General features: G+C 36.6%; 1 protein-coding gene and 2 pseudogenes across 1 annotated transcript; all 3 read right to left on the bottom strand.

Moving 5' to 3' along the window:
- Nucleotides 1-9,280: 9,280 nt before the first annotated feature.
- On the bottom strand, nt 9,281-10,236 carry LOC119511399 (annotated as a pseudogene).
- Nucleotides 10,237-46,268: 36,032 nt separating this feature from the next.
- On the bottom strand, nt 46,269-49,486 carry LOC119511397 (annotated as a pseudogene).
- Nucleotides 49,487-68,944: 19,458 nt separating this feature from the next.
- Nucleotides 68,945-69,173, bottom strand: LOC119511068 (coiled-coil-helix-coiled-coil-helix domain-containing protein 7-like). The gene is given in 3 exon segments (XM_037805480.1): nt 68,945-69,093; nt 69,096-69,122; nt 69,125-69,173. Coding segments are annotated over 3 exon segments (225 nt in total).
- Between the last annotated feature and the right edge of the window lie 2,916 nt (nt 69,174-72,089).

Here is a 72,089-nt window from a genome sequence, read left to right as displayed (position 1 = left end):
AATTTCTATGTTCTAATATGTGAGGTAATAATTAAATCACAACACCTTAACTGAATAACCCAATTTCCTCATTTTGAAGAAAAAAAAATATGTGATTTAAAGATGCAAGAATGAGGATGCAGAATTTACATCCAAATTTTTTAAAAATAATAAAAGAAAATTAGCCACATAACTACTGTAATAGGATAGAGTGTTCAGCCCTTCATAAATTCACATATATTTGACAAGATATATTTTGAAATAGACTGACAGACTATTTTGAATAGAATTCTTTCCTCCACATATTAATCTACAGATTTGATGCAATATCACTCAAAAGATCAACTTTTTTGGGGTGGACAATTTGCAAGCTGATCCTAATAAGTATGTGGAAATACAATCAGCTCAGCATTCCCAAGATATGCTTTGAGGAGCAAACATTTTGCATGGAGGTTAGTCAGACATCAAACAAGGTCTAAGCATATGAAGATGAAAGGACCAAACAATTGATTGTTAACAGTTAATGGTCCAGAAAGTAATTCTGAAAAACAATGCAATTACAATAATGTAATTATGTTCATTATTAAAAATAATGGGATCTATAAGAGAAGAGAGGAAGAATACAGCAGAATGCCTAGGTGCAGAGATGTTCTTTTATGAGAATAATGTCTGACTTTAGCCTTGAGAAATGTGAGAAATATAAATTGTCCAGCCAAAGAAAATTAGGTGAGAATAGTAGGTAATGTGTTCTAGAAATAGTCAATTGCATAACTGAATTCATGAAGGGTTGAATTGGTTATCATTTTTCAAAATACTGCATTCAATTTAGCATATAGATACAAAAAGTAATATGTAGGGTGTGCTGGGATTTTTTCCTGGAGATGTAGATAATGGAGATAACTGTGCACCACACTAAAGAAAGTGACATCATGAAAATGAATTTTCATTTTATCACTTCAGGAGCAATTTCAAGGCAATCCATATTTAAAGATAAAGAATATAAACCAGGTTTCAACCTAGGAGTGTACAATCATTGTAACATAGTCATTGTGATATACCAAGACTCCATTGCAGAAAATATGAAAGATGAAGGGCACTTGAGATGCTAAATGGAGGGCAAGAATATTCAGAGTTTACCAAATTGTTGCTACCACTTTCTAATCATTACTGAAAGAAAGTCATTCTAATCAGCTTGTATTAGTTAGGGTTCTCTAGGGAGACAGAATCAATGGGTAGTGTCTCTGACCATCAAATTGTAAAAGTGATTCATGCAACAGTGGGTATACAAAAGTCTAAATTCTGTAGAGCAGTCAACAAACTGTCAACTCCAAGGAAGATGTCCAATGAACTCCTCAGGAAATGAACTGGCAACTTTGACAACCTCCTCAGGAAATGAACTGGGATCTTCAATGAAAGAGTTTGATGAACTCCTCAGGAAATGAACCAGCAACTTTGATGAACTCCTCAGTAAATGCTTCACTAGGCAGCTGAAGAAGTAAAGGTCCTCTATCTGTCTTGCTTATAAGTCTTCAACTGATTAATTGGATTAAATGCAACCAATTGCATTCTCTTATTGTGGAAGGCACACCCTTTGGTGAATCATCAGTCACAGCTGCAGTCAATTGATTGATGATTTAATAGACCAGCCTGTTGGTTTATTCACAAGCCTCAAACATCCTCACAGCAATTGGTAGGTCAGTGTTTGCTTGACCAGACAGCTGGGTACTGTCACCCGGCCAAGTTGACACATGAACCTAACCATCACTGTCCACCCCATGTCAACTTGGCTGTTATACACATCACCTAAAACCATACTTTATCTCTAAGTAGATAACAATAACAGACATCTATTTTGCTTAACAATACTCCACTGTGCAGCATACATCTGGAAATGCACTAAATCACTCCAGAATGGGGTGCAAGTCCTTGGGTAACATTAGCTCTTAAAATTGGTTTCCTTTAGCTTAAATACAGCAAAATGAACAGTAAGGGTTATGCCATATGATAAGGGAATAAGACAGAGAAGAATGCAAATGAGGAGGAAATATTCATGTCATCATAGTTCTCATTTCTGTGACTGGTCATGTGGCCGTAGTTTATATTTATCAATACCTTCTTCCACTACCCATTCCATGTTCCCTTTACCCTCAGCAAGTACTTCAGCTGGCTGTAGTTCTTTGCCTGGTGGGATGACCCAAACCTGCATTCCTGAAGTTTCTTGGCCATTGGTAGTCCTGCCTGGATTGGGTTGTTGCAGTTTTCCATTGACTTGAATCACAGGGCATGGTGGTACTAAGGGATGCTCTAGGGTATCTCCTGTATTCCAGAAAAACTCTTCTTTATTTCCATTGTGTAGTTGCAGTGCTATTTCCCCTTGATAGTCAGGATCAATCACCCCAGCCAGTATAGTAATCCCCTTTCTTGCCTGTTGATTCAGAGGCATAAGATGCCCAAAGTGGCCAGGTGGCAGTCTTAACTTCTAGTTCAATGGGATTATTGTGTTTCCTGGTGGAGGCACTCTTCCTTTTGGAATGAAGAACTGTAGACCAGCAGAGCTTAAGCTTGTAGGGACAGGAAGCAAAAATTTCCCTAGTGGATCACTAGGAGTGATAGTGAGTGGTGCCACTCCTGTTTCCACCCCTTGATTCCTGGACCTATGAGTCCTGGCTATGGGAGAAACAGCACCAGAGAGTGGATGCTGATTCAGAGCATACACAGCCTCCTGGAGAACACTACCCCAACCCTGCAAGGTATTGCCACCTAGTTGGCACCATAATTGAGTCTTCAACAGACCATTCCACCTTTCTATCAACCCAGCTGCATCTGGATGATGGGGAACATGTTAAGACCACAGAATTCCATGAGCATGTGCCCATTCCCTCACTTCATTTGCTGTGAAGTGGGTTCCTTGGTCTGAAGCAATGCTGTGTGGAATACCATGATGGTGGATAAGACATTCTGTAAGACCACAGATGGTAGTTTTGGCAGAAGCATGTCATGCAGGGAAGGCAAACCCATATCTGGAGTATGTGTCTATTCTAGTAAGAACACATTGCTGCCCCTTCCATGATGGAAGTGGTCCAATGTAATCAACCTGCAACCAGGTAGCAGACTGATCACCTCAGGGAATGGTGCCATATCAGGGACTGAGTGTGGGTCTCTGCTGCTGGCAGATTGGACACTCAGCAGTGTCTGTGGCCAGGTCAGCCTTGGTGAGTGGAAGTCCATGTTGCTGAGCCCATGCATAAACTCCATCCCTACCACCATGACCACTTTGTACATGAGCCCATTGGGCAATGACAGGAGCTGCTGGGGAAAGAGGCTGATTGGTATCCAGCAAATGGGTCATTTTATCAACTTGGTTATTAAAATCTTCTGCTGAAGTCACCTTTTCGTGAGCATTCACATGGAACACAAATAGCTTCATGTTGTTTGCCCACTCAGAAAGGTCTATCCACATATCCCTTCCCCAGACTTCTTTGTCACCAATCTTCCAATCATGTTCCTTCCAAGTCCCTGACCATCCAGCCAAACCTTTAGCAACAGCCCAGGAATCGGTATACAAACACAACTCCAGCCAGTTCTCCTTCCAAGCAAAGTGAACAACCAGGTGCACTGCTCGAAGTTCTGTCCACTGGGAGGATTTCCCCTCACCACTGTCCTTCAGGGACATCCTAGAAAGGGGCTGCAGTACTGCAGCTGTCCACTTTCAGGTGGTGCTGCATATCGTGTGGAACCATCTGTAAACCAGGCCCAAGTTTCTCTTCCTCAGTCAACTGATTGTAAGGAACTCCCCAAATGCCATAGCTATGGGCTGGGAAAGAGAAGGTAAGGTGGAAGGAGTGGGGGCCACGGGCATTTGGTCCACTTCCTCATGTAACTTACTTGTATCTTCAGGACCTGCTCAAGCTGTATCTCGTATATACCATTTCCATTTTATGATGGAGTGCTGCTGTGCACAGCCAACTTTATGGCTTGGTGGCTCAGACAATACCCAGCTCATGATAGGTAACTCAGGTCTCATGGTGACTTGGTAGACCATGGTTAAGTGTTCTGTGTCTGCTAAGGCCCAGTAGCAGGCCAACAGCTGTTTCTCAAATGGAGAGTGGTTATCTGTAGAGGGTGGTAAAGCTTTACTCCAAAATCCTAAGGGCCTGCATTGTGATTCTCCTATAGGAGCCTGCCAAAGTCTCCAAACAGCATCTCTATTTGCCACTGACACTTCCAGCACCATTGGGTCAGGTGGACCATGTGGTCCAAGTGACAGAGCAGCTTGCACAGCAGTCTGGACCTATTGCAGAGCCTCATCTTGTTCCAGTCCCCACTCAAAACTAGAAGTTTTTCTGGTCACTCGGTAAATGGGCCAGAGTAGCACACCTAAATGAGGAATGTCTTGTCTCCAAAACCCAAAGAGGCCAACTAAGCATTGTGCCTCTTTTCTGGTTGTAGGAGGGGCCAGATGCAACAGATTATCCTTCACCTTAGAAGGAATATCTTGACAGGCCTTGCACCACTGGACACCTAGAAATTTTACTGAGGTGGAAGGCCCCTGTATTTTTGTTGGATTTATCTCCCATCCTCTGCCACACAAACACCTTACCAGCAAATTTAGAGTAGTTAGTACTTCTTGCTCACTAGGTCTAATCAACATGATATCATCAATATAATGGACCAGTGTGATGTCTTGTGGGTGGGAGAAATGATCAAAATCACTGCAGACAATATTATGACATAGGGCTGGAGAGTTGGTATAACCTGAGGTAGCACAGTGAATGTAAACTGCTGACCATGCCAGTTGAATGCAAACTGTTTCTGGTGGTCTTTACTGACAGCAATTGAGAAAAAACCATTTGCCAGATCAATAGCTTCATACCAGGTAACAGGGGATGTGTTGATTTGCTCAAGCAATGATACCACATCTGGAACAGCAGCTGCATTTGGAGTCACCACCTGGTTAAGCTTATGATAATCCACAGTCATCCTCCAAGACCCATCTGTTTTCTGCACAGGCCAAATAGGAGAGTTGAATGGGGATGTGGTGAGAATCACCACCCTTGCATCCTTCAAGTACTTAAGAGTGGCATTAATCTCTGCAATCCCTCCAGGAATCTGGTATTGCTTCTGGTTCACTATTTTGCTAGGCAGGGGCAGGTCTAGTGGCTTCCATTTGGCCTTTCCCACCATAATAGCCCCCACTCCAGGAGTCAGGGAAGCAATGTGAGGATTCTGCCAGTTGCTGAGTATGTCTATTACAATTATACATTCTGGCACTGGGGAAATAACCACAGAATGTGTCTGGGGACTGACTGGACCCACTGTGAGATGGAGCTGAGTTAAAACTCCATCAATCACCTGACCTCCTTAAGCCCCAACTCTGACTGGTGGACCAGAGTGATGTTTTGGGTCTCTGGGAATTAATGTCACTTCTGAACCAGTGTCCAATAATCCATGAAATATTTGATCATTTCCTTTTCCCCAATGCACAGTTACCCTGGTAAAAGGCCATAGGTCCCCCTGGGGAAGGCTGAGAGGAAGATTAACATTATAAACTTTTGGCAGTGTAACAGGGTCCTTCCCCAAGGGTACCTGGTCTTCCCTTCATTCAAGGGGCTCTGGATCTGTAAACTGTCTCAAGTCAGGGAATTGATTAAGGGGCCATGACTCTCTGTTTTGGTAATTCAAGGGTGACTTTTGTTCACATGACCTAGAATTCTTCTGCCTATATAGTTCAAACAAGAATTTAGTCAATTGCCCATCTATTTTACTACTTGGTACTCCATGATCCACTAGCCAATGCCATAAGTCTCTGCAAGTCATATTATTTTGATTGCTGCTTTGAGCCTGTTTTCCATTATGGTAGCCATGCCTACCTTGTCAGTGGTGATTAACTGCAGCCACTTGGCTTCTACTGACTTGGGACCTGATGATCCCCATTGTGTTTAAGGATTCCAGTTCAGTGACAGCAGTTCCTACAGTAATATCTGACCTACAGAGAAGGGCTACTACAGAATTCTTCAGGGATGTTGGAGCTAGTCACAAAAGTATTTCTTACAGCCCTGGTAAAAGGTGTGCCCTCTGGCCATTGCATGGGTGTGTGAGCAGGTCTTCCACTATAAATCCACTCTAACATTCAAATCTCTCTAAGCTTTTGGATCCCCTCCACCACATTGTACCAGGGCAGTTCTGGCATTTCAACCTCTGATAATGCCTGCTACCTTTTGATCCATGTTTCAGCCAGCCACCCAAACAAACTATTAACACCCTTTCTAACCCCTTGAGCTACAACATTGAATGCAGAATCTCTGCTTAGTGGACCCATATCAGTAAATTCAGCCTGATTCAACCTTACATTCCTTCCACAATTATCCCACACCCTTAATTCCCACATGTATTCCCCTGGTTTCTCTCTGTAGAAGTTGGAAAACTCATACAGTTCCTTTGGAGTATAGTGTACTTCTTCATGGGTCATACTTTGTATCTCACCCTTTGGGGCCTGTTGGGACTTTAGCCTAGTTATAGGTCTTGAAGCAAAAACTGGTTGTGGGGGTGGGTCATGAAAAGAGATAGCATTATCCCTTAAGCCATTTACCTCAGGACATCCTGTTGCATTTTCATCTCTTAAAACAATATTAATCTCGCCAGACAGAGAAGTGAGGGCTGCTTCCTCAGAGAAGGTCATTACAGGATTAGCAGGCACTGAAGGGTTAATCTCCTTAGCTGGGGGTTGGGTGGCAGGCTCCTTAGGGCAGACTGGAGGTGGGGAAGCTGTTTCCTCAGGACAGCCCTCTACAGGTAAATCTAACAATGACTCGGCAGAATCCAGGGTTTCAATGTCCTCACTGCCATTATTATCAATCCATATGTCCCCATCCTAAGTTTCCAGATCCCATTCTTTTCTAATCAATGTCTTTACTTTAACAGCAGACACCCTGAGTAGTTGAGATTTTAGTTTTTGTTGTAAATCTGCTACTCACACAAAGAGAGTCTTAGTCTGGTTTTCAGAAACTTCCACTCTGTGGGCACAGGAAATAAGATTTTCTTTCAGGGCACACATAGAAAACTTTACATCTGTCATATAGCATTTAAGTTTTGAATTTGAAGTCTTTAGCTCATCCCTTTCTCTTACAACTTTATCCAAAGTATCTAAGAGCAGCCAGGCAAGATCATTATATCTCTTAATACTGAAAAACTCTGTGAAGGTGTCAAAAACACTGTTACCCAGAGCCTTGCTTCATACTAGAGTATGATTAAGAGAATCAAATGGTGCTATTTTGTGTATTTCCTTTGACAACTTATGCCATGGACTGTCAGTGCCCTCTTGATTGTTGGAAATAGAGTCATTAGTGCCTCTGAATCTAATCAGAGTAGAAAACAAATTGTAAAAGCCCATTTTAAGATTCTGTTTCTGAAGAGCCACTCCTGGTACCAAGTTGTATTAGTTAGGGTTCTCTAGGGAAACAGAATCAATGGTAGGTGTCTCTGACTATCAAATTGTAAAAGTGACTAATGCAACTGTGGGTATACATGAGTCCAAATTCTGTAGAGCAGTCAACAAACTGTCAACTCCAAAGAAGATGTCCAATGAACTCCTCAGGAAATGAACTGGCAACTTTGATGAACTCCTCAGGAAATGAACTGGGATCTTTGATGAACATGTTCAATAAATTCAGGAAATGAACCAGCAACTTTGATGAACTCCTCAGGAAATGCTTCACTGGGCAGCTGAAGAAGTGAAGGTTCTCTATCTGTCTTGCTTATGAGTCATCAACTGATTAATTGGATTAAATCCAACCAATTGCATTCTCTCATTGTGGAAGGCACACCATTTGGTGAGTCATCAGTCTCAGCTGCAATTGACTGATAATTTAATAAACCAGTCTGTTGGTTTATTAACCAGCCTCAAACATCCTCACAGCAATTGTTAGGCCAGAGTTTCCTTGACCGGACAGCTGAGTACTATCACCTGTCCAAGTTGACACATGAACCTAACCATCACACAGCTCTAGGTCACAGTGGGTCATCATGCCCAAGGGACACTATTGCTTGCCCATTAGTTCTACAAATCCCTATAGGACAGTGGTGTTTCTTTTCTTCTTTCATTCAGTCTCTATCAAAATTGGGGCATAATGTATCTTTGAAGTGTACAGGGGAATGGGAATTAAATGACTTCTACTTTTTCCATATCCTATATCTCTTTCTTAAGCATTGTGCCTAAAACTAACTACTTACACATTCCTATATCTCACTCATTCAGAAGAATGTAAGTTGAGGGGAGCTGCCAGGTTTCTGAATGCACGTCTGTGAGAGTAAGAAGAGGAGGGCTGGCAGCCATAAAAAGTGGGCTCCATTCCACCTACCTATTCTGATTAAAGTGAAGCAGATTCAGGCTGCTGCCTGTGAGCTTTGGTGGGGACCATAGCTTGGAGACAATCCCAGGAATGAGTTTTATAGACACTGCATCCATTTCTACCCCTGAAGCAACTTACAGTCTCTGGGGTTGAGAAGTCTAGAGTTGTCTATAGTGCATTCTTGGTGTTTGTATGATATTCTCCATGTCTTATTTTATAAACGTCAAGCAAAATGCTGTGGAAATGTAAATACAGTTGTCCTTAAAAATAAAAAAAGGAACATAAGTAGATAAATGAGGGGCCACCTGTAGTGGGTCCAATTATTCTGTTGCCTAGTTGGCTTCTCCACAGCCCTAAATTTTGAGCCAAAGTTGGACCTGATAATAAATCACTTCCATAACTTTCACTCAGACAAATCCATTTTCCATTTAAAGAATGACATAAACATCTCATTTCTTCCTTTGTGGTGGACTTCTAAATTCCTGAGTTCTCTGCCTAATCCCTATATTTAGGAATAAAACTATTACACACCTCTTAAGAGCACATAACAATAGTAATCCATCAAATATTTTTTGGTTACATTTAGACCTAGCCCTCCTAAAACAGTTATTGTTCCATTATGCTAATTTAATGGTATTAAGAGATACACTAAAGTTAGTAGAGCTGTTATGTTGAATGATAACTGCAACTTATGCCATTTCTATTTAGATTTCTACATATTAACAATACATACTTATTTTTCACAAGTTAGTGAAATACATATGATCTTTATGTTGATGGGAAAAGTCACCACAAAGCAAACACAAATTATTGTATGAAAACATACACTTGTGGCTTTTTTTGAAGTTCATTTTAATCATTTATATTAATTTGCTCCATGACTTTAAGCTTGGAATAAAAATTTTCTTATTTTTTATACACAGCTGAATTGTTATGCACCTGAGCCTTGGAGACTAATGGAAGAAATTTGTCTGCCCCTTAACAGAGCACATTCTCTGAATCACTCTTCTCAGGGCCCCTACCACTTCCTTGTTTCTCAGGCTGTAGATGACAGGGTTGAGCATGGGGGTGAGGGTGGTGTAGAAGACAGCCAGAACCTTTTCCTCTGCTGGAGATCAGAGGGATCTAGTGCATAGAAGGTCTAAGAAAAGGGTGCATAGTGGAAAGTCACCACAGTGAGTTGGGAACTATATGTTGAATAGGCCTTCTTCCTCCCTTCCACTGACTGCATGCAGTGAACAGCAAGGAGAACCCAGCAATAGGAACATGTGATTCCAATGAAAGGAAACACAAGGAAGAGGGCAGTGCTCACAAACACTGTGTACTCATAGACCTAAGTGTCCATGCATGCCAGAGTCATCATGGCTGGGACATCACAGAAGAAATGATTTATGTCCCTGGATCTGCAGTATGGGATATGGAGTTCACATGCAGTGTGGGCACAGACAATGATAGAGGCCATGATCCAAGATCCTGTTATCCTTAGCACACATATTCTTTTGCTCATATGAAAGGGATAGTGGAGTGGGAAACAAATAGCCACATAATGGTCATAGGCCATAGATGTCAAGAGCACAGCTTCTGCACCTGCTAAAGTCAAGAAGAAGAAACTCTGAACCCCACAGCCAATGAAGGAGATAGACTTGTTTCCAAACAGATAACTGGATGCCATCTTGGGGACAATGGTTGAGATGTAATTCAGGTCCACAAGGGAGAGTTGACTAAGTAGGAGATACATAAGAGTGTGGAGATGGGGGTCCAAGAGGATGAGGAGAATCATGGAGAAGTTGCCAATCACAGCAATTATGAAAATGAGAATGATTAGAGTGAAGAGAAACAGGCCAATTCTTGCTGGTGGAAACAACCCCAATAAGATGAAATCTGTTGTTGTTTGGTTATAATTCTCCATGTGCTATAGATTGGTTTAACCTAAAAGAAGAGAGAGACAAGTATATGAAAAGTAAATAAAGAAGAGTGAAATGTATACTTAAGGTTTTTACTAAATTTCTGTATTTTGCACAACTGCAGATTTCTAGAAAAGTACACAGATTCCTAACTGAATAAATATTCCTATTTTGAACAAGAAACCTTATTCCATTACAGAAAGATACAAGTTAAAATGACAAGCATTTACTTCCAAAATATTATGTAACTAAGAAGTAATAGAATAAAATATCCATTGCCATTTTAAGAATATATTGATATTTTTCTCCTTCATAAATTCATGTATTGAGGTCAAATATTATACTTAAACACTGTGCAAATTTGAAAACAGTTTGAATGAATAAATGACTGGTCTATTATATTAATACTATACAAAGAGGATGACTTTTTCCATATTCAGGATTTTAATATTTGTTCATCCCCTAGCCATACACAAGTGATTGCAACCCATTTGCTCATGTTGAGAAACCAGACATACTTCTAGAGATGACTCTGCCTATCTTTACATCCTAAAAATCACTTATCAGTATTTTGCTTTGGCTCATAATGTGTGTGAATGTTTATTGTCTATACTTATCAAGTTCAAATTCATACACTTGATTTTTAGATTCTGACAATCTTTTTTTCCTTTTTAACCTCCTAACCCAATTGCTTTCTCTTTAAAAAAAGGCTCATCAATTGTTGCTCTGTAGGACACATGCATTTCAGCTCCCCTGACACTGCTCAGGTATCACAATTATGATAGTAAAACATTTTAAATATTTTATTATTCCTTCTCCCACTTACATCTTTGTGTGTACATGTGTATGTGTGTGTTTATTTAAGTTTGTACCAGTTCAAGTTAATAGTGGTAGTTTGGTCACATATTATTATTTATTATCACTCCCTCTGAAAATGCAACTAAAATCATGGAAATGGAATAAAATGAGCTGTTAATTATTATCACAAGAGAAGGCAATGTATAGGAAGGGAGGAAAATTTTGATGAAGGATCTCCGTATATTTTGATAATGGTATTTGAATGGTGAGAGTGTTATTCAATTAATGGGAAAGAAAATTTCACATCCTAAGAACTTGTGAGGGTGGAAATGCTTATTCTGGAGTATACCAACTTCGAGAGCAATCATTCTGGTTTGCCTGGGACATGGGACTTTTAGTTTTAAAACTGTTAAAGTCCTAACAAAACTGGGATGAGCCAGTTACCATATTACTGAAATATTGTTCTAGGTACAGTGATTAGAAGACTTTTGTGGAAGACTCTACCATGAAAGAGAGAAATCCTAGTATATTCAGACCACAAAATTTGAGAAAAAAGGAAAAAATATTAAAATATTTTTAAAATAAAAAACATTTTAGGGGATACATAAAGAGATATTAACTCTACAAAATAAACATTATATATTGCATAAAAGCATCATGAGGGAACAGGAAATTGCTCTTGAAAATTAAAATAAATAGTGAATGTAAATTATTGATTCAATGACTGGAAAGTAGATGCTACATGAAAGTAAAATAAAATTTAGAGAGATGAAAAATAGAAAAATTAGAAAAATCAATAAACCAATGCAGGAGTACAAAGAGATGTTTACGGTACTTCCCAAAAGGTGTAGAATATATAATGATGTGAAGTTGTCACATTATGTCCAAGAACTGATTATATGAACCTACATTAAAACAACATACAAATAATCCAATGATATGAGAACTACTATATTGAGAGATTTTTTCCTTGGAAATTCCAGATGCCTTCCTGAAAACTTCCTCTTTAAAATTCTAAATGTCAGATATAAACTGAATATAATGAGATAAAAATAATATAGTCATATTTAAAAGAATAACCACCAAATATCATCATGTTTCACAATAACATATTTTAGCATATTAACAATAAATTCTAGGAGACAAAGAAAAACTGTGACACTCCCACACATGGTCACTCTCACACAAACCAAGTGGAACAAACCTGCATGGAGAGAGTATATCAAGGGGAAGTTATGTTCATGGTGATCCTCAGGGACCACTCAACACAAAAATTTATGGTCAAGGACTTTGGAAACTGCAACAAACATATTCTTTGAAAACATAAAATAATGGGGTGCAGATAAATTAATATGCATTTGTTGCCTTTGGGAGTAGGATGTACATATATGGGGGTAGAAGTGGGTTACATGACCATTATTTTATTTTGTGGAATTTCAACTCCATGTGCTTGTCTTTACTTGACTATAATATAGAGTTTATTTCAAAAGTATTTTTTAAGAATTTAAATATTCAAATACCCAACTAATTTGAAAGAAGAATAATTGACATACCTGTCATCAGAAGTGAGAATTAATTCTTGATTATTGTGTATCCTCTAATAATCCCTGATAACTAATTAAGGAAAACAAAAAAGTTTTACATGAAATATCATTGATATTCAGTATACAATACAGCAAGTTAAACTAATATAAAACATACACCTTACCTTAGTCTGAATTATTGACACTATTGCCAAATAATATTTGAAATTACTTTTACAATCACTGCCTGGTTTTTTTTCTTTGTCAGGTTTGCTGTAACAAAATACAACAGATGGGTTGGATTAAGCAATGGAAATTTATTTTCTCTCAGTCCTGGAGGCTAGAAGTCCAAAACAAAGTTGTCAGCCCAACCGTGCTCCTCTTATTGGGAAAATCCATTCCATAACTCTCTCCTGGCTTCTGGTGTGTAGCAAGGACCCCTGGTGTTCCCTGGGTTGTGATAACTCAATCTCTGACTCCTTCACATGGCTCTGTCTCTCTTTCTCTCTCTCTCAGTTTCTCTCTTATTGGCTGGGTAAAAATTTCCTCTGCGTATAAGGTCAGAGAATTATTGGATTAAGGTTATTGGAGTTTTGGGGATAAGATCCCACCCTAAACCACTTTAGACCCATAAAATAACATCATCAAAGTTCCTATTGCCAAATGAGATCACATTCAGGGGCCAGGGTTTAGGACTTGAACATATATTTTTAGGGGACACAACTCAATTCATAACACTGCCCATCTTTTCATTTTCCTGAAATAGGCATCCTATAGAAAATCTCTATGAGATATTTTATGTTTACCTAGTTTTATAGATGGAAAAAAAGAGAATGTGATATAAGTATTTCAAGAAGATCAAAAAATATTAAATGTCACATCAAACCTTAAACTTGATCCTGGTATGGCCACATTTCAATTTGACAGTTTACACTCATCCTGTGTTAACATTACGTGATATGATTTATTAACATGAAAGATCTTCCTAATAAGGATTAATTCATACTGATTGTCTTAATGTTTTAAGAGAAGAAAAATCATTAGATTTTTTATGCTTCTTTTCTTACACTTTCAAAGAAAAATTTACTATTTATAGTATATTTAAAAAGCATTTCATCTGTATTATCTTATATCACCCTAAAACATTGAGAATGAAGCCATTGATATCAATGTTACTCTAGAAAGGAGAAAATTGACAGCAGAAAACTTCCTCTGCATAGCTATATTTCTATACATGGAAGGGAAAAACACAGACATCAGTGGTTGTTGACCATCCACAACTGACATCCACAGAAGGTGTGTGTCAGGCATGAGAATAAACTTTGGAGGACATCTACATTTGAGTGAAGACAACAGGCATTCATAGAATTTACCACCAGCTAAAAAGATAACCACATATTACAACAGAAAATTCATTGGAAATAAGGTGGTTCACTTTTTAGCCACATAAAACTTCATTTAAAAATAGATATAAATATGAATTTTCTTTTAATGGGAATTAGTATATTATGGAAAGTATATGTGAAAAGTTATTTTATGCTGTAATAAAATTGTTTTATATCAGCATCCTCTCCTTAGATTCATTTTCTTCATGTCTTCTTTCTTTATCACATTCCCACAGTTTCCCTGCAACAATTCAGAAGTTCCCAATTCAACCTCAAATGAATGGGGGAGTAGAATCATCCCATCATCACTCACACATTAGTTGTTTCTCAGGGCCTCTACATGGAGTCCCAATCTGGTGCTGCTTTCAGTGAAAAAAAAAATGCCCCTACATAGAAAGATGTGCTTACAAAGAAGGTAACATATTCTCCATAAAGCATGTTGCAAATATTGATACTCTATCAGAAGGAAAAAAAATCTGTAATTGCTGCTCAAGTTTGGAAGTGACATGTTACCATTTCTGTAACTACATTCTTAGAATAGGCACACATTTTCAATCATTCCCTTATGATGTTTAGAAGTAAAATATGAGAAAATTTGCCTCAGTTTTAGCATTCATGTATTTACTGTTGGTAGAGATATTTAAAATATATTTAGCTTGTTATGAAGATGAAAAAACTGAACAGTAAAGAATTTAAATCATTTATTCAAGATCAAACAGTGACCTGGTGTCACAGCAGGGACTAAATTTATGTTTTCTTATACCTCATTCAGAGTTCTATTCTCCAGGCCTAAACTGTTCTAAAACTCTGCATCCTTTCTTTTCAGCAATTAGCTTTCAGACAGCCATACCCCTTACCACTAAATAGCCTGCAATACCAGAAATAAATTTTCTATGGTATTCCTTAGATGTTCTGGTGTTTATAACCAACCAAAGTTCTGGCATAAATGCTCTCTTAGGGTTCCTGAAATGTAATCCTCTGTAACATATGTCATTCTGCAAAAGCTTTCCTCAACCAATACCAAGAAAACAGTGACAGAAAAGAAATTAATATTGTGTATTTGTTGAGTCCTTTAAACATTTAATTAGTATTTTCTGAAATTTTATATTTACCATTTAAAGAAATATTTTCAATTATTAAGTATACAGTTAGAATTTGTTGGAATTTGTACTTTTGAATGTTACCATAAAATTCCAGAAATTAAAATTGTAATTTATATATTATATAATTACACATACACATACATGCACACACACATAAACTGTAGATATGGAGAAATAGACATGCAGAGATTACTAGAATATATACATTGAAATATGTGTCAGTATGTGAGATGTGTTTACACTATTATATTTAACAAGTAAACTGTACAGCATTTGGTTTGAAATCTCAGATCAAATTTTAGCACTGCCACTTATTAGGAATTTGAACTTGGGCTACTGCATTTATCTAAACTGGTACTGAATAATTAAACAGGTAAAAGAAATTAAATGAAGAAAAACACAGTGATTAATTAATATATATTTATATGGTATCAGTTAATGCACTAGCTTTCAACTTGGGCATGATTTTGAAACCAAGGGGACATTTGACAATGTCTGGAGTCATAACTCCCATTGTCATGGCTGGTAGGTTTTTAATTGTCCACGTAGACTACATATCCTTTCCTTTCATAGAGTCAACCAAACTGTTAAGAGGATAATTTAAAATGGAATAAAACATATATAATCATGAGGTTCCTGCTTGTAATCACAGTGCTAAAAAATATGAAATCCATTGCAAACAATATGAATTTTCCTGTCACCTTCAGCTCTATCTCAGAGATTCTGTATGTTGTTCTAGCCACGTATTCTACCTACTCTCTGCTTTTCTAAAAAAAATCCTTTTACCTTAAGTCCTAGAGTTTCGTTTTCTGCATTGCCAAACATGTAAAATCTCATTTATCTTTTAATCTTCCTTTTAAATACACCATGGCAATTCAAATTCTTGGTCATATATGACTAAATAAATTATTCAACCATATTTGGTTTCATCAATTTCACATCTATTTTATTTGACATTGACCAACCACTATCATTATGTTTCAAGTGTCTATTTTTACATGAATATGGAAACAGAAATTCATACATAACATATAGCACTGAAGTATGTATAAAGTCATCACTTTTTACCTTCACAACAGAATATATTATTTGTGATCACAAAAGTTCTTTCCAGAAACTAATAGAAGTAATGTTTTGGGCAAAAACAGAACTTTGACTTAAAAAGTGCTGAATAGTCAGTTAGTTTTTGATTTTTACTTTTTAAAGAACTGTATGTGGAAATGTTATACCCTTTAGTAAAATAAAAAAAATATTTTTGACACCTAGTTAGATATTTGGAATTCTTCAGTCATTTATATCAGTACTATGTAAAGACCAATTCTGTCCAATTTTTAATCAAAGTTCTTCAAATGCATTTTTATATGTCTTCCTGATAAAATAAAATTTAGAATCAGCATGCCTTATTTCATAGCAGTCCCACATGCTTCACCTGAGCAGATTTCTACAAGTGCTTCCTATATAAAAGTACATTCTCACCTGTCAGTACTGACCTTGATATTTTAGATACATCTGTGGAGAACCATCTGAAAACATTACTCCAGGCTTCTTTACTTGAAAGTTTATTTTAATAATTATATTGTTTTTGTTCACTTGGCAATCCCATTGAGACATGACAGATGGAAGATGAATCATGAAATAAGGCTGGATGGCCTTAGGCCAGACCAGGGTGTAGCAGAGGATATGTGTTGGGGGTGAGGGTAGGGAGGTTGTGAAATTTTTTTCAGATGTTTTCACAGGCTTGGTAACTGTAAATTCAGTAAAGAGCCAAATGTTGTCAATTTCATTCCCAAAATGTATCATTTAACTGAAGTTTTCTGTATTTTGTATACTCATATTTAGTAAATGTATAGTAATAGTGTGTCTAAGCACTAATTTATTTTAACTCATTTGCCTGTTACTAAATTGGCAAACACATTAATAAATTAAAACAAGATGGGAAGAATATACTGAAAAAGACATGTAAATATATATATGCATGTATTTATTTTATTAAATTAATTTCTTTTTAAAATATATTAGATGCTAATTTATTTGACTGAATTTTTTTTATCATTAACAAAGTTTGGGTGATTTTATCTTTTAAATATTAGGTACACAGTATTTTACATTTAAGTTTTCCCATTTGGTTGGAAATACCAGATAAAATATTATGTATCATTATGACAATTAAAGTATTACTAACTATAATTTATGATATTTTGAAAATGTATACTAAAGCAACTTTTTCCTAGATAACATCAAGTTTTTTGAAGTACTTACATTCTTAAATTAATGGTAATATGTGTTCACTGTAAACATTTTCAAAATAAAAATGATTCAAAATTCCTGTAAAATTATCTGAAATAAATGGAAGTACATTGAATTTGCAATACCATGTTACTTTTGCAAAAATATTCTGCTATTAAAATTAAACATTTGCTTTTGCAAATAAACAACAAAGACTTAATGAACCAGAGCACAATGTTTATAACTTCTTTAGATGTTAAAAAGTCATTTGTGATGAAAGGGGAGGTAAGAACCTGTATTGATATGGGAAGGAAGTTGGTAAAATTTTCTATAGAAAAGTAAGATATTTTAGATCCTTCATTCAAAGTACCCCCTTGGGGTCACAAATATAGGCATACAGTATTGGGGAAATGGAAACTGTAGATGTATTTGTTGATTTGAAACCAAGAAATTTGAGGTATGGATCTCAGGGCAGGTTCAATCTCATGAGACCCACAATGACCAGTGCATGGGTTGGTTACCAAAAGGTAGAAAAGTCAGGGTAGCAGCTGTGTCTTGAATCAGAGAAGTACTTAGTAAGCCCTGGCAAAGGAAAGAAGGAATTATGAACCATCCTTGTGATTCCTGATAGTGTTTATGGAGTGAAATGGGATCTGAGAACCCTGTACCTCTGGGGAGACTCAACAGCATATAATGTGGAGCAAAACCATGACAGAGTCCTGGACAGCCAACTGGAACAGCCAGCAGATGGAAGATTTGGTCAAGCTTCCCAGGGATTTTAATGCCAGGGAGGTCAAGGTCTAAGATAATACAGTAGAATGTCCTTAGATTTTGAGGATTCCTTCACCAGCAGCAAATGCTGCAAACATCATGGCAGAAATACTATGAACAAAACCAAAGGTAGCTCTGGGGCAGCTGGTAGATAGCCAGGAGCTGTGTGGAACAGCCACCTTTGTGAAATCTGTGATCAGTCACTCATCACACAACAGTCTGTAACATGTGAAGCAGCTGAGGTCTCAGTGAATCTTGTAAGTCTCCTGGGCCAGGGGGATAACACCTCTCCCTGCTAGACACAGCAGACTGTCTTGTCATTGGTTTCTGAAGGGAGGAGGAAGCAGTCTGTGCCAGGAACCACCAGGAGGAAAGCTCAACTCAGCCCCAGTTACAGAATTGATTAATAAACTCAGACTGCTGAGTAAAAACTCCAACCACAGATAAACTGAGAGCATACACTAGAGAATCCAGGAGCAATAAGCTAGGTGGAGAGGATACAGGGCTAGGGAAAACAGGAAAAGAAGAGACTTTTAGAGTTGGAGATGTTCAGAATAGAGAGAAGGGCACACATGCATGTCCAGGAAGCTTGGGTCTTTCTCTGAAAAGCAGGTTTTTCTGCTTTCTTGTTTCCTCTTCTCTTGCTCTCTGACTCCATATATTTTTACATTTCATTAGCCAATCAGAGCTCTTCTGTTAACCCACCCCCTCTTCAAGGGCAGAATTAAAGTTGTCACAGAGGGCTTATCTTTAAATAGTTCATAATTGACAGAACTCAGGGGCTGGGGAAAGGCTGTTCTTTTTCTTTTTCTTGTTTGTTTTGAAATAACTATTCTAAGTATCCCATTAGTGAGAACCCCAAAGATTTGCAATTGGCTGCTGGTCCTAGGAAAGAGTGGAGATAAGATAGCTCTGAGAGACAAAGCAATGATTCTACTGTGGGAGAAATTTCCCTAAGAAAATGGTAAGGCAGGGCCCAGCTCAGGTGACCAGACCTCCTTCAGAGAACTCAGTGCTCAGGGGCTGGAAAACAGAAATGAACTTGAGTCAGCCACACTCTTGACAGGGACAAGGTCTGGAGAGAATTAAGGCACATGCAACACCTCTACACTGGTGGGGAGCTGCAGGTTGATAAGCACCACTTGAAGGACAGGATAGGAAAAGCACAGAGTCTATAGGCTTCACAGATGAGTCTGACAACACACAGATCCTTATTCTCATGAAATTCCATACCCTTCTCCTGAGACTTAGGTCTGAGTGGGAAAATCTTATTGGGGTCAATCATATCAGAGGAGATTCTCTTACAAAATGGTTACATGAAGGCAGAGCAAGAACCAGAAAAACAAGAGAATAAAAACTGAGAACTAAACAGAACTTATGGTAGAGGTCTAGAATAAGTTGAACTTCATTCCAAAGAACAGATAGAGAACAAAGCCATCCAACAAGGAAACTCTATGTAAAAGTGTTAAAACAATCTCCAGAAAAAATTAATCAAGAATATCAGATACCTAGATAGCTTAAGAAAAATCACACTAGGAAACACAAAAATATGGACCAGCAAAAGGAACAAACTCACACTTCAACTGAGATACAGGAATTGAAAGAACTAATTAATAACCAAACAGATCTCCTAAATCAATGCAAAAATCAAGTCAATTCAATGAGCTAAGAAAAGATATGGTAAAAGAGGTGAGAGATATAAAGAAGACATTGAGTGAACATAAAGAGGAAACAAAAAGTATGAAAAAAGCAAATGGCAGAACTTATGGAAACAAAAGGCACAATACAAGAGATGAAAAACACAATGGACACTTACACAACACCAAATTTGAAGAGGCAGAAGAAGGGATAAGTGAACTAGAAGACAAAATACCTGAAAGCCTACACAAAAAGGAAGAGACAGGGAAAAAATGGAAAAATATGAGCAGGGTCTAAGAGAAGTGAATGACAAAATGAAACACGTGAAAATGTGTGTTATGGGTGTCACAGAAGGAGAAGAGAAGGGAAAGGGGGAAGAAAGAATAATAGAAGAAATACTCACTAAAAATTTCCCACCTCTTTTGATAAACATAACATTACAAAATGAAGATGTGCAGCATACCCCAAACAGAATAGATCCCAATACACTTACTCCAAGACACTTACTGATCAGATGGTGTAATGTCAAAGACAAAGAGAGAACTCTGAAAGCAAGAAGGGAAGAGTGATCCATCAAATATAAGGGAAGCTTTGTAAGATACATACAGAGTTCTCCACAGAAACCATGGACATGAGAAGGCAGTGGTATGATATATTTAAGATACTGTAAGGGAAAAATTGCCAACCAAGGATCCTATATCTGGCAAAACTGTCTTTCAAAAATATGGGAGAGATCAAAATATTTTCAGACGGACAGACACGAGAGAGTTTGTTGAATAAGAGAACTGTGCTTCAAGAAACAGTAAAAGGAGTGCAAAAGGCTGATAGAAAAAGACAGGAGACAGATATTTGGAGAAGAGTGTAGAAATTGAGAGTATCAGGAAGGGTAAAAGGGGAGAGAGAAAGTAAAAAATAAGATATGACAAATAAATTCCAAAAGAGAAAATTGTAAAGAAAGTACTGCACTTATAGTAATAACATTAAATGTCAATGGATTAAATTCTGGAATAAAAAGAAATAGACTGGCAGAATGGATTAAAAAACAAGACCCATCTATATGTTGCCTGCAAGAAACTCACTCCAGACACAAGAATAAAAATAGACTGAAAGTGAAAGGTTGGAAAAAGATACATCATGCAAACAACAATCAGAAAAAGTTGGAGTAGCTATGTTTATATCAGACAAATTAGACCTCAATTGTAAAATAATTAACAGAGACAAAGAAGGACACTATATATTAATAAAGGGGACAATTCATCAAGAAAACGTAACAATCATCAATACTTATACACTGATTCACAGTGCCATGAAATACATGTGGCAAACACTGTCAACACTCAAGAGAGAATTAGATGCTTCTACAATAATAGTTGGAGATTTCTATACACTGCTATCACCAATGGATACAATATCTAGACAGATGATCAATAAGGAAATAGAGATGTTGAAATGTATGCTAAATGATCTAGACTTGACAGATATTTTTAGAACACTACATTCCACAAAAGCAGGATACACATTTTTCTCAAGAGCTCATGGATCATTCTCTAGGAATAGACCACATGTTGGGTCATAAAACAAGTCTGAACAAATTTAAAATATTTGATATTATACAGTACATCTTCTCAGATTATAATGGAATGAAGCTGCAAATTAATAACAGGCAGAAAATCTGAAAATTCACAAATATATGATGCTAAACTACACAGTCTTAGACAACCAGTGGATAAAGGAAGAAATTACAAGAGAAAACACTAAATACCTCTAGGCAAAGGAAAATGAAAACATAACATACCAAAACATATGGAATGCAGAAAAAGTGGTGCTGAGAGGAACACTTATTGCCCTAAATACTTATATTAAAAGAGAAGAAAGAGAAAAAATTGAGGAATTAACTGTTCACCCAGGAAAACTGGAGAAAGAGCAGCAAAATAACCCCAAAGCAAACACAAGGAAAGAAATAAAGGTTAGAGCAGAAATCAATGAAATTGAAAACAGGAAAACAATAGAGAGGATCAACAAAACCAGAAGCTGGTTCTTTGACCAAAAAAATAAAATTGATGAGCCCTTACCTCAGCTAACAGAGAGAGAGAGAGAGAAGGTGCAAATAACAATCAAAATAGAAAAGGGGACATAACTACTGATCCCACAGAAATAAAGGAGATAATGAGAGGATACTATGAGCAACTATATGCCAATACATAGACAACCTAGATGAAATGGATAACTTCTTAGAAAAGGATGAACAACCAACTTTAAATCAAGAAGAAATAGAAAATCTGAAGAAACCAATCACAAGTAAAGAGATATAATCATTCATCAAAAAGCTCCCAAAGAAGAAAAGCCCAGGACCGGATGTCTTCACATGTGAATTCTACCAAACTTTCAAGAAAGAATTAGGGAGGCGGGGCAAGATGGCAGACTGGTGAGCTGTATGTTTTAGTTACTCCTCCAGGAAAGTAGGTAAAAAGCCAGGAACTGCGTGGACTGGACACCACAGAGCAATCTGTCTTTGGGCATACTTCATACAACACTCATGAAAACGTGGAACTGCTGAGATCAGCGAAATCTGTAAGTTTTTGCGGCCAGGGGACCCGCCCCCCTCCCTGCCAGGCTCAGTCCCGGGGGAGGACGGACTGTCAGCTCCAGGAAGGAGAAGGGAGAATTGCAGTGGCTGCTCTTATCGGAAACTCATTCTACTGATTCAAACTTCAACCATAGATAGACTGAAGCCAGACACCAGAGACTCTGAGAGCAGCCAGCCCAGCAGAGAGGAGACAGGCATAGAAAAAAAACAACACGAAAAACTCCAAAATAAAAGCAGAGGATTTTTGGAGTAATGCTGAACACAGAAAGGGGAAGGGCGGAGATCAGGCCTTGAGGCGCATATGCAAATCCCGAAGCAAGGCTGATCTCTCTGCCCTGTGGACCTTTCCTTAATGGCCCTGGTGGCTTTGTCTATTAGCATTTCAATAACCCATTAGATCTCTGAGGAGGGCCGTTTTTTTTTGTTTTTTGTTTTTTTTTTTTTAAATCCTTTTTGCTTTTTCTAAAACAATTACTCTAAGAAGCTCAATACAGAAAGCTTCAAAGAATTGAAATTTGGGCACGTCAAGTCAAGAGCAGAACTAAGAGAGCTCTGAGACAAAAGGCAATAATCCAGTGGCTGAGAAAATTCACTAAACAACACAACTTCCCAAGAAAAGGGGGGTGTCCGCTCACAGCCACCATCCTGGTGGACAGGAAACACTCCTGCCCGTCCCCAGCCCCATAGCCCAGAGCTGCCCCAAACAACCCAGTGTGACGGAAGTGCTTCAAATAACAGGCACACACCACAAAACTGGGCGTGGACATTAGCCTTCCCTGCAACCTCAGCTGAATGTCCCAGAGCTGGGAAGGGGGAGCAGTGTGAATTAACAGAGCCCCATTCAGCCATCATTTGAGCAGACTGGGAGCCTCCCAACACAGCCCAGCAGCCCAGAACTGCCCTGGGGGGACGGCACTCACCTGTGACATAGCACAGTCATCCCTCAACAGAGGACCCGGGGTGCACGGCCTGGAAGAGGGGCCCACTTGCAAGTCTCAGGAGCCATACGCCAATACCAAAGACTTGTGGGTCAGTGGCAGAGACAAACTGTGGCAGGACTGAACTGAAGGATTAGACTACTGCAGTAGCTTTAAAACTCTAGGATCATCAGGGAGATTTGATTGTTAGGGCCACCACCCCTCCCCGACTGCCCAGAAACACGCCCCACATACAGGGCAGGCAACAACAACTACACACGCAAGCTTGGGACACCAATTGGGCCCCACAAGACTCACTCCCCCACTCACCAAAAAGGCTAAGCAGGGGAGATCTGGCTTGTGGAGAACAGGTGGCTCGTGGATGCCACCTGCTGGTTAGTTAGAGAAAGTGTACTCCACGAAGCTGTAGATCTGATAATTTAGAGATAAGGACTTCAACTGGTCTACAAACCCTAAAAGAACCCTATCAAGGTCAGAAAATGCCACGAGGCCAAAAACAACAGAAAATTATAAAGCATATGAAAAAACCAGACGATATGGATAACCCAAGCCCAAGCACCCAAATCAAAAGACCAGAAGAGACACACCTAGAGCAGCTACTCAAAGAACTAAAGATGAACAATGAGACCCTAGTACGGGATATGAAGGAAATCAAGAAGACCCTAGAAGAGCATAAAGAAGACATTGCAAGACTAAATAAAAAAATGGATGATCTTATGGAAATTAAAGAAACTGTTGACCAAATTAAAAAGATTCTGGACACTCATAGTACAAGACTAGAGGAAGTTGAACAACGAATCAGTGACCTGGAAGATGACAGAATGGAAAATGAAAGCATAAAAGAAAGAATGGGGAAAAAAATTGAAAAACTCGAAATGGACCTCAGGGATATGATAGATAATATGAAACGTCCGAATATAAGACTCATTGGTGTCCCAGAAGGGGAAGAAAAGGGTAAAGGTCTAGGAAGAGTATTCAAAGAAATTGTTGGGGAAAACTTCCCAAATCTTCTAAACAACATAAATACACAAATCATAAATGCTCAGCGAACTCCAAATAGAATAAATCCAAAAAAACCCACTCCGAGACATATACTGATCACACTGTCAAACATAGAAGAGAAGGAGCAAGTTCTGAAAGCAGCAAGAGAAAAGCAATTCACCACATACAAAGGAAACAGCATAAGACTAAGTAGTGACTACTCAGCAGCCACCATGGAGGCGAGAAGGCAGTGGCACGATATATTTAAAATTCTGAGTGAGAGGAATTTCCAGCCAAGAATACTTTATCCAGCAAAGCTCTCCTTCAAATTTGAGGGAGAGCTTAAATTTTTCACAGACAAAGAAATGCTGAGAGAATTTGCTAACAAGAGACCTGCCCTACTGGAGATACTAAAGGGAGCCCTACAGACAGAGAAACAAAGACAGGACAGAGAGACCTGGAGAAAGGTTCAGTACTAAAGAGATTCGGTATGGGTACAATAAAGGATATTAATAGAGAGAGGGAAAAATATGGCAAACATAATCCAAAGGATAAGATGGCCGATTCAAGAAATGCCTTCACAGTTTTAACGTTGAATGTAAATGGATTAAACTCCTCAATTAAAAGATATAGATTCGCAGAATGGATCAAAAAAAATGAACCATCAATATGTTGCATACAAGAGACTCATCTTAGACACAGGGACACAAAGAAACTGAAAGTGAAAGGATGGAAAAAAATATTTCATGCAAGCTACAGCCAAAAGAAAGCAGGTGTAGCAATATTAATCTCAGATAAAATAGACTTCAAATGCAGGGATGTTTTGAGAGACAAAGAAGGACACTACATACTAATAAAAGGGGCAATTCAGCAAGAAGAAATAACAATCGTAAATGTCTATGCACCCAATCAAGGTGCCACAAAATACATGAGAGAAACATTGGCAAAACTAAAGGAAGCAATTGATGTTTCCACAATAATTGTGGGAGACTTCAACACATCACTCTCTCCTATAGATAGATCAACCAGACAGAAGACCAATAAGGAAATTGAAAACCTAAACAATCTGATAAATGAATTAGATTTAACAGACATATACAGGACATTACATCCCAAATCACCAGGATACACATACTTTTCTAGTGCTCACGGAACTTTCTCCAGAATAGATCATATGCTGGGACATAAAACAAGCCTCAATAAATTTAAAAAGATTGAAATTATTCAAAGCACATTCTCTGACCACAATGGAATACAATTAGAAGTCAATAACCATCAGAGACTTAGAAAATTCACAAATACCTGGAGGTTAAACAACACACTCCTAAACAATCAGTGGGTTAAAGAAGAAATAGCAAGAGAAATTGCTAAATATATAGAGACGAATGAAAATGAGAACACAACATACCAAAACCTATGGGATGCAGCAAAAGCAGTGCTAAGGGGGAAATTTATAGCACTAAACGCATATATTAAAAAGGAAGAAAGAGCCAAAATCAAAGAACTAATGGATCAACTGAAGAAGCTAGAAAATGAACAGCAAACCAATCCTAAACCAAGTACAAGAAAAGAAATAACAAGGATTAAAGCAGAAATAAATGACATAGAGAACAAAAAAACAATAGAAAGGATAAATATCACCAAAAGTTGGTTCTTTGAGAAGATCAACAAGATTGACAAGCCCCTAGCTAGACTGACAAAATCAAAAAGAGAGAAGACCCATATAAACAAAATAATGAATGAAAAAGGTGACATAACTGCAGATCCTGAAGAAATTAAAAAAATTATAAGAGGATATTATGAACAACTGTATGGCAACAAACTGGATAATGTAGAAGAAATGGACAATTTCCTGGAAACATATGAACAACCTAGACTGACCAGAGAAGAAATAGAAGACCTCAACCAACCCATCACAAGCAAAGAGATCCAATCAGTCATCAAAAATCTTCCCACAAATAAATGCCCAGGGCCAGATGGCTTCACAGGGGAATTCTACCAAACTTTCCAGAAAGAACTGACACCAATCTTACTCAAACTCTTTCAAAACATTGAAAAAAATGGAACACTACCTAACTCATTTTATGAAGCTAACATCAATCTAATACCAAAACCAGGCAAAGATGCTACAAAAAAGGAAAACTACCGGCCAATCTCCCTAATGAATATAGATGCAAAAATCCTCAACAAAATACTTGCAAATCGAATCCAAAGACACATTAAAAAAATCATACACCATGACCAAGTGGGGTTCATTCCAGGCATGCAAGGATGGTTCAACATAAGAAAAACAATCAATGTATTACAACACATTAAAACTCGAAAGGGAAAAATCAATTGATCATCTCAATAGATGCTGAAAAAGCATTTGACAAAATCCAACATCCCTTTTTGATAAAAACACTTCAAAAGGTAGGAATTGAAGGAAACTTCCTCAACATGATAAAGAGCATATATGAAAAACCCACAGCCAGCATAGTACTCAATGGTGAGAGACTGAAAGCCTTCCCTCTAAGATCAGGAACAAGACAAGGATGCCCGCTGTCACCACTGTTATTCAACACTGTGCTGGAAGTGCTAGCCAGGGCAATCCGGCAAGACAAAGAAATAAAAGGCATCCAAATTGGAAAAGAAGAAGTAAAACTGTCATTGTTTGCAGATGATATGATCTTATATCTAGAAAACCCTGAGAAATCAACGAAACACCTACTAGAGCTAATAAACAAATTTACCAAAGTAGCGGGATACAAGATTAATGCACATAAGTCAGTAATGTTTCTATATGCTAGAAATGAACAAACTGAAGAGACACTCAAGAAAAAGATACCATTTTCAATAGCAACTAAAAAAATCAAGTACCTAGGAATAAACTTAACCAAAGATGTAAAAGACCTATACAAAGAAAACTACATAACTCTACTAAAAGAAATAGAAGGGGACCTTAAAAGATGGAAAAATATTCCATGTTCATGGATAGGAAGGCTAAATGTCATTAAGATGTCAATTCTACCCAAACTCATCTACAGATTCAATGCAATCCCAATCAAAATTCCAACAACCTACTTTGCAGACTTGGAAAAGCTAGTTATCAAATTTATTTGGAAAGGGAAGATGCCTCGAATTGCTAAAGACACTCTAAAAAAGAAAAACGAAGTGGGAGGACTTACACTCCCTGACTTTGAAGCTTATTATAAAGCCACAGTTGCCAAAACAGCATGGTACTGGCACAAAGATAGACATATAGATCAATGGAATCGAATTGAGAATTCAGAGATAGACCCTCAGATCTATGGCCGACTGATCTTTGATAAGGCCCCCAAAGTCACCGAACTGAGCCATAATGGTCTTTTCAACAAATGGGGCTGGGAGAGTTGGATATCCATATCCAAAAGAATGAAAGAGGACCCCTACCTCACCCCCTACACAAAAATTAACTCAAAATGGACCAAAGATCTCAATATAAAAGAAAGTACCATAAAACTCCTAGAAGATAATGTAGGAAAACATCTTCAAGACCTTGTATTAGGAGGCCACTTCCTAGACTTTACACCCAAAGCACAAGCAACAAAAGAGAAAATAGATAAATGGGAACTCCTCAAGCTTAGAAGTTTCTGCACCTCAAAGGAATTTCTCAAAAAGGTAAAGAGGCAGCCAACTCAATGGGAAAAAATTTTTGGAAACCATGTATCTGACAAAAGACTGATATCTTGCATATACAAAGAAATCCTACAACCTAATGACAATAGTACAGACAGCCCAATTATAAAATGGGCAAAAGATATGAAAAGACAGTTCTCTGAAGAGGAAATACAAATGGCCAAGAAACACATGAAAAAATGTTCAGCTTCACTAGCTATTAGAGAGATGCAAATTAAGACCACAATGAGATACCATCTAACACCGGTTAGAATGGCTGCCATTAAACAAACAGGAAACTACAAATGCTGGAGGGGATGTGGAGAAATTGGAACTCTTATTCATTGTTGGTGGGACTGTATAATGGTTCAGCCACTCTGGAAGTCAGTCTGGCAGTTCCTTAGAAAACTAGATATAGAGCTACCATTCGATCCAGCGATTGCACTTCTCGGTATATACCCGGAAGATCGGAAAGCAGTGACACGAACAGATATCTGCACGCCAATGTTCATAGCAGCATTATTCACAATTGCCAAGAGATGGAAACAACCCAAATGTCCTTCAACAGATGAGTGGATAAATAAAATGTGGTATATACACACGATGGAATACTACGCGGCAGTAAGAAGGAACGATCTGGTGAAACATATGACAACATGGATGAACCTTGAAGACATAATGCTGAGCGAAATAAGCCAGGCACAAAAAGAGAAATATTATATGCTACCACTAATGTGAACTTTGAAAAATGTAAAACAAATGGTTTATAATGTAGAATGTAGGGGAACTAGCAGTAGAGAGCAATTAAGGAAGGGGGAACAATAATCCAAGAAGAACAGATAAGCTATTTAACGTTCTGGGGATGCCCAGAAATGACTATGGTCTGTTAATTTCTGATGGATGTAGTAGGAACAAGTTCACTGAAATGTTGCTATATTATGTAACTTTCTTGGGGTAAAGTAGGAACATGTTGGAAGTTAAGCAGTTATCTTAGGTTAATTGTCTTTTTCTTACTCCCTTGCTATGGTCTCTTTGAAATGTTCTTTTATTGTATGTTTGTTTTCTTTTTAACTTTTTTTTTCATACAGTTGATTTGAAAAAAGAAGGGAAATTTAAAAAAAAAAAAAAAAGAAAAAAGACAAACAAGGAAAAAAAAAAAAAAGATGTAGTGCCCCCTTGAGGAGCCTGTGGAGAATGCAGGGGTATTCGCCTACCCCACCTCCATGGTTGCTAACATGACCACAGACATAGGGGACTGGTGGTTTGATGGGTTGAGCCCTCTACCATAAGTTTTACCCTTGGGAAGACGGTTGCTGCAAAGGAGAGGCTAGGCCTCCCTGTATTTGTGCCTAAGAGTCTCCTCCTGAATGCCTCTTTGTTGCTCAGATGTGGCCCTCTCTCTCTGGCTAAGCCAACTTGAAAGGTGAAATCACTGCCCTCCCCCCTACGTGGGATCAGACACCCAGGGAAGTGAATCTCGCTGGCAACGTGGAATATGACTCCCGGGGAGGAATGTAGACCCGGCATCGTGGGATGGAGAACATCTTCTTGACCAAAAGGGGGATGTGAAAGGAAATGAAATAAGCTTCAGTGGCAGAGAGATTCCAAAACGAGCCGAGAGATCACTCTGGTGGGCACTCTTACGCACACTTTAGACAACCTTTTTTAGGTTCTAAAGAATTGGGGTAGCTGGTGGTGGATACCTGAAACTATTAAACTACAACCCAGAACCCATGAATCTCGAAGACAGTTGTATAAAAATGTAGCTTATGGGGGGTGACAGTGGGATTGGGAATGCCATAAGGACCAAACTCCACTTTGTCTAGTTTATGGATGGATGTGTAGAAAAGTAGGGGAAGCAAACAAACAGACAAAGGTACCTAGTGTTCTTTTTTACTTCAATTGCTCTTTTTCACTCTAATTATTATTCTTGTTATTTTTGTGTGTGTGCTAATGAAGGTGTCAGGGATTGATTTAGGTGATGAATGTACAACTATGTAATGGTACTGTAAACAATCGAAAGTACAATTTGTTTTGTAAAAAAAAAAAAAAGTAAATGAATAATATGGGGGAGGAGGGGTATGGGATGTTTTGGGTGTTATTTTTACTTTTATTTTTAGTCTCATTTTTGTTTTTTGGAGTAATGAAAATGTTCAAAAATTGATGCGGTGATGAATGCACAACTATGTGATGATACTGTGAACAATTGTTTTATACTTTGGATGATTGTATGGTATGTAAACATATTTCAATAAAAAATAAATAAACACAAAAAAAAAAAAAAGAAAGAATTAATATCAATCCTGCTCAAACACTGCAAAAAATAGAAAAGGAGGGAAAGCTACCGAACTCATTCTATGAAGCCAACATCACCCTAACACCAAAGTCAAAGATACCACAAAAAAAGAAAATTGTAGACATATCTCTTTAATGAATATAGATGCAAAAATCCTCAACAAAATACTCACAAATTGTATCCAGCAGCACATTAAAAGAATTATACACCATGACCATGTGGGATTTATTCCAAGTATTCAAGGCTGGTTCAACCCAAGGAAATCAATTAATGTAATAAACCACATAAATAAATCAAAGCAGAAGAACCACATGATCATCTTTATCAATGCAGAAACAGCATTTGACAAAATACAACATCATTTCTTGATGAAAACTATTCAAAGCAAAGGAATAGAAGGAAACAATCTCAATATGATAAAGGTAATATATGAAATACCCACAGCTAACATCATAGTCAATTGGGAAAGACTGAATGCTTTCCCTCTAAGGACAGGAACAAGACAGGGATGCCCACTGTCACCACTGTTGTTCAACTTCTTGCTGGAATTTATAGCTAGAGCAATTAGACAGAAAAAGAAATAAAATTCATCAAAATTGGAGAATAATAAGTAAACTTTTCCCCATTTGCAGATGACATGATCCTCTATGTAGAAAATCCAGAAAAATCTACAACAAATCTACTAGAGCTAATCAGTGAATTCTGCAAAGTGGCAGGCTACAAGATCAACATGCAAAAATCAGTAGTGTTCCTATACACAAGTAATGTGCAAGAGGAGGAAGAAACCAAGAAAAGTTCCATTTACAATACCACCCAAAGGATCAAGTATTTAGGAAGAAACTTATCCAAGGCCACAGAAGATGTACACAGATACAACTATAAGAAATTGTTAAGGAAATCAAACAGGACCTAAAATCATGGAGGATCATACCATGCTCATGGATTGAAAGACTAAACATAGTTAAGATATCAATTCTACCTAAACTGATTGATAGATTCAATGCAATAACAATTAAAATCTCATCAACTTTCTTTGCATTAATAGAAAAATCAATAACAAAATATATTTGGATGGGCAAGTTGCCCCACAAAGCCAAGAATAACTTGAGAAAGAGGAAGGAAGTGGAAGGTCTCTCACTACCTGACTTTGAAGTGTACTATGAAGCAACAGTGTTCAAAACAGCATGGTACTAGCATAAAGATAGATATACTGACAAATGGAAATGAATTGAGTGCTCAGAAATAGACCCTCTCATCTATGGACCTTTGATCTTTGATAAGATAGTCAAACCAAAGCAACTGGCACAGAGCAGTCTCTTCAATAAATGGTGTCTGGAGAACTGGATATCCATATCCAAAAGAATGAAAGAGGACTCTTCTCTGGCACCTTATACAAAAATTAACTCAAAGTGGGTTAAGAATCTAAACATTAGTGCTAAGATCATAAGACTTTTAGAAGAAACTGTAGGCAAGTATCTTAAGAATCTAGTGATAGGAGGTGGCTTCTTAGACCTCTTATCCAATGATGAGCAATCAAAGAAGAAATAGATAAATGGGATCTCCTCAAATTTAAACACTTTTGTACCACAACAGACTTTGTCAGAAAAGGGAAAAAGCAGCCTATGCAATGGTAGACAATATTCAGAAACTACATCTCAGATAAGGTTTTAATAACCAGAATATACAAAGTAATAATACAATTCCGCAAGAGAAAGACAAACAATCCAATTAAAAATGGGATAAAGGCATGGAAAGACACTTTTCTGAAAAAAAAAAAAATACAAATGGCTCAAAAACTATGAAAGGATGTTCAATTTCACTGGCTATCAGGGAATGAAAATCAAAACCAAAATGAGGTATCTTCTCACACCTACCACAATGGCCATTACCCAAAAAACAAAATTACATGTGCTGGAGAGGATATGGAGGATTTTGGGTAGTGGTGTTTTATCTTTTGTATTTTGCTTTTGTTTCATTTCTTTTTTTTTTTTTTTTTTTTTTTTTGAGTAATGAACATGTATAAGTGCTAATTGTGGAGATGAATGCACAATATGATGATACTGTAAACAATTGTACACTGTGGATGATGGTATGGTAATGGAATGTACCCCTATAAAATTGCAGGGGAAAAATGAGCAGAGGGTCACATGTGTTTGAAAGAACTTGAAGAGGGGGATGTATGTATTCACCATTGGTGGGGAAGCAGAATTGTGTATCCTATCTGCAAGACAGTATGGTGGTCCAGAAGAAGCTAGGTTTGTGGGGGTTTCAATGTCTTGCAACCTCAGTATATGGCACATGCTTGGAAGATCAGAGAGCAGGGACATGGATAGACAAATACTCACCAGTATATTTGGCAGCAGTGTTCACTCTTGGCAGTGGAAGGGGCTGACCTGGGAGTGCATTGACTGATTGACAGAATGGTCAACTGCCATGTATGCATACAATGGAAAGTTGAGTAATGATGAGAAGAAATGAAGCTGTGAGACATGCAACTAGGTAAATAGACCTTGAGTACAGCATTTTGAGTGCAGCACACCAGAAATGAAAGGACAAACATTATAAGGCCTCCCTAATATGGACTGATTATAATGTGTAAACTCTGAGAACTGAATCTTAGAACAGAGTGTATCAGGAAATGTTTACTGTAATGGCCTCTAAATTGTAAGCTCTTACAGCAGTCACATCTGTTTCTGAGTTGTAATGGTTATCTCTAAATCCTGAGATGCTGAGCTCCTTGTGTATAACCTGTTCAGTCTCTGGAATTTTGGGTATCTGTGTGACACATGAAACTCAGAGTTAGAACTTGGCAGCAATAAAAGGTGGTATTACCCCATACAGCAACTGTTGAAAAAGCTGAAAAAGTATTCAGACTTTAATTAGCAATATGAACAAAGAGGATCTGGTTACTACTAAGCAAATCATGCCTAAGAATAAAGGATGATACTGACTGGGTTTTAAAACTACAACTTATGTGTGAGACAAAGGGAGGATATATTTATCTGGTGCAGTATCTATATTTTCTGTAGCTCCTTAGATAATCTAACTTGTACAAATTTTTTGAGCACCATAGTTGCAGGGGTTGTGAATGGGAAGCAGGATTTGGTGAGTTTGTACAGACTAGGGTGAAATCCCAATAAATCCCAGAGTTATATGGGCAGAGAGCATATGTGTATTTACAGGTCGCCCTGAGGAGTTGGGGAGAAATTTGGAAAGTTGGATTTTCCAATCTGGGCTGTTGCTGACTTACCCGCAAATACTGAGGACTGCCAACTTACTGGGCTGAGCCCTCAATCAAGGGACCTTCCCCTGTAAGGTTAGTTGCTGCAAGGGAGAGGTTAAGCCCATGTATAATTTTGCCTAGGTGCTCCCCCCCAGAGACCCTCTTTGTTGCTCAGATGTGGCCCCCTTTCTCTCTAAGCACACTCAGCAACTGAATGTGCTACACTCTCCTCTACATGGGATGTGACTTTCAGGGGCGTGAATCTCCCTGGCAACATAGGAAATGACTACTGTAGATGAGCCTGAACCCAGCACTGTGGGATTGAGAGGATCTTCTTGACCAAAGGGAGTAAGAGAGATGAAGCAAAGTAGGGTTCCAGTGGCTGAGATATTTCAAATGGTGTAGAGAGGTCACTCTGGAGGGTATTCCTATGTGCTATATAGATATCACATTTTAGTCTCTAGTGTGTTGGAATGGCTAGTGGCAAAAACTTGAAGTGGTCAAACTGCAACCCAGTGACCTGGATTCTTGGAGGTAACTGTATGAATATGTAGATTGCATAGTGTGCTTGTGTGACTGTGAAAACTTGTGGCTTGCACTCCCTTTATCCAGTATATGGACAGATGAGTGGGAAAAGATTTCTCAAAATTGGTGAAGAGTAGAGTGGAATGGAGGGGATGAAAATATTTAGATGGTCTTTCTTTTTTTTTCACTTTTTTATTTTGGAGTACAGAAAAGATTCAAAAATTGATTGTGGTTATAAATGCACAATTTGTATGATGGTGCTGTGAATAATTGATTGAACACTATGGATGTCTGTAGGGTGTGTGAATATATCTCAATTAACTTATTTAAAAAGGTAAATGAACAACGGAGGGAGGAGGGGAATGGGATGTTTTGGATATTCTTTTTAATTTTAATTTTTTTTTTTTGGAGTAATGAAAAGGTTCAAAGTTTGATTCTGGTAGTGAAAACACAACTATATGATGATACTCTGAACAATTGATTGTACACTTTGTCTGATTGTATGTTATGTGATTATATCTCAATAAAGTTGTATAAAAAATAAAAACCAAAGGGTAAGGGCTCAGATTCCTTATAAAGAACTTTCCTGCCAGGAATAATCAGCCTTTTAACCCTTGGATAGGAACTCAGTGAGATCAGAGAGCTCAAACCCAAAGAGTGATGCTCATACCCAAGAGGAAATCACAGATTACTCTGAGGAGATAGCAAGAACAGTGAATACAATGGGTTCTAGCAGGTACCACAATTTTCCTCAGGTTATTCATAGAGCCACCAGCAGTTTCCTTTGGGTCCCTTCATGATCACCAAAATAACTGTTAGAATCAAAACCTGAGTAAAATTTGGTTATATCTCAGAGAGTTTTATTGAATCAATTCATTAATTAGGAAGATTCCAACAACATGAGGTAGAGGGAAATTTCACTGGACAAAGAGAGAACAGACTTTCATAGACAGAGAAAGGGATTACATTGTGAGGAAATTTTCTCTGGTTCATGTAGACTACATTTCCAATATGGTAAAATGCACCTGGTTGCTTAGCTATGAGATTAGCAGGTGTAAAATACAGGGAATTCATGACAACTTACTTGTAGATTTAAATTCTGTTTTCTGAGGGAGCTGGGCATTTACAGGGAATAGAATCATAATTAGATATTGGTTGTGCTGATATTGGGCTTAACATCAGAGACTCCCTGTTGGGTCTACTAAATTTTATTTATCATCTTTGAACTTGCTACATCATAGACTATGTATTTCATGAGAACCTCCATCAGAGGAGAATGCCAGGGACTCCAAAGAGTTAAGGATATTCACATTTCTGCCCTAAGTCATGATTGTAGTGATAAGTATATTTTTGAAAGTCAGTAAGAATTTTGGAGTCTGGATTACTTTTGATTGGCTATTCTTTCTTTACCAACAAATAAATAGGTATGTAATTTTGCCTGTTTGTGTCTGTTATCTCCCCCAGGAAAAGCCATATTCTTTGATGCAATCTTGTGGGAACAGATTGATAAATCTTTTTGATTAGAGTGTGTTCTAGTTTGCTAATGCTGCTGGAATGCAAAACACCAGAAATGTACTGGCTTTTATCAAGGTGGTTTTTTTTTTTTGGTTATAAAGTTACAGTCTTAAGGCCATAAAGTGTCCACCAACAAAGGGTACCTTCACTGGAGAAAGGCCATTGGCATTTGGAAAACCTCTGTTAGCTGATAAGGCATGTGGCTGGTGTCTGCTTGCTTTCAGGTTGCATTTCAAAATGTCATTCTCCAAAATGTCTGCATCAGCTTCCAATGGCTGCCTTCAAAATGTCTCCAGCTCCAGCTAGATAGGAGCTCCTTTTGTCTGAGCATATCTACTGCTCTAGTAAATTAAAAAGGCCCATCTTGAGTGGGTGGGGCCATGCCTCTGTGTAAATTATCCAATCATAGCTATCACCTACAGTTGGATGGGCCACATCTCCATGGGCACTGTACCAATGGGTTCCAACCCAATCCACACTAATACATTTGCCCCCATAAGAATGCAATAAAGAATATGACTTTTTCTTGGGGACATAATATATACAAGCCAGCACAGAGTGTGACCTCTTGATTGGATGTTTTCTTGGAGATGTGACCCACACAAATGTGGGTAATACATTTGATTAGACCATTTCCATGGAGATATTGATCCAGCATGGGTCTTGATTTAATCACTGTTATCCTCTAAAAAAGAATTCACAAATAGAAGGACCTCAGAGAAGCTGCTGCTGAGAGAAATTTTGAAGATGACCATTGAAAGCTGATGCTGACATTTTGGAGCTTGCCATTCTGAAATACAACCTGGGAGTAAGCAGACACCGGCCATGTGCCTTCTCAGTCAACTGAGGTTTTCCAAATGCAATGGCCTTTCTCCAGTGAAGGTACCCTATTGTTGGTGCCTTACCTTGGACACTTTATGGTCTTAAGACTAAGTTTGTAAACAAATAAACCCTCTCTTCAGTTTGCTAATGTTTCTAGAATGCAAAAACCAGAAATGGTTTGGCTTTTATAAAAGGGGTTTATTTGGTTACACAGTTACAGCATGAGGCCATAGAGTGTCCAAGGTAACACATCAACAGTTGGGTACCTTCAATGGATAATGACCAATGGCATCCAGAAAACCTCTGTTATCTGGGAAGGCATGTGGCTGGCATCTGCTCTGGAGTTCTGATTTCAAAATGGCTTTCTCCCAGGACATTCCTTTCTAGGCCTCAGCTCTCCTTCAGAATGTCACTCTCAGTTGCTCTTGGGATGTTTGTCCTTTCTTAGCTTCCCTGGATCAAAAGTCTGCTTTCAAAGGCCATCTCCAAAATGTCTCTGTAATCTTCTGCTCCTCTCTCAGCTCCTGTGCATTCTTCAAAGTGCTCCTCTTGGCTGTAGCAAACTCACTCCTTCTGCCTGAGCTTATATACTGCTCTACTAAGCTAATCAAGGCCCTTGCTGAATAGCTGAATGGGCAGGGCCACACCTTCATGGAAATTATCTAAGCAGAGTTATCACTTAGAGTTGGGTGGGTTGAATCTCCATGGAAACAAAAATTACAATCTAATCAACACTAATACATCTGCCCACACAAGATTGCATGAAAGATAATGGCATTTTTGGGTCCATGATACAAACTGGCACACCCCCTTTATAAAAGCCAATCCATTTCTGGTGTCTTGCAAAATGGTAGCATTAAAAAACTAGAACAGATTTTGGTACCAGAGGAGTGGGGTTCTTGTGCTGCTGAGTTTGCAAATACCAAACATATTGGAACTGCTTTTTAAATGGATAAGGGTAAGATTCTGGGAAGAATTATAAGGATCTTTACATAAAAAGCCTAAATTGTTTTAAAGAGACTGGGGAAATATGAACACTAAAGATACTTCTGATGAGGTCTTTAGCAGAAATTATTAATGTGTCCTTTCCAACTGGAATAATGGTGATCCTTGTTTTAAAATGTCAGGGAATTTGGCAAAATTGTGTCATGGTGTTAGATGAAAAGCAGAATTTGAAAGTGACAAGCTGGGATACTTAGCTTAGGAGATCTCCAGACTACCTGTGGAGGATGTATCCAGGTTTCTGTGTACAGCTTATAGTAAAATGTAACAGGACAGAGATAAGCTGAGAAATGAACCCTTTGGTACAAAGAAACCAGAAATTGGTGGTTTGGAAGACTGGACATCCAAAAAGTGAAACCCCAGTGGCTACAGCCCCATGTGAGGATTTAACCAAACAAAAACCGACCACCATTTCGGTACAAGCCAGGATTATAGATGGGGTTTTCTAGAAAGGATTTGTGGAAGGTCATATTGTCTGATGTTTTTCACCCTTGCAAACTGTGTGCCAAGCATACAGAATTTTTGCAAGAGCTGTATAAACAGAATCACTGCCAGTCTGGACTGGAGCAGATGGAGAAGGAAAAAATTGAAGGAAAAATTTATTCAGAGCCATGGATATTGGGGTTTGGAGTCAAGAGAGCTAGGATAGGAAGACCAGAGCAGCCCACATACATGGAAAGGATGAGCTTGCCCAAGAGGCAGAGAGCGGTCTTTCCACCTCGATACTCAGGAAGAGTGCTGCCATGCTCAGCCTGAGAGAGGGTGGAACACATTCCCTGGGAATTTGGTCTGACCACCACCCCACTGTCCTGAAGGGGTTGAGTGTGTTTCCCAGAAATAGAAGAGAGTCCAGGTGCAACCCTGATGCTTGAGGAGAGTGGGTCAGAGGAAAAGGTTGTCTCCCCAATATGTGGATCTGTTGGAGCACTTACCCCTGTGTTTAGAGTGAAAAGGACTGCTGTGTAAGCCTTTGAAAAGGGTTGCACAGCTGTGTTCTGAAGCCTCAAGGATAAAACATCATTCTATAATTGATGCTTAGACTTGAAATCTAATGAAATTTTCTGTGCAGTTTTTGGGAATTGTTTTGCTACAGTAAACCTTGTTTTCCTTTCAATTTCTCCCTATGGCAATAGGAATGTTTATCCTATTGACTGTCCCTCCTTTGTATATTGGCAGCAGATAACTTGTTCTAAGTTTTACAGATCCACCGCTAGAGAGGAATTTTGCTTTATGAAAAGACCACACCTGTGGTTGATTTTGATGGGATCTTGTACTTACCTATTGTTACTGAAATAATTTAAGTTTTTATGATATTGTAATGGGATGAATGCATTTTGTATATGGAAAGACCATGTTTCTCTGTGGGCCAGGGTGTGTGTTGTGCCAGTTTGTCTCTATTATGTCCCCCAGAAAAAAATGTGTTCTTTGATGCAATCTAGTGGGCTAAGATTGATTAATCTTTTTGATTAGGGTGTGACCTCTTGATTGGATGTTTCCATGGAGTTGTGACCCACACAACTGTGGGTAATACCTTTGATTAGGTGATTTTCCTGGATATATGGATATCTTACCTTGGACACTTTATGGTCTTAATACTGTAACTTTGTAAACAAATAATCCCCCTTTATAAAAGCCAATCCATTTCTTATGTTTTACAAAACAGCAACATTAGCAAACTGAAACAGTGATTCTGTAGATTGGCATGCTTTCAGGAAATGAATATTTTGTTCTTGTCAATGTATGCTGAAGTATAAATCCAAATGTTAGAAGGTAGATATAATCACACAATGTGGTTTTAACATAAAATGTAACCTTATACTGCTCAAATGATTTTCACAAATGTTATTTCATATACTGCTCTGTAACTTGGTGAAAAGATGATTTTTCTCATCAATATATTGATGTGTAATTAGTAATTTTAGTACCTTTTAAAGCAATGCATGTTTTAGTCTGCAGAGCCAATTTATTAATTTTAAGTCACAGTAGGATCTCAGAATATGAAGGGTTCAAAGTCCCATTCATCTTTCTCTCAAGTAGTCACCTTGTAGATTTTTAAGTCCCATGTATAATAAAGCTATCTAATATCCATTCACTTAAGCTTAAACACTCCTGGGGTTGAAGGATGCATTTTTGCCTCATGAACTTTTGCCCAATGTTAGCATAACAAGCTATTATGCAAATTTTATTTTAATAATTTAAAAATTATTACATCTAAAGCTTTCAAAAATGTTTTCTACTATGAATTCACTTAGGAAAATAAATAAATAAAACAAATAAATCTCTTCAATTTCCCATTTCAAAACATATTCAAAGGCTATGTATTAATTATTGTTTTCTTGTCATTCACATACTGTTTAAGAAACATTTCTTTTCTTGTTATTGAAGAATATCTGTAGGATGTCAGGCAATAACCAGAAAGGATGAATAGAAAAAAACTGGAAAAAATTACTATTTAAATGTTGCTGAATTTAACTTATGTTTATGCTGACTTAAACATTAGATTTGATTATTATGTAATGTTACTTTTAGCTATGCTTCAAAGCAAGGATGATGTCAAATAAATTAACTACTCATATAATAATAATATTATCATCATGATTATTATTTAATTGAAATTTTATTGGATAAATCTAAATCCTATTTTCTTTTCAGACATACTAGGAAAAGACTATTGTACCTTTTATATGTTTCCTCAAGATATCAGCTGAACTCTATTTGTGTAAAAGAAAGTATTGCACAGATAAATCCAGAGTTTCATCTTCCTTCACTGTCAGGGCCATACATTGCCAATGAACTGATGATGATAAATAAAACACAAAATTATCTACTACAGATTTTTGAGCAAATTACAATTCTACCTGCACTGTACACAGTGAAAATGTACTTGGTCTGCCCTTCTGTTTCCTTAGGTAGGCCAAGCAAAACTATTCCATTGTCCTTCAAATGCCCAAATTAAGAAGGCATTCTCTTGGAAGCAAGCAAACTAAAATATCATTCAGCCATGTAGTAATTTATTTACCAGTTTCCATGTAAGAACAGGGAAATTGCAGTGGTGTAATCCCAGGGCATTGTTCAATAGCTGAAGCCTTGGATCCAGAATGAGTTTGTTTCTTTCTTGACATCGTAACTTATTAATGCTTTCAGATACATAATTTAACTTTTCTTTCCTTTTATTCTTTATCTACCAAATGGTGATGATAAGAGAATTTCTGTTATAGGATTTTCTGAATATAAATAAATAATTAATGAAAAGCTTCATGGAACAGTTCCAGATGTTAGGAGATATGAAATACTTCTCAATATGAAGATGGGTTTGTGATTTTTATGGATTTATAACATTAGGAATCTGAGTTGACCCATAATGTATAGGTTTATTTTTCCTTTTGGTATCATCAAGAACACAAATAAGAAATTTGAATGAGGTGAAAGATATTTTACCTAATGAAATATATGTGTGGATCCATCATTTATTGAATACATTCTCTTACTTAAAAATAACAGTATGCATATACACATATATTTTACAGGTATACTCATACACACATGCACAGCACATGATTTATATACATAAAGTCCATTGATCTATTTTGTTTAAAAATATTCATAACTCTTTATATTCATTTGTATATATATGCAATTGAACCTATTTCATTAAAAGTCTGTGAGCAGCCTAATCCCAAAATTATCACTAAATGTTTTTCTAAATATGGCATGAAGGAGATATTTACAACAATCCTAAGAATTTAACATGGTTACAAATGAAATCTCTAATTGTGTATTGGAAACTGGGAATATTAGTTTGGGGCAGAGCTGATTTAAGGTCCTTGTGAATATATTATATTAAAGTAATTTAAGGTTCATTGAGTGCATCTCACATGCCAGGCAGAGTTTTGAGAGATTCATTTATATAATAAATCCTCATACCTCTGATTGTCCCTCTTTGGAATGCTGTATGAATAATATCTGCAATCTTCAGATACAGAAATTGCCTAATTTCACTCATAGAGTGAGTAGTGGAGCCATAATTTGATCATGTGTATACTGCCAAAGTGCCAGTGTTCTTGTCGGGCTTGAAATAAGGTTTGATTTTAGCATTTTAGTACTCTACTAAGAATGTTTGACAAGATAGTGTTAAATACAAATACAACAAGAATTAGCAATTGGGAGGTGCTTGCACACAAAAAAGTTCATTACAGGAATCATAAAGTTAGAAACCAGCCATATATTCTTCCAGACCTGTGATTTTTGTGGAAGAAATACCAAAATATCTAGGAAAATAAAGGAAAAATATCTGCACTATAGTTACTGAAGCAAAGGCAGAGTATGAAAACTAGTTTTGAATTAATTTGTCCTTTTCTCAGTTAATCTGGTGTTATTCATTTTAGTAATTTGGAAAATTTAAATATTAAAACTGAATTGGTGCAAAAATATATTAGAAATTTCTTGAAGAAAACTAAAAGTTTTATCTTTTTGCATTCCATGTAAATATTGAGGTGAGAAGAATTTTTCATTAATGATTATTTTACAATAAATGAGAATAAATTCTTCCACAGATATCATCTGATTTTACATAGAGATCCACCTTCATATGCTAGGTTGCCTGTAGTCAGATCCTATCACTTATCCCCAGGCCTCATTTCATAGCTTAAAGCCAGATAGAACTGGAAACTACATTTTCCAGAATCCCAGTCTTTTTATACTTCATCCATCAATGAGAGGAATTTGCACATAATTTGAAAGATTCAAAGGGAAGAAAAAGAGTTATTCCCTGAAGAAGAGAGATATGTGGACAGTACCAATACCATTACTGACATTGACGTTATCAATTTATTCACTGTAATTATTATCAAGTCATTTGACACTAGTGGACTTCAGAATGAAAATGGGCCAAATCTTTTTGTTTCTTAAATCCTTTCCTTCTATTGTATTTATTTGTTTCATAATACATGGAACCTTCTATCTTTGTTTTAGGTAAAGACAATATTTTTCAAACTAAAAATTACTGAACCTACAAATTTAAAGTCATGTAAGTAATAGATGACATTTCACAGAAAAAAAATAGAGGTGAACAACTTGAAATAGTAACTTCCATTTGTTCTTTCCTATCCCATCTTATGTTCCAATATAACATCTGCTCCATCCTGTCTATTGCATATTTCTCCATCATATTCCATTTTTTTTACAACTTGCAATTAATATTTTTCACTTTCTACTATTAGCAAACATTGGAAACTTTCTGTGCTAATTCATATCCAAAATGTCAAGTTTTACCTCTGATGCTTGATAAGAGAGTTGGATCTTAGGGTCTTTGCTAATAATTCTATTTCCATATATGAAATGACTTATTCACCAATAAAATAAGAAAATGTGAGGAGTACATTTACATTAATAATTTGATGAAATTACTTCAGTCACATTTTATGTCTAGATAAAAAATACAAGAAGTAAATTATGGAAAATTATTTAACCCCCATTATATTTTTCTAAATGTTCAGCAAAGTAGACAAACACAGAAATCCAGTCTATCATTAAATTTTATCCTATGACATTAAGTATCAAGTGTCATAGTATTTAGAAAATTACTTATCCCAAGTATCAAATATTTTTGGGTGGTTCCCCTAATTTTTTATTTTTTTTTCATTCTTCAACATTCATTGGGTACCTACTATGTGCAAGGCATTATGCTAGGCCCTGAGGAAGATGCAAAGACAAATCCAACAGACTGCTCTGAAACAGCTCACAGTCTAGTATAGGAGCATACAGTCTCTGGGAAGGCTATTTTAGGTTTAACTAACCTCCCTTCACACAGGCAATACTCCCCTCCACCTCCAAAAGAAAGAAAGAAGAAAAAATATTCTGAAGATGTTTACTAGACTTAGTTTCTTCCATTTACTTTTAGTCCAGCAGCTCCACACAAAAAGCATAAATCTCAAAGTCTTAAAATGCAAACTTTCACCCATAAACAAAGTTTTCATTAGAAAAATTGCCAAATATTTACTGCAATGAAGAACATCATCAAACCTTATCTTCATTATTTTCATAAATTTTTCTTGAGTCTGTATTTGTAAAGTAAACAATTTCCCAAATTGCATTAAAAACATGCAACAAATTTTTGAAACAGACTTCTTAATCACTGGCAGTCACATAAAATGTACACATAGGCTTTCTGCTAAAAATAAGAAAAGTTTTGGAAACGGATGTTTGTTTACTACCAAAGCTCAGAAGTTATGTTTTCCCCATAAACCCATTTCATGTCAATGTTAAAAAAATTTTGCCATTCAAAAATGTTAAATAAAATAATACCTTTGTTAAACAATATGTCAAAGTTCCAAAACTTTAGGTGTCTAAACTTTGACAGAAGACAATAGTGAAAAATGTTCATTATAACCTTTAATCCCATCTCAGTGCTGCTGAGAGGCTGGCCATACCCAGCAAAAATCTGTAATTATGGGTAAATTTATTTTTAATAAGTAAAAAAAATCTGTAATTATGGGGAAGTCACATTCCTATCACTTTCTAAGAAACTTCTAAAGTTGACTGTTTTTTTCCTTAAGCATAAAGAAACCAAATTTAATGAACAGGGGAATAAAAATCACTGACATAGCTGCTTCTCTTGGTTAAACTGCTAGAGAAAAGGGTTATTTGAATACATTTTAAAATTCATTTATTTTTAAGTGCAACTACTTTAGATTAGTGCCCTGCAATCATTATTCCCTTTTACCAGAATCATCTGTAGGTTCAGACAATTCTAATCATACTTAGGTGTTAACAAATCTGAATCCTTGTTTCCTTGTAGAAACTATGAGACTTCTTTAAAATATTGGTATTAGGATAGATGATATTGTTATCAAACCAAACAAAAGTCAATTTTTAAAAATGTATAATTATGGTAAACTAATAAAGCTATGCACACCAAAAATGAATTCCTGAGAGGGAGCCTTATTCCCATGTTGAAATATTCTTATCCTGAGCAGTTACTCTTAGCCAAATTAAAAAAAAAACCAAAAAGCAAAAAACAAAACAAAACAAAATTTGGCTTCTTTACTCTTCCTCATCAGAGTCCATAAAAATGTTTTTTTTCAAATAAACAAGATAAATTGTAGCTTAAGTAAATTTCAACACTCATATCTACCAAACTAACAGAGTGACTCATCATAGAGGTATAGTGAACTCTTAAGCCACTATCCAGGTTTGACTGACACTGCAGGCTTACTGTACATGCCTTTCTTACCAAGAACATAACCAATTTCTAAGCTTTGATGTCCACATATTTTAAGTTTCCATATCTAATATTTGAACACTAACTAAATAAAGCTAAATTTTCTTGATGTATCATCTAATTGAAAGTCAGACCAATATAGGTTATGTGTTAGTCTTTTAATCATCTTCCTGTCTTCACATTAATATAGTGCTTTTCTGTTTAATTTCTTCACTGAACAGAATCAACAAATTTTACAGAACTGCGTGATAACCATTTAAGTTATCTAGTCCAGCTCTGTCATTTTACAGATAAAGAAACCAAGATCCTGAAGGGTTAAACGAAAAAGCTGGGAGGCAAATCCAGACTAACATTCATGGTAATATACCATTGACCTTTCCAGTGGCTTGAAAAGGTCTTACACACAACCTTTTCCTTGAACTATATGACTACATACAACTGCTGTTAAAATTAATGTTGTAATTCAATGTTGATGTATTTAAGATGAGGTAAAGAAAACAAAATGTTAGCTATTAAACTGTTCTAGCACAGTAGCCCTTTTTGGTTACTGATGATTATGTAACTACAGTGTTTGGTCTTGCATTTAAGATTAATTGATTTGCAGTTGCTACTTTTGAGGATGCTTATCTGCCCTCTGCAGGAAAAATTATGCTAACCAGGATCATATGTTTAATCATGGATTATTATGTATTTAATCTCTAAAGTATTTATTTTTAAATACATGTAGATTTTGTTACATTTTTAATGTAAGTAAAACAAACTTGTGCAGAGAATAAAATGAGCTATTACCTCTATGCAAGTTGTGCAGATTGATAATTAGTCACTTCCATACAGGATGACAAACCTCTGCAGGGAGTGACAGGAAAGGATGTGCAGGGTAACAAAAAATATAATGAAAATTGTACGTGAAATCTGATTAGTATGTAATATGAGGTATAGGAGAGAAGATAAGCTTAGAGGATCAAAAGATTTGAGTTCAAGTTTTAATTCCATTCCTGGATGGCTATTTGACCTTGAGAAATTCACTAAACCTCTGGGATCCAGCTTCTTCATCTGCAAATAGTGAAAGTACCACTTGCACTATTTACCTCATTAGATTATTGAGGATCACATACAATAAAATACATGACAATGCTTTGTAAATGGAAAAGCACAATGAGACAAACAATTGGTTGACTTAAGAGAATTAAAATGGGTTTAAATGACTTATAGCACATAAAGAGTTATTCAGTCTTTAAGTGAAGAATGTTGCTAGTCATCAGGAAGAAAAAGAATTATGGGCATTCCTAAGAGTAATGGAATAAAATTCTGTCACTTTTGGCTGTTCTCTAAACAGGTTTATTATTTCTAGTAAATAACTTATTAATTTTTCCAGTAGTCAGATATACCCCAAAAGTGACAGAAGAGAATATTTACTTCTAAATCACATCCAATCTGAAAATTCATGAATGGAAGGGAAAAATTACAGAGTTCTTATGACTATACAGGCACCTGAAAGTTTTAACTATCCTTCATGCTCACTTTATATTCCATAAGGAATACTGGTAATATAGGGAATACATCAAATATATATATATATATTTGCAAATCCTTATTATTGTAAAGTTGTCTTATTCTATAATACTCCACTTTGGTGGCTGTCCTTTTTTATGTCTTGTTTGTAAATTTAAGTTTAAATAGCCCATTAACCTTTCCCTTCAAACATGTCTTTTGATGTTAGTTCTTATACCAAAAAAAAAACAATAAAAGCATAATAAAGTAACAACCAAAAGAAAATGAAAATGCAAGGGAAGAGATAAATGAGATACAATTCATTAAGTATAAAAATTTGCTTCAAATTCAGAATAATTTAATAACTCTTCATTACTTCATATTTATCTGGAAGTGGAACAGATTCATGTACTGATTCTGTGACAAGGGTAGAAGTCCAGCATTTGGTACCATGTTCCAAGATAGAGTTCAGGTGACATTCCTGTTTCCCCTGAGATCATTTCCATCATCAAAGAAAAATATTCTGTTTCCATATTTTTCAACAGGAGCTTCAGATTATCTCCTCTCAGAACAATCTTGTCCTGAAGGAAAACTTGGTTCAGAGCATTAGGTTTTGTTGAATATTCTGCTGATGAACAAAGAAACAACTGCCTAACATTCCAATCAAACAGATTCTCTAGATCAGCAGTTATATCAAACGTAATGAATCCCACATCACTTCTTTCTCTAGGTCCAATGAAGTCTTCTACAAATTTTAGCATGATCTGCAAGATGCACAGCCACACTGGGATGCTGCAGTCTTTGAAGGCAGTGGTAATGAAGCAGCCTCAGTTGAGCACCATCATCACACTCAGTGAGAAAGTGAACAGCCCCCCTTATTTTTTTAATCACATGTTATTGATGCTAGGATTAGAGATCACAAAAGGAGTTGCCCAAGATATTGAATAAATGAGCTCATTCAAAATGGAACCTGCATATTGAACCATCTTTAACCAACTCCTTAAAATATAAAGTTCAGTATAATTAATAAACAGAGAAAAATTGTGTTCAATAATTTAAATGAAATTGCATCTTTACAAAAGACTATAATTTCCAACATGAGTATGTATTTATATATAATACATTATTTATGTATACATTATATATACATTATATAATATATATTTATATAATATATATTATTTATATAATCAATCTTCTTCTAAGTTTCCAGATAATAAAAAAATGAAATATTTTGAATTCATTCCATGAGGGAAAATAACTTCAAACTACACTTTACTATGTACATTGCAAAAATCAAAAATGTAGATGAATATGTCTTATAAATTCAGACCCAGGAACTCAACTCAAAATATTGGTAAATTTAGTCCAAAGACATGTAAAATTACATAAATTTGATGTATTTTAAGGGTGAAAATTTGTCTACATATTGAGAATCCTGTAATCCACCTTTAATGAGAAAAAAAAAATTGTGGCCAACTTGATGGAGACAGAAAAATTTGATGAAATTAAGCAATGATTTGCATTAAAAATTCTCAGAAAACTGAAAGTAGAAGGGAACTTTTTTAATCTGACAAGGGAGTCCACAAAAAAACCCTACATCAGTCATACCTTATAGTGAACAATTGAATAATTTCTCCTTGAATATTGGTAATTATATCAGGAATATTCACTATGTGTTGTATTTAATTGTTCAGTACAGCATGAAAAGAATAGCATACAGATTTGAGAGAAATAAGTAAAACTAGGTTCATTCATACAGGCAATGGAGGTGTACATAGAAAATCCAAAGAATCTAGGAACAATCTCTTTAGTCTAATAAGTAATTTTAGCATGCATCCTGAATACAAATCAATATACAAAATTAATCAGCAGCAGCTCAAAAGTAAATTTAAATATACAATGTCATTAAAATGAGAGCAAATTATAAGGTGAAATGTGAAAGAAGTATTTTCAAATCCTCTACATTTGAAGCTAAATTAAACATTGCTGAAAGAAATGAAAGATGATGTGTATAAATGGAAACACATGACAAGTTCATGGGTAGAAGACCTATAATGAGAAGATGTCAGTTATACACAAGCTGAAATGTAGATTCAATGCAATTCTAATTTAACTCATGTGTAATTGGAATATGAAGGTTAAGGGAAAAAAATAAGGATTAGTCATATTTACACAATGTTGGGCATACATTTAGTAGCATCATTCCTATCGTAGGCAAGTTCTCATATGCACTAAATTTCTAAACAGAGTCCCATGATATAAAATTATTTGGAGTATAGGTTCCTTAATAAATGTTTGTATTTGGCTTCTTTTGATATTTATTTGTTGATATATTCATGGAAATTTATGCCAAATCAACCCTATATGCTTTACCTTTTCTGCTGTAACTGTGTTGTTTTACTGTGTGTAAACATGCTAGTATTTTCAATATTCTCTACCCACCTCCTGCCATTCATATATTTTTTAATCTCTGGAGATGAAGGATGCAGAGGTGGGCAAATGTCTGGCATGTAAATGTATCTGGTCATAATAACATTATTGCAATCATTTCATGATGGAGAAAATTGCATTCATCAGAATGTATACCATGGAAACTATTGAATTTTGGTGAAAATGGTAACATAATAGAGTGAACATAGGTGGTGCTGTGGTGTCTGATCAGAGGCCATCCAAAGGGATAATAAATGATCCAATTCTGCCCAAGAAACTTGTCTTTAATTAACCTGGTTTGGTTTTATTTTTGTGTTGTTATTTCTTTTCTTTTATTCTGATTTTATTGAGCAATGCAACATAAGATTTGAGCTAAATCCTCTGTTACAGAGGGAAAGTTTTTATTCTCCAACCTCTTTTCTCTACATATTCCTGTGTAGTAAGCAACTTACTCTGTCTATATATTTGGAATATTTGTAATATTGGTTTGTGGCCTGCCAAAATATTAAATTTCCTGTAAGATTCTGACATCTCTTTCTAGCTCTAAATTTGAATCATTTTCTACATCTCCCTTTAACACTTCTTACTGAATATCTCATGACACCTGCTTATGTCACTGTCTGCTCCAATTTTATCTTTTACAGCTCTGGTAGGATTAGTTGCCCTCTTCAAAAACACATTCCATCCCATGTGTATGTCTGAAAGAATGCTTCCAATGAATCCTGAGCATCTAATTTCCATCACTCTCATCTGTAAGTATCTTGAGGTGAGGGTTTCATGTATAAATCTTTTTATTTCCCATACTTAACATTCTTTCAGGAATTTATCTGTTGATTGATAAATGAGTATAAATAAATTAATTAATGAATAATTGTGTAACTGCGTAAGGGGGATTTCTATGTAAAATAAATGGCAGTGCAAATCTTGATGTTGAATAGAGTTATGGAAAGAGAAACTTTAAATCTCTGCTTTGGATAGTTTCTTCACCAGGAACTCATGTTTATTGCACTTGAGTTTCAGTTTTCTCTAGAATCAAACTTTAAATTGTCCTGCCAGTAAAGAAAAGAGGTGCCAGCACAGTATTAATTTGCCATAAGGAGTGCCATCTGCCATAGGCACTCCAACATCAGTAATAAGCATCATAGTTAAAGCTAATATTTACTGACTTCTTGCTGTGTGCCAGGCAACATTGTGAGTTGTTTGCAACTGCTATCTAGTTCAGCTCTCCAAAAACATCTTTACATGTGTTATCAACAACCACAATAGAAAAGTTAGGAAAAAATTGCTTCCAAAATAAAGGAAAAAAATAAATTCCTGCTTCTCCAATAACATTTTCTATTAGCTCCTTAGTCTATAATACTCTCATCTTTCTCTTATTCTATGTTGCCCAGTTGTCCCAATATCATACCTAATTTACTCCTCTAAATCTCATATTTTGCATTTTTTCTCTTCACAATCCTGTCAAAATGTTTTATTTTTTCTATTTATCTTGATAATGTTATCCCATATTTTGTTAAAATAATTAATTTATGGATGAAATATATAACTTTGAAATTCAGGTTGGACTTGCTGGAATTGGTTTATAAAGAATTACCATTTGATGATTGTATCTCCTAAGCTGCATGGTTTATTTTTCATTATATTGATATAAAAATATGAGCCAGTTTTCATTATCATTACAACAAAGTACTATACTTTATTAATGATTGTTTGGTATTACAAGTGAGCAATATGCTTAAAATGTTAAAATAATTTTATATTATAATGTTACTAATTTTGCATAATTATAATTCCTACAATCAAATATATTGAGCAAATGAGCAAGTTCAATTTTTAGAATCAATTTTCCATGTCTTGGATCAAAATAAAAGGAAGATAAAATTCAATTTCTTAGTTTGGCTTGACCATTTATCATATATTCCTTAGCCAAATCAGATTAGTACAGGTAAAATTACCTTTTAATGACTCATTGTCAAGATCTTCGTAATACTAACATACCTTTTTTTCCATGACTGACAGCATCTCATCTATATTTACAGTAAGAAATTAGCATCAAGTCATTCATAAGAGTGGTAATATTCCTTTCATAAATATGTTAATATAACATGTTACAATGTATAAATAATATAAATCAAAAAATGATCCATATACTAAAATGGGGAGAGACATATTCCCCTAAGGGGGTGCAAGGAAATTTCATTGCATTTAGTAGTCACTATTTATTCTCTTAAAGGACAGTCAATGTTATTACATGGAATTATCTGCTTTGATATCTTGATTTAAAACATGAAGGCAGAAAATCGACATTTTGTAATAGACCTTATACACCTTGATATTTTCCAATATCTCCAAATGAACATTTTCCTCTTTCTTGCTGTTGACATCCTCTCTTCAGTAATGCTGGTGGGAAATATCATACTGATTCAACTCATCCTAATGAGCACTGGACTACATACTCCAATGTATTTTCTACTCACTAAGCTTGTTTTATTCACATGATGTATGTCTCCACCACTGTGCCCAAGTTGGCAACTAAATTTCTTTCATGTAGTAAGACCATTCCTGTCATATTCAAAGCTCTCTACTTTTGGTCATGGGTGGAATTAAAATGCTTCTTTCTTTCTTGTCTTATGATCAATATTCAGCCACCTTTTATGTTATCCAGTACTCACGACCAAAATGATACTCTTTGACATATATACATGGTCAGTGGTTCCATCAACTCTTTAATACTTAATTTTTATAGATTTCAACTTGTATTTTGCAGGTCTTGGCCCATTAACTGTTTTTTATCTGTAAAGTACCATCTTCCTATTGCCATTGGTGTGTCGGAACTCTTCACTGCAGTAGGGTTCTGCAAATAGTCATGTAACCTATTATGAATCCAATGTAGTGTAACTTTACCAGTGAATAGTAAAATCTGGAATAACAAGTATAGACATTTAACAATGACCTATATGGATTTGTGAAAGCAAAAATTTTCCAATAGATTTCATTCTTGTCATTGTGTAAGATGACCCTGCAGTCCATCTGTTCGTAACTTTTTAAATAAGATAGACATCTGTATTACCAAAAAAAAAATCCTAAAAATTATGAAAAAAATCCTATTAAAATTCCCTCTAAAATTAGTAACCTTTAATACTGTATTATATATGTGAAATATAAATAATTAGAAGCAATAGTTAAAATGAATGGGACACAAAGTGTACCTTATTAGATAGATTTTTTCTTTTTTTAATATGAACTTTATTTAGATTAATTCAGATACCACATAATAAATCAACTTAAAATGTACAATCCAATATTTTTAGTATATTCACAAGGTTATGCAACCATTAACACAATCTTAGAACATTTTATCATTTCAAAAAGAAACCCCATAACTGTTAGCAGTTTTTGGTACCAGGAAAGTGGGGAGCTGAGTTGAAAATTGTACAGCTTTAAATATGGGTATGGAGTAAAATCTGGAGGAACTGTTAGGTGTTTAATAGAAAAGGCCAAGATTAGTTTTAAAAGACTTTTGGTAGAAAAATAGACACTGAAGGTACTTCTGAGGAAGCCCTAGATAGAAATAATGAATTTGTCATTGCAAAGTGGGAGGAAGGCCATCAGTATTTTAAAAAATAATGGGCCGGAGGCGGGGCAAGATGGTGGAGTGGTGAGGAGCAGAATTTCATCTCTCCCCTAGAGCAGCTGGCAATTACCCAAGAACTATATGAAACAGTGTTTTCGGGGTCTCCAGTAATCAGTCACACATTGGACACAAGTTTGGAATTGGAGGAAAAGCTGAGATCGCAGCGAACATTGTAAGTTTCCCGGACCAGGGGTCTAGCGCCCCTCCCCACCCAGACCTCACAGACTGTCTTGCTGCCGGCTCCCTGAAAGGGGGGGAAAAAAAAAACAAAAAACAGCAATCTGCTGAGGGCAAGAAGGGAGGCTCAAACCAGCCTCAACTGCAGAATTAATTAACAAATTAATTAACTAACTTTGGGAGCTGGGGTGCTACAGAAGGGCTGGGCTCCGAGAAGTGGGGGCACGTAAAAGCGGGCACCCATTCCCAGACTCCAAAAAAGCCATTTTTTTTCCCTTACATTTTGTCCCTTCTGGCTTCTTGCTTATCCCTTATCTTTTTGCATTTCAATAGTCCCCTGGCAGGGGTGGAACTGAAGCAGTTGGAGAGTAATTATCAGACAATAGCCCAAAGCATATCTTTAAATGCTGTATTCTGACACTGACAAAACTTCCAGGCTGGGGAAAAATGTTTAAAAGAGACTCTTTCTTTTTCCTTTTTTCTTTTTCTTGATTTCTTTTCTACTTTTTTTTTTTTTAATCTAAAAGTAATATATGTGGTTATTTTCTATCAGAAAGCCCAGGTTGAGGGACTAGGCTGGGCTTGAGGGGAGACAGAGTACCTACAGTGTCTTTGAATTCTGTATTCACTACTGAAGGCCTCCACCCCCATCTTTAATTGGCAACTCAGGCTGACCAAGGAATCTACCTGGAGAGGCCCCAAAGAGGAGAGAGGAGAAGGGAATAGTGCCCCTGAGAGACAACTGGAATTCTGAGGATTGGGAGAGTGGAGGGAGGCCCAGCTCAACTGGCAGTCCTCCTTCTAGGAATTCATACCCCAGGGGCCGGAATTCAGATTCCAGCTTCAGTCAGCCACGCCCCTGACAGGATCAGAGTCACCAGGAGAACTAAAGTCTCCATACCTCCTTACACTGGTGGGGGAGCTGCGGGCTGGTCAGCGCCACCTGCTGGACAGGAGAGGAAAAGCACCACTTCTAAAGGCCTCATAGGAGGGTCTCATTCTCAGGAAAACTCCATACCCTCCCAATGAGACCTGGGCCTCACTAGACTGGGAAAATCTGACTAGGGCTGACCATATCTGAGGAGACCCACTCACAAAAAGGTTACATAGAGGCAGAGCAAGAAACAGAAAAAACAAGAGGGGAAAAATTCTGATCAACTAAATAGAACCTAAGTTAGAGGTCTAGAATAAGTTGAACTGAATAACAGAGGCCAGAAAACAAAGCCACCCAACAAGAAAACCACTAAGTAAAAGACAGAAAACAAGCTCCAAAATAAACTAATCAAGAGAATCAGATGCCTAGAAAACTTAAGGTAACAAGCCATACCAGGAAACACAAAATCATGGACCAGCCAAAGGAACAAACTAATAGCTCAGCTGAGACACAGGAGTGGAGGCAACTAATGCTAAATAAATTTGATGAAATGAAGGAAGATATAGCAAAAGAGCTGAAGGATATAAAGAAGACACTGGCTGACCATAAAGAAGAATTCATAAACTTAAAAAAAACAAATGGCAGAACTCATGGGAATGAAGGCCACAATGGAGGAGATGAAAAACACAATGGAGGGACACAACAGTAGATTTGAACAGGCAGAAGAAAGGATCAGTGAACTGGAAGACAGGTCATTCGACTTCATACACACAAAAGAACAGATGGTGAAAAAAATGGAAAAATATGAGCAGGGTCTTAGGGAGCTGAGTGACAACATGAAATGCACAAATATACGTGTTATGGGTATCCCAGAAGGAGAAGAGAGGGGAAAAGGGGCAGAAAGAGTAATAGAAGATATATTCACTGAAAATTTCCCAACTCTTATAAAAGACAGAAAATTAGAGATTCAAGAAGTACAACGTACCCCAAATAGAATAGATCCCAATAGACCTACTCCAAGACACTTACTGGTCAGATTCTCCACTGTCAAAGACAAAGAGAGGATTCTGAAAGCAGTAAGAGAAAAGCAATCCATCACATACAAGGGAAAGTCAATAAGACAATGTACAGATTTCTCTGCAGAAACCATGGAGGCAAGAAGACAGTGGCATGATATATTTAAGATACTGAAAGAGAAAGACTGCCAACCAAGAATTCTATATCCAGCAAAACTTTCCTTCAAAAATGAGGGAGAGATTAAAACATTTTCAGACAAACAGACACTGAGAGAGTTTGTGAATAAGAGACCGGCACTACAAGAAATACTAAAGGGAGTGCTACAGGCTAATAGGAAAAGACAAGAGAGAGAGAGTTGGAGAAGAGTGCAGAAATGAAGATTATCAGGAAAGGTAAAAGGAGAAGAAAAAATAAGATATGACATATAAATTCCAAAAAACAAAATGGTAGTAGAAAGTACTGCCCTTACAGTAATAACACTAAATGTAAATGGATTAAACTCCCCAATAAAAAGACACAGACTGGCAGAATGGATTAAAAAACAGGACCCGTCTATATGCTGTCTACAAGAAACTCACTTTAGACACAAGGACAAACACAGACTGAAAGTGAAAGGTTGGAAAAAAGATATTTCATGCAAACAACAACCAGAAAAAAGCGGGAGTAGCTATATTAATATCAGACAAGTTAGACTTCAAAAGCAAAACAATTAAAAGAGACAAAGAAGGACACTATATATTAATAAAAGGGTCAATTCATCAAGAAAACATAACAGCCATAAATATTTATCCACCAAACCAGAATGCCCCAAAATTCATGAGGCAAACACTTCAATCACTGAAAGGAGAAATAGATACCTCTACAATAATAGTTGGAGACTTCAATACACCACTCTCATCAATGGATAGAACATCTAGACAGAGGATCACTAAAGAAACAGAGATGTTGAATTGTATAATAAATGAACTAGACTTGACAGACATTTATAGAACACTACATCCAACAACAGCAGGACACACTTTTTTCTCAAGTGCTCATGGAACATTCTCTAGGATAGACCACATGTTGGGTCACAAAGCAAGTCTCAACAAGTTTAAAAATATTGATATTATACAAAACACTTTCTCAGACCACAATGGAATGAAGTTGGAAATAAATAAAAGGCAGAAGGTCATAATATTCACAAACATATGGAGGCTAAACAACACCCTCTTAGAAAACCAGTGGGTAAAGGAAGAAATTACAAGAGAAATAAGTAAATACCTCGAGGCAAATGACAATGAAAACACAACTTATCAAAACTTATGGGATGCAGCAAAGGCGGTGCTGAGAGGGAAATTTATTGCCCTAAATGCCTATATTAAAAGAGAAGAGAGAGCAAAAATTGAGGAGTTAACTGCTCACCTGGAGGAATTAGAGAAAGAACAGCAAACTAACCCCAAAGCAAGCAGAAGGGAAGAAATAACAAACATTAGAGCAGAAATAAATGCAATTGAGAACAGGAAAACAATAGAGAGAATCAACAAAACCAGAAGTTGGTTCTTTGAGAAAATCAATAAAATTGATGGACCACTGGCTAGGCTGACAAAAAAAAAAGAAATATAACTACTGACCCTGCAGAAATTAAGGAGGTAATGAGAAGATACCATGAGCAACTATATGCTAACAAACTAGACAACTTAGATGAAACGGACAACTTTCTAGAAAAGCATAAACAACCAACATTAACTCAAGAAGAAATAGATGACCTCAACAAACCAATCACAAGTAAAGAGATTGAGTCAGTCATCAAAAAGCTCCCAAAAAGGAAAAGCCCAGGACCAGATGGTTTCACATGTGAATTCTACCAAGCATTCAAGAACGAATTAGTACCAATCCTGCTCAATCTCTTCAAAAAAATTGAAGAAGAGGGAAAGCTACCTAACTCTTTCTATGAAGCCATCATCACCCTAATACCAAAACCAGGCAAAGATACTACAAAAAAAAGAAAATTATACACCAATTTCTTTAATGAATATAGACACAAAAATCCTCAACAAAATACTCACAAATCAAATCCAGCAGCACATTAAAAGAATTATACACCACGACCAGGTGGGATTTATTCCAGGTATGCAAGGCTGGTTCAACACAAGAAAATCAATTAATGTGATACACCACATCAATAAATCAAAGCAGAAGAACCACATGATCATCTCGATTGATGCAGAAAAGGCATTTGACGAAATTCAACATCCTTTCCTGATGAAAACACTTCAAAGGATAGGAATAGAAGGGAACTTTTTCAATATGGTAAAGGTAATATATGAAAAACCCACAGCTAACATCACACTCAATGGGGAGAGACTGAAAGCTTTTCCTCTAAGATCAGGAACAAGACAGGGATGCCCACTATCACCATTGTTATTCAACATTGTGCTGGAAGTTCTAGCTAGAGCAATTAGGCAAGAAAAAGAAATAAAAGGCATCCAAATTGGAGAGGAAGAAGTAAAACTTTCACTATTTGCAGATGACATGATTCTATATGTAGGAAATCCAGAAAAATCTACAGCAAAGCTACTAGAACTAGTCAATGAATACAGCAAAGTAGCAGGCTACAAGATCAACACGCAAAAATCTGTAGTGTTCCTATACACAAGTAATGTGCAACAAGAGGAGGAAATCAAGAAGAAAATCCCATTTACAATAGCAACCAAAAGAATCAAGTATTTAGGAATAAACTTAACCAAGGACACAAAAGACCTTTACATAGAAAATTATAAGAAACTGCTAAAAGAAATTGAACAAGACCTGAAAAAATGGAAGAACATACCATGTTCATGGATTGGAAGACTAAATATAGTTAAGATGGCAATTTTACCTAAACTGATTTACAGATTCAATGCAATACCAATTCAAATCCCAACAACTTACTTTACAGAAATAGAAAAACCAATAACTAAATTTATTTGGAAGGGTAAGATGCCCCGAATAGCCAAAAAAGTCTTGAGAAAGAGGAATGAAGTGGGAGGTCTCACACTACCTGACTTTGAAGCATATTACAAAGCTACAGTGCTCAAAACAGCATGGTACTGGCATAAGGACAGATATACTGATCAATGGAATCTAATTGAGTGTTCAGAAGTAGACCCTCACATCTATGGACAACTGATCTTTGATAAGGCAGTGAAGCCGAAGCAACTGGGAAAGAGCAGCCTGTTCAATAAATGGTGTTCGGAGAACTGGATATCCATTTCCAAAAGAATGAAAGAGGATGTCCATCTCACACCTTATACCAAAATTAACTCAAAGTGGATCAAAGACCTAAACATTAGCACCAAGACCATAAAACTCTTAGAAGAAAATGTAGGGCAATATCTTAAAGATCTTGTGAAAGGAGGTGGTTTCTTAGACCTCACACCCAAGGCACGAGCAACCAAAGAACAAATAGACAAATGGGATCTCCTCAAAATTAAACACTTTTGTACATCAAAGGACTTTGTCAGAAAAGTCAAAAGGCAACCTACACAATGGGAGATGATATTTGGAAACCACATATCAGATAAGGGTTTAATATCCCGAATATATAAAGGAATTCTGCATCTCAATACCAGAAAGATAAACAATCCAATTAAAAAATGGGCAAAAGACATGAACAGACATTTTTCTGAAGAGGAAATACAAATGGCTCAAAAGCATATGAAAAAATGCTCAACTTCACTGTCTATTAAGGAAATGCAAATCAAAACCACAATGAGATATCATCTCACACCTACCAGAATGACCATTATCCAAAAAACAGAAAATGACAAGTGCTGGAGAGGATGTGGAGAAAGAGGCACACTTATTCATTGTTGGTGGGAATGTAGAATGATGCAACCACTCTGGAAGACAGTATGGAGGTTCCTCAGGAAGCTAAATATAGATTTGCCATATGACCCAGCTACTCCATTGCTGGGTATATACTCAGAGGAACTGAAACTTAAGACACAAACAGACATTTGTAAACCAATGTTTATTGCAGCATTATTCACAATTGCCAAGAGATGGAAACAGCCCAAATGTCCATCAAAGGATGAGTGGATAAACAAACTGTGGTATATACACATGATGGAATATTATGCAGCTGTAAGACAGAAGAAAGACATGGATCATGTAATAATGTGGATGAACCTTGAGGACATTATGTTGAGTGAAGTTAGCCAGAAACAAAAGGATAGATTCTGTATGGTCTCACTAATATGAACAGACATTAATGAACAATTTTGGGAGTTAAAAGCTGACAACACAGGCGACCAGGAGATAGAAAGAGGGCAGAGATCAGCCATTTGATGCTGAAGGACTACAGAATGTTTAGGATTGATTGCATAGATCCAGAAATAGATAGCATAATACTGTGTGATGGTAGCACAGTATTGTAAGTACACTGAACAAAGATGTCTGTGAGTAAAGCTGAAAGAGGTGGGATAAGAGAATGTATGACACCAGAGGTAAAGATAGATGATAAAGACTGGGACTGTATAACGTGGCAAAAACTGGAGTGGCCAATGACTGTTACTAAATATACAAATATAAAAATGTTTTTGTATGTGGGAAAGCAAATGAATGTCAACCATGTAGAAATTTGAAAAAGGGATGGTATTCAGGAAAAAACATAATCAAAGCAAACTGGAGTCTATGGTCAACAGTAACATTGTAATATACCTCCATTAAATGTAACAAAGGCAATACGCCAATGCTAAATGTATATGAGAAGGGGATATAGGGGAGTAATATGGGATTCTTGGTAGTGGTGTTATTTGCTGTCCTAGTAGCATATTGTATTGTATGACATGTTATTTTTCTTTTTATCATTTTTTCTTATTGCTAAAAAAAAAAAACAATTTTTCTTGTAGTAATCAGTATGTTCAAATGCTGATTGTGGTGATAAATGTACAACTTTATGATGATACCATGAACAACTGATTGTACACTGTGGATAAATGTATGGTATGTGAATATAACTCTATAAAATTGTAGGAAAATATATATATAGGAGTAAAAGTGTTGGAGAAAACATGGTGAGAGGGATGATGCCTCACTAATATGGACTAACTACAATGTGTAAACTCAGAATTGAATCTTAGAACATAGCCTAACGTGGACACAATAATTGTAATAGTCCCTAGATTGTAAGCTCTTACAGCAGTTAACTCTATCCCTGAATTGTAAGGCCTATCTCTAAACTTTAAGATGCTGATCCCCTAGCATATGTTGTCACAAACTTTGGGACTGGCAGTTTGATGTGCTGAGCCCTCAAGCATGGGACTTGCCCTTATGAAGCTCATTACCACAAAGGAAAGTCTAAAGTTGTATGTAATGGTGTCTAAGAGTCTCCCCCTGAGTACCTCTTTGTTGCTCAGATGTGGCCCTCTCTCTCTCTAACTGAGCCATCTCGACAGGTGAACTCACTGCCCTTCCCCCTACGTGGGACCCAACTCCCAGGGTTGTAAATCTCCCTGGCAATGCAGAGTATGACTCCCAGGGATGAATGTGGACCCGGCATCGTGGGACTGAGAGTATCTTCTTGACCAAAAGGGGGGTGCAAAATGAGATGAAATAGTTTCAGTGGCTGAGAGATTACAAATGGAGTCGAGAGGTCACTCTGGTGGACATTCTTATGCACTATATAGATAACACCTCTTAGGCTTTAATGTATTGGAATAGCTAGAAGTAAATACCTGAAACTACCAAACTCCAACCCAGCAGTCTGGACTGCTGAAGACAATTATATAATAATGTAGATTACAAGGGGTGACAGTGTGATTGTGAAGACCTTGTGGATCAAACCCCCTTTATCTAGTGTATGGATGAGTGGAGGAATGGGGATAAAAACTAAAGGACAAATGGGGTGGGATGGGGGGATGATTTGGGTGTTTTTTTCACTTTTATTTTTTATTCTTGTTCTGGTTCTTTCTGATGTAAGGAAAATGTTCAGAGATAGACTGTGGTGATGAACGCATAACTATGTTATCATACTGTGGACAGTGGATTGTATATCATGGGTGATTGTATGGTGTGTGAATGTATTTCAATAAAACTGAATTTAATAAAGAAATAATAATAATAATGGGCCGAGAATTTGACATAATTGAATACTGATGTAAGATGGAAGGCAGAATTTGAAAGGGATGAGCTTGGATATTTAGCTGAAGATATTTCCAAACTAAATGTGCAAAGTGCTGTCTGGCTTTTCCTTGAAATTTATAGTAAAAGGCAAGAGGAAAAGGATAAGCTAAGAACTGAACTCCTGAGTACAAAGAATTGTATGTTTGGAAAATTCTGAACTTCTCAAAGCAAAGTCCCCAGATAATAGTACCCCAGCTTAGAGCTTCACTGGACATGGATCCAGCCAGCCACTTCATTGTGAGTCAGAATTGGAAATGCAGTTATCTAAAAAGGATTTGTAAAAAGTACTATTGTCTGGAGGATTGGAACCCCTGTTTACTGTATGGAGAACCAACACCTTTTTTGTGAGATCTGTATGATTGAATCCATTGCCATCCTGACTAAAAGTGACAGAAAAGGGAGAGATCAAAGGAAAAATTGATTCAAAGGCAGAACCATGGAAGCCGAGACATCTTCTGTAGTGAAGAGATTGGACCCACCTGTGGATGAGGAAAGGGTAAGCTTACCCTGGAGTTTGAAGAAGGCAGGCCTTCAGCCCCATTGTCAGGAAGAGTGTTACCACCCCTTGGTACTCAGATACCTGGGCAATTGCCTAGAGCTTGGCTGCCCAAATGTGTATGAAGAGTGTTGCTGTCCCAGTCTCCAGAGATGGTGGGCTCATTAGGGAAAATCTGGCCACCACTCCATTTTTCTGAGGGGGTTGAGTCTGTGCTCCAAAGATTGTGGAATCAGGCCACCACCCTGATGATTGAGGAGTGTGGGGCCAATTATCTTGTTGCAATGCCCCCCATGTTTGTGGAGGATTGGGCATAGAGTCCAAATACCCCAAAAAGTTTGGAGACATTGGAGCCTTCACCACAGTGGAAAGAGTAGGGCAGTTGCAAAGCCTTTGGAAAGGGTGGAGTTGCCACACTATCTAGCCATGAAGACAAAACATCACTCTATAGATGACTCTTAGAACTTGAGATCTAATGGAGTTTGTCCAGCAGGTTTTCAGAACAATTTGGGACTGGTAATTCCTGTGGGTTTTTTTTTTTTTTCCAATTTTTCCCTATGGCAATGGGAATTTTCACTCTGTGACTGTCTATATTTTATATATGGGAAGCAGATAACTTGTTCTAAGTTTCACAGGTTCACAGCTGGAGGAAAATTGTGCCCCACAATAGAGGCACCTGAAACTGATTTGATCAGATTTTGTACATAGTTTTGTTACTGAAATTGTTAAAGGCATTTGTGATATTGTGATGGAATGCATGTATTTTGCATATGGGAAGAACATGTCTTTTTGACACCTAGAGTGTATAGTGCAATGGTTTGAGGCTGAATGTACCCCAGAAAAGATTTTGTTCTTAAAGGTAATCTTTTCCTTTTGGTGTAGACCTATTGTGGGTGTGGAACCATTATAAGTAGGATCTTTAGGTGAGTAGGAACTTAAGTTGAGATATGACTCACCTCCTGTAATGTTGGTGTTAATCTTCTAACTGGAGTCCTTTGTATAGGATAAAAGATGAAGAGAGGACACTGAAAAAAGCCCAAGAGAATCTGAGAGAGAAAAGCCAGAGAAGATGAAATATCAAGGTATAGAGGGAGCTTCCAGAAGCTGAAAGCAATGAAACCCATGAAAGAAGGACCAACAGATATCACCATGTGTTTTGCTATCTGAGAGAGAAACCCCAGATTGCCAGCAGCCTTTCTTCAGGAAGAAGGTATCATCATGTTGGTGACTTGATTTAGATATTTCCATAGACTCAGAACAGCAAACTTGTAAGATAATAAACCCCATTGTTAAAAGCCAGTTTATTTCTGGTATGTTGCATTTGAGCAGCATTAGCAAACTAAAACATACCAAATTTCCATCCAATCCAAATAGCCACAGGCAACTACTTACTTACATTCCACCTCTATGAATTTGCCTCTTTTTGACATTTCCTATAAATGAAATACTACATGTGGCCTTTTATGAGGCTTCTTTCACTTGGCATAATGTCTTCAAGGCTCATACATTTTGTAACATTTATCAGCACTTCATTCCTTTTTAGGGTCAAATACACTTCCACTATATGGATATACTGTTTATCCATTCATTTGTTGATGATCATTTGGATTACTTCCACTTTTTGGTTATTATGAATAATATATCTTTATACTCTTAAACCTAACTTTGATGTGTTTGTTTCAGCAAAGCATTAAATTAACACTTATTTTTCATAACATTAGGGAGTATAATTTTTCTCATATATTTCTATTATTAACACCTCACAATATATTTAATTTGCTAAAAATCATGAAAAACCATTTTTCTAATTTTACAATTAACTATATTCCATCGTTTACAATAGGGTTCACTGTTCCCTATAATGTACATCTCTAACTTTTATCTTTTAATTTTTGCTCTAGTAACATATATATGACTTACAATTTCCTGTTTTAATCACATTCATTTATATAATTCAGTGCTGTTAATTACCCTCATGATGTTGTGCTACCATCATCATCATGCATTTCCAAAACCCTACAATTGACCTAAATAGAAATCCTTTAAAAAGTAAGCATTAAATCCCCACTCACTACTCCCAATCCAGACCCTGGTAACCTCTATTGTAGATTCTAACTTTAAAAATTTGATTATTTTAATTCTTTGTATCAGTGAGATCATACAATATTTTTCCTTTTGTGCCTGTATTATTTCACTCAACAAAATGTCTTTAAAGTTTATCCACATTGTCACATGAACCAGCACTTCATTCCTTTTTAACGCTGAACAGTATTCGTTTACGTATTTACAACAATTTGTTTATCCATTCTTCACTTGATTGGCGCATGTATTGCTCCCCCCTTTGGCAATTGTGAATCATGCCACTAAGCAAATGCCAGTGCAAACATCTTTTTGAGTCCCTGCTTTCAAATCTTTTGGATGTATTACTAGTACAGGAATTGCCTAGTCATATAATAATTCTGTACTTAGCTTTCTGAGTAACTTCCAAATTGTGTTCCACAAAAAATGCACATTTTTACATTACCACCAGCAAGGAATGAGAGTTCTTATTTCTCAACATCCTCTCAAACACTTGTAATGTTATATTTGTTTAATCATAACCATTGTGGTTGGTGTGAAATGTTATCTCATTATGGTTTTGATTTGCATTTCTCTAATACCTAATGATGGTTGAGCATCTTTACATCTGCTTTTTATCCAGTTGCATATACTCTTTGGAAAAAATGTCTATTCAAAACTTTTGACCATTTTAATCTTTTTATGGTTGAGTTGTAGGTGTTCTTTACATTTTCTGGATATTAAACCCTAATCAGATATGTGGTTTCCAAATATTTATTCATATTGATTAAATCATCTTTCACTTTCATGATAAAGTACTTTGATGTACTTTTTTTTTCATTTTGAAGAGGACCCTTTATCTATTTTTTTTCTTTTATTGCTTCTGCTTTGTGTGTAAAGTCTAAGAATTCATTACCTAATGCAACATTCAGAAGATGCTTCCAGACATTTTCAACTAAGTTTTTTATAGTCCTCATTCTTATATGTATGTATTTGACTGATTTGGGGTTAAATTTTGTATAGTCTAATATAGGGGTCCTCCTTCATTGTTTTGCATATGGATAGCCAGTTCTTCCAGGACCATTTGTTGAAGTGAATATTCTCTTCCAATTGAGCAGACTTGGAAACCTTGTCAAAAATGAGTTTGCCATACAGGTAAGGGTCTATTTCTAAAATATCATTTTTTATTCCACTGGTCTATGTATCTTTCCTTGTGCCAGTGTCATGCTGTTTGGGTAATATGGCTTTGTAATAAGTCTTAAGATCAGGAAGTGTGAGTTTTACAGTTCTATTCTTCTTTTAATTTCAGTTTTATTGAGATATATTCACATACCATATTATCATCCATGGTGTACAGTCAACTGTTCATCTACCATCATATAGTTGTACATTCATCACCCCAATCTATCTTATTTTATTTTATTTTGTTTTATTTTTTACATTTTATTTTGAAATAAATTCAAAGTTATATGAACAGTTTCAAAAACAATACAAACCCCATTCACAGAACTCCAGCATTCCCTGACGCCCCCCAATACCCCAATCCACTAATTTTAACATGTTATCACACTGCTATTTCTTTCCCTCCCTCCCTCCCTCCCTCTCTCCCTATTTATCATCTGTCATCTATTGCTCTGTCTTCTGAGCATATGAGAGCTAGCTGCACACATCCTTGAACAAACACTATAATTCACATATACAATTCCCATGAACAAGAACATTCTTTTATGCAATCCCATTAAGTGCAGATAAGAAGTACAAGAGATTCAACAATGATACAAAGCTTACATTCTATATTTCCTTTTCCTTATGTTTCAACTGTGACCCTTTGAGTCTCCTGTCCTCCATCCTCAGATCCCATCCAGGGTCATCCTTGGCATTCAATTGTCATCTATTTAGACTGTCTTTTTTTTTTTCTCAATTTTGGAAACATATATACAGCCTAAATCTTCCCATTCCACCCCCTTCCTAGCATTTCATTAGTGAGATTAATCACATTCAGATTGTTGTAATGATATCACCTTCCCACCAGCCATTACTAGAAATTTCTCTTCACCTCAAACAGCAACCCTACACTCAATTCTTAACTCCCTATTGCCCCATTCCCCCTTTTTCTTAACCCATACTCTACTTTTCATCTCTATGGTCATATTCTCTGATAATTTCCTTGTGTTTACTGTGGGGCTTAAAATTAAACTCTTAAATCCATTACAATCTTGTTTTTCTTTGATACCAACTTAATTTCAATAGGACACATAAACTATGTACCTATACTCCTCCATTACCCCACCTTTATATAGTTCTTGTTAAAAATTACATATTTTATATTGAGTTCAAAACCACTGATTTGTCATTAGAGCTTTTGTATTTTATATCATGTAGGAAGTAAATAGTGGAGTTACAATTAAAAAACTTATTGACTTCTATTTGTATTTCATTCTGGTCATAGATTGTTCTTTGAATATGTTCAATTGTTTTTGTTTTTTTTTTTTTCAATTTATTGAGGCTCATTTTATGTCCCAGCATATGGTCCATTCTGGAGAAACATCTGTGATCACTAGAGAAAAATGAGTGTCCTGGTGATTTGGGATATAAGGTTCTATATACGTTTGTTAAAATTCTCTATATCTCTTTCTCCTTTCTTTGTTTCTCTGTTGGTAGGGCTTCCTTTAGTATCTGAATTAGGGCAGGTCTTTTATTGGCAAACTCTCTCAGCATTTGTTTGTCTGTGAGAAATTTAAGCTCTCTGTCAAATTTGAAGGAGAGTTTTGCTGGATAAAGTATTCTTGGTTGGAAATTTTTCTCTCTTAGAGTTTTAAATATGTCATGCCACTGCCTTCTCACCTCCATGGTGGCTGCTGAGTAGTCACAACTTAGTCTTATGTTGTTTCCTTTGTATGTGGTGAATTGCTTTTCTCTTGCTGCTTTCAGAACTTGCTCCTTCTCTTCAGTATTTGAGAGTCTGATCAGAATATGTCTTGGAGTGGGTTTATCTGGATTTATTCTATTTGGAGTTCTCTGGGAATTTATGTTTTGTGTATTTTTATTATGTAGAAGGTTTGGGAAGTTTTCCCCAACAATTTCTTTGAATACTCTTTCTAGATCTTTACCCTTCTCTTCCCCTTCTGGGACACCAATGAGTCTTAAATTTGGATATTTTATTTTACCTTTCATATCCCTGAGATCCTTTTTGATCTTTTTTCTCCATTCTTTCTTTTCTTCTTTCATTTTCTGTTCTGTGGACCTCTAGAACACTGAGTCATTGTTCAACTTCCTCTAATCTTTTATTATGAGTATCCAGAGTCTTTTTAATTTGTCCAAGAATTTCTTTTATTTCCATAAAATCTTCTATTTTTTAATTTAATCTTGCAATTTCTTCTTTGTGCTCTTCTAGGGTCTTTTTTATGTCCTTTTTATCCTGCTCCATGGTCTTCTTCATGTCTTTTATATCCTGTGCCATGTTTTTATTCCTTGATTGTAATTGTTTGATTAATCATGCCAATAGTGTGTCTCTTCTGATATTTTGATTTGGGTGTTTGGGATCAGGTTCTCCATATCTTCTGGTTTTATCATATGTGTTAAGATTTTCTGTTGTTTTTGGCCTCTTGGCAATTGCTTTGCTTGATAGGGTTCTTTCAAGTTGTAAAAAAATACCAATCTAATTTTTAGGAATACAATTTGTTGGCATACACTTTCTCTGACTAACCAGCAGATGGTGTCTGTGAGTCACCTGTACCCCTCAAGTCAGTTCTCCACAACTCTTTGGTGTGTGGGGAAATGATTTTTGTAGGGTTCAGTTGGTGAACTCAGTTTGGGTTTGTTGTTGGAGTTGTCTGCCCTGAACATGGTGCATGTGTCTGGGTGGTCAGGGAAGCAGGGCAGCTTTAATATTGAAACCTCCCAGGTGTTCCCAGAGATTCAAGGCTGTTGCAAGAGTCTAAGCCTTCATTTCAGTTTTTCCCCATATTTTCTCTTTTGCTGACCCACAAACCACTGTCATTGATGTAGCATCCCTGGGTTTTCTGAATGGGACCCCTTCTCAGCTGTGATCTTCCAGGACCTCTGCTGAGTGAAGGCTGTGCTATGTCATAGTGTGTGTCATCCCTCAAGGGAAACCCTGGGCCACCGGGCCAGGCAGGGTGCTGTCTGCCTAATGCAAAGATTAGCCTATAATTCTTCACTGGTGTAAGTTCTGAATGAAAGGCAGATACTAGAACTGGGCCCCACCCCTTTCTTCTCAAAGAAGATAGATGCCTTAGGGGGAGGTCATTAGCATTTCAATGGTCTCTCTCTGCCTGTGCCACACCCCTGTCTGGGTCACAGAACTGGGAACTGAAAATAACTGAGGCTTTCTCCACTGAGTTGAAAAAGGAACAGAGCTAGTCCAAGGCAACCCTCCAGCTCTCCAAGGTCAGTCATTACCCAAAGCCTCTGTCTACTTGTTGGAGATTTGTACCTCATAGTGAGCAGTTCACACTAGCTAATTAAAACCCCAGTTGGAGCTCAGCTGAGCTATATTTGCTTGCTGGGAGAAAGCTTCTCTCTGGCACCATGAGGCTTTGTAGCTCAGGCTATGGGGGAGGGGGCTCCTGATTTGGATCTGCAGTTCTACTTACAGGTTTTATGCTGTGATCTTGGGCAATCCTCCCAATTCAGGTTAGTGTATAATGAATGGGCATTCATGTTTGTCCCCCTGCAGTTATTCTGGATTATTTACTAGTTGTTTCTGTTTTTTATTTCAGTTATTCCAGGGGGACTACGTAGCTTCCACTCTTCTCTATGCCACCATCTTGGATCCTCCCATCCCCAATCTATTTTTGAACATGTTCTTTACACCAGAGAGAATCAGAATAAAATAAAAAATATAAGTAAAATAGAACAACCAAATCATCCCACTTCCCACCCTATTTTTCATTTAGTTTTTGTCCCCAATTTTCTCCTCATCCATCCAGACACTGAATAAAGGGAGTGTGCTACACAGTTATCCCTTGTAATCTGCATTGTTATACAATCATCTTCACAAGTCAAGGCTGCTCGGTTGAAGGTTGGTAGTTTCAGGTATTTACTTCTAGCGATTCCAATACATTACAGCCTAAAAAGTGTTATTCATATAGTGTGTAAGAATGTCCACAAGAATGACATCTTGACTCTATTTGAAATCTCTCAGCCACTGAAGCTTTATTGCATTTCATTTGGCATGCCCTTTTTGGTCAAGATGGTCTCAATCACATGATGCTGGGTCCAGATTCATCCCTGGGAGTCATATCCTGCATTGCCAGGGAGATTTACAATCCTGGGAGTCAGGTCCCACATTGGGGGGAGGGCAGTAAGACACCTGCCCAGGTGGCTGAGAGAGAGAGGGCCACATCTGAGCATCAAAGAGGCACTCAGAGGGAGAATCTTAGGCACAATTATAAGTAGGTTCAGCCTCTCCTTTGCAGTAACAAGCATCATAGGTGCAAGCCCCAAGACAGAGTGCTCAGCATATCAAGCTGTCAGTCCCCAATGTTTATGAGAACATCAGCAACAATCCAGGTAAGCACGTCCAACAGCTCCACATCCTCCCCCAGCTCCTCAGGGGAGTCCCAAATATATATTTTTATTCTCCACCCAAAATACTTTGGAATGTGTCGCTATTTCACTCTAACCTATACAGACCTACCATATCTCACTTCCTATTCAAAGTTCCATGTGATTGCTTCACCTCAAAAACAGAAAAAAAACAAAACAAAACAAAATGAAACAAAAAAAAGCTTATGAAGGAGTACTGTATTGCCATTCACTGCAAAGAAAGGTGGCAATTTTGGGGATTTTAAATGAGACTGAAGTGCCTCTTGATTTACTCTAGATCTACATGGGATCCAGCCTTTAATTCACATGATTAACCTGAATTCACTGGGGGATGTAGTAGGTGTTTTGCCAATAAAGTTAAACCATATATTCTTTAAATCATGTATGAAAATAAATTTATTAATTTTAGGATTATTATTCTTTACAGCAATCATTCATTGAAAATTTTCATCAGCATTTTTCTGCAATTTTATAGATTTATCTTTATAAGGGTATAGAATCTGTTTTTGAGACACAGGGTGGGAAAAACTGATCACAATTATGCAGATCAACAGGAAACTAACTTTACATGATTTTTCATCTGCTTTTAAATTATAAATTTTATATTTTATATTTTAATGTAAGCATTCAATAGGGCATTTTTCTCATTTCTTCCAAGATTTCAACTCTTTTTGCCACTGTAGGCATAGATGGTATTACTCCATTCTGTATTCTCTGGACCATGATAGAATTCTGGAATTTCTGGCAATTTTTGTACTTCAAGAAGTAAATGGAAACTTTTCTCTGTCATAGTTATTTTCATCAGACAGCTGGTAGAAGGATTTATATCAGGATCTGTCAGCCTCTGTGTGACCATTTTTCCAGTTTTTTACTTACACTTTTGACTTATTTTTATTGTAGAATATAACATATATACATAAAGTAATAACTTTACAAATGCAATTTAACAAGTAGTTAATTTCAAAGAATATTATGGGTTAAATTCCACATTTCAGTTATTTACTTATTGTGAAATATATCATATATACAAAAAGGTGAAAAGCTTTCAAATTACAATTTAACAAGTAGCTATAAAACAAATTTCTAAGGATGCTATGGGTTACAGATCCACCATTTCAATTCTTTCCTGCTAGCTATTCTAATAATCTAGCAAATAAGAAAAATAAAATTTTATAGAGATTTTGTATTCATAATCCTTTAAGTTCCATCTTGTCTGTTGCTACATCTCCCTTTAGTTTAATTGCTTTCTCAATCTTCATGGATGTCTAGGCAGTGACCCTCATAATTTGTTCATGTTGAAAAGGGGTGTCAACTTTATGAGAAAAGGGGACACATCTGGTTTACATACTTGAAGAGGCTATTGACTCTGGGTTTTGGGACTTAGCTGGCATAGGAATTCTATGAAGGATTTAAGTTTCTGAAGAATAAATGTAGTGAGTGAAATCTTTGTAGAGTCTAACACAGGAATCCAGGTCATCTTTAAGGTTTTCAGGACTACTATTGACTTGGGTTTATCATATTGTGGTCATTTGGATTATCTAGGTGAAGCTTACATAAGAGTAACCTCCATGACAGCCTCTTGACTCTATTTGAATTATCTTAGTCACAGAAACCTTATTTTGTTGCCTTTCTTTTCCCACTTTTTGTCAAAAATATGTTCTCAACCCTCAACACCAGGGTCAGGCTCATTCCCAAAATCCATGTCCCACATTGCCAGGAAGATTCATTCATCTGGGGTGTGCTGTCCCATGTCAGGGTGGGGGTGATGTGTTTATTTGCAGAGTTAGTCTTAGAGAAAGTCCACATTTGAGCAACAAATGAGGTTCTCTAGAGGTGACTCCTAGGCATAATTAAAGATAGGCTTAGCCTCCCCATTAAAGCCATAAGTTTCAACCAACCAAGCCTCAGTCTTGAGTAAGGGGTTCCTAAGTTTGCATAGCATATGTTATGTCCATGATAATCCATCCTTATCTCACATTATCATCACTTAGTTGTAAAGTCCTCATCATTGTCCATTTTAAACAATTCACATGACCCAAAACAACTCATAGATCTTGTCAGCCCTTGCTTATTGTCCTATTTGTGCAGTACTAGTATGGAATCCTTATTAATTATAGTCCATAATATGCAATAGGTAGATTTTTTCCATATAGTCTTCTGGTTCAACTCTCTGTGCTAGTGTCATACTTTAGAAGTATATCATGCAAGCAAGTATCTATAATTGTGGTGCTAATCTGTGGGATATATGCCTTTAAACAGCCTCTTTCAATCCTATTAGCTGTCAATACATCTCTGATAATTATGATCCCATTAACAATCATCATGCTTATCCATTCCCATACCTTTGATTTCACCATCATTAACACATATGAATATATTGGATTATCATTTTCCCTCACTATCTTCTATCACTAGGGTCCCCAATATTCTATATTATAGTGCATTGATTTTACATTGTTTAAAGAGTTCATAGAACTGGTAACAGTCAGTATCTCTCCTTTTACATCTGACTTATGTCACTCAGCATCATATCATCAAGGTTCATCCATCTTGCCATATGTTTCAGGACCTTGTTCCTTCTTACTGCTGCATAGTATTACATCATATGCATATAACACATTTTGTTTATTCACTCATCTTTTGAAGGACACTTAGATTTTTCCATCTCTTGGTAATTGTGAACAATGCTGCTATGAACCTTGGTGTACAAATGTCTGCTCATGTTTCTACTTTCAAATCTTCTGGGTATATACTGAGAAGTGGAATTGCTAGATCATAGGCTAATTCAATATCCAATTTTCTGAGAAACCACCAAATTGTCTTCACAGTGGCTATGCCAATATACATTCCCACCAGCAATGAATAAGCATTTGAATTTCTTTACATCCTCTCTAGCATATATTGTTTCCAATTTGTTTATTGGTGACCATGCTTACTGTTATGAGATGGTATCTCATTGAGGTTTTACTTGCATTTCCCTAATGGTGAGTGAAGATGAACATTTTTACATGAGTTTTTTACCCATTTGTATTTCCTCTTCAGAAAAATACCTTTACATGTCTTTTGATATTTATAATTGGGCTGTTTGTACTATTGTTGAGTTGTGGGATTTCTTTATATATGAAGGTTATCAGTCTCTTTTCAGATGTATGATTTCCAAATATTTTCTCCTATTGATTTGACTGCTTCTTCACCATTTTGACAAAGTATTCTCAGGAACAGAAGCTTTTGATTTTGAGGAGTCTCCATTTATCTATTTTTTTTCCATTTTGTTGCTTGTGCTTTGGGTGTGAGGTCTAAGAAGCTACCTCCTATTACTAGGTCTGAAGATGTTAACCTATATTCTAATACTTTTATTTTTCTGTCTCTTATATTGAGGCCTTTGATCCATTTTGAGTTAATTTTTATATAGGGTGTGAGGTAGGGCCCACTGTTATTCTTTGGGTTATAGATATCCTGTTCTCCCAGCCCCATTTGTTGAAGAGACTGTTCTGTCTCATTTCTGTGTATTTGGGGGCCTTATAAAAATTATGAGTTGAAACATCTAGTGTTGAAACATCATGACACTTTGCTCTTACCATCCACCCACACCCCCCATACCTTGGTGATGGTGATGAGAGATGGAACTTACACTTCTTCTTTTCAAGGACATAATTTTTACAGTCATAATGAGCTTTGCAATCTCATGTTCTCAATTCATGGTGCCTGCATTTGAATGTTTCTGCTTCTGTGCACACACTGCTTCTTTTATTTTATTTCATTCAATGATGAA

This window comes from Choloepus didactylus, chromosome 16, assembly GCF_015220235.1.
Source record: "Choloepus didactylus isolate mChoDid1 chromosome 16, mChoDid1.pri, whole genome shotgun sequence".
Lineage (NCBI taxonomy): Eukaryota > Metazoa > Chordata > Mammalia > Pilosa > Megalonychidae > Choloepus > Choloepus didactylus.
Note: the sequence above shows the minus strand (reverse complement) of the source record. Positions and strands in the feature narration are given on the sequence as shown.